This window comes from Perca fluviatilis, chromosome 8, assembly GCF_010015445.1.
Source record: "Perca fluviatilis chromosome 8, GENO_Pfluv_1.0, whole genome shotgun sequence".
Classification (NCBI taxonomy): Eukaryota; Metazoa; Chordata; class Actinopteri; order Perciformes; family Percidae; genus Perca; species Perca fluviatilis.
The window spans coordinates 23,612,553-23,682,621 of NC_053119.1; the positions used below are offsets into that span (position 1 = coordinate 23,612,553).

The window sequence follows — 70,069 nt, forward strand, 5'->3', positions numbered from 1 at the left end:
TCATACAAATAATTAATTCTTATTTGCACATGTATACATGTGCAATGTGCAAGAATTATTTGTATGATGTCACATATCTCATTCTGCAAATACTGTATATGACAACACATAATTAGAGTAATAAGAATCAATGTGTGACGAATGGGAGATTCAAGAATATTATTCTATATTCCCCTGGAAATAAAAACAGCTCTTAGAGGATTGTTTTGATTTATAATAGCCTATTAGCGCTTTCAAACATTTGATTTCAAGCCAACGTCACCATCAAGTGTTATATTTTGGTCATTACACAACAAGCTTCATAGTATATAAGAAGCCTTCTTCGCCTCCATGGCTTGTAAACCAACCTTGTACACACACCGAAGCCGCCTATTGGTCAGTAAAACCACTCGTTACCTCGAACTAATTTCGGATTGGTTCGTTGAAAACCCAACAGCCAGCATTCCTTTTGATCTAGCTAGCTAGCTGTAGCTCAACTCTCTGTGGTCTGACTCTGACAATCAACAGGTTAGTGTTTGAGTTAATATAGCTACTGCAAGTTAGTTAGCATGAATTACACACATGCTTGCGTGAATTAGCCGTGACCTCCTTTGTATTTGTCTTTAAGCTATCGTCCTTAGTCACTTTAACCGTTACCCATCTGGGCTTTGATTTTAGCGTTTGCTAATTAGCATTGAGTTAGCAGGGTTAAGTATGTTTCCACCTAGGTTAGCAGTAGCTAACGACTCCTGCACGCGTGGAAACAAAACACAAGTGTCCTAGAACCGAACCGAGTCTTGCAAATTATGTTAAGTTAGCTGTAGCGACTGTCCCCGCTGTGCTCGTCTCTGCTACAAATCCAGTTTAAATGTGGCGGTTTGCATTTGTGAAGTCACGACGTGGGAGGCGCAGCACTGAGCCAACTGAGGCTAGGTTGCCAGGCAACAAATAATCCAGAAAATAAGCATCGTTTTTTTATTTTACACTAACGTTTATCAAAACGTAATCTTTTATATGATATAAGTATATGTAGCAGTGTGTATTACATAATAGCACTAAAACAGTAAGGTTACAGAATTCTCAACTGGTACCTCTTAACGTTACGTTAGCATAACGTTACCATTTGTACAGTCAGTTACCATGGTAACAGTCCACAAGATATAGCTAACGCTAGCTAAGTCCATATAACTAGCCATAACTAGCTAGCTAGCTAAACAACGAGAAGTAACGGTCGGTCATGTTCGGTTCTGTGCATCGTAATCGCATCAAAATCGTACTAATGAAACGCTAACACGCTTTGGTGCTAGCTAGCTAAATAACTCCGAGGGCGTCCTGCTTTAAGGTATGGTCAAGAAAATGAGGTTAACGTTACACGTATCATCTCTAGCTATCTGAGTTTACTTAATAACATGACATCTGTGTTTTAACGTCATCTAACGCTTCATTTAAGTAATTCGATACTTAGCTAGCTAGCTAGATACGTTATGCGTATCATGACCCTACATATGCAGATGATTGCAATGCGCTTAAGCTAGGCTACCTTACTTTATATAACTGTGAGGAACATTATATGCGGTAGCTACATCCTTTAGGAAGAAACCCCGCAGTGTTCTCAGCGCGGTTTTATAGGCTTCTAATCCGCTTGGTACGTCTTATTTTTAGAAATGGGAGAGCCGCCTGTGGTGATCCTCCAGCACCTGGTGAGTGGCAGGTAGTGACGGTGCAAAGGCAGTGTTGTGCTTTCGTGTACAATGAAGAAGATATTCAGCTTTACTAAGAAAAAGAAACAGCCGTCGGGTACTCCTGACAATGGGAGTGTGCTTTCTGTTGGCTATGAACTGAAAGAAAAGGACCTCGGGAAGGTTCACAAGGCTGCCTCAGTGGGAGATTTGGCAAAGTTGAAGCAGCTTGCTAAAAAGAATGATATCAATCAACTTGACAAGGAGAACAGGTAAGTAGGATAAAAGCACTTGTTGTCACATCCTTCCAATTGTTTGCCTTTGCTGGATTCATTGCTGGCTACATTATATCACCTTGTCTGCTGTAACCTGACTGTCTTATTGGCTTTATTAGCCCTTCTACACAATCTGGACTGTGGTCATAACATCTGCTCTTATAAGTTATTCCCTGTCATATATTGTTCTTTTAATATTTAATAATATAAGCTATTGCACTGTTCATTCCCTGCACTTTTGCACTACCACCATTGCACACACTCTATCATAACACCTTATCATGGTCATTTCATAACATGGTCAATCCATACCAGACCTTTGTAATCACTTCACAAATTGTTAACTATTTAAATTTCTGTGAGTGATTTTTATGTATGTGAGATATATGTGTGTTTGTTATGTTTGTGTAAGCTACTGGATGCCTAAAATTTTCCTCGGGATGAATAAAGTATCTATCTATCTATCTATCTATCTATCTATCTATCTATCTATCTACAATATACCTTGGTAATGCAGTCCACCTGAATAGCTTAATAAAATGTCATAATCTCTTTATCTATATATCCTTATCTATATCTGCTTTGATGACATTGTTTTGGAGCCTCTCTTTCTCCACTGTTTCACCAGTGTATTAGAGTATTTCCTCAATTAACCCTTGGACTAATAGTTATAAAATTTAGTTACAGGATTTCTTTAACACTTTAATTAGTTGATTAGAAAATATATATATATATATATATATATATATATATATATATATATATATATATATATATATATATATATATATATATATATCTATCTCTATCTGCCACAGATGAATGCAGCCATGCAGATGCATCACTTTCTTGTGCTCTTGAAACTTTTCCAAAAAAGTATTGCAATGCCAGATATATAATGACAGTGTGGCAGCCCTAGGGTATATTGGCATATAGTATTGTATAGTTTGGAATATCTTTTGCATAGTCGAGCTGGGTTGTGGTAAAACAATGTCCAGTATTTTTACTGTTAACAGCAAACTGCCAGCTGTTTTAAGCACCAGGTAAAATGTAGATGACACCCCACTGTTTCTTTTCTACTAATGTTTCAAGGTAAGATCTAGTTAGCATTCACAATTAGTGTGTCAGAATCAACTGAGTGGTGTACATATAGTACAATTTACAGAATAGCTTCATGATAAATTATCATTAGTATGCAGTATGTCAGGCTCTTCAATGAAGTAATGAAACTTTTATAACAATAAGTTGCTTAGATGGACAAACTGGCAAAGTAAGGCCTAGATTTAAATAGCTGTACAAATCCTTGTAAAGGTCAGTGGAAGTTTTTTAGTAAGAACAAGAATGCTTGCATATGAGAAACTCTCTCCTTTGATATTACAGAACTGCACTTCATATTGCTTGCGCCATTGGACATGTTGAGGTGGTGCAATTCCTCGTTGAGAGCAAAGCCAAGCTTAACCTATGTGACAATCAAAATAGATCCGCCTTAATGAAGGTAATCCTGGAGGATGAGACTCCACCACAGAGTGATTCCTTATTTAATGTTAAACATATTGTGATAATCATAGTTGGCTACTTCCCTCATACATTGTTTTAAGCCTTGTCCATACCTCTGCATTCATGTCAATTCTCCACTCTATCAGGCAGTGCAATGCCAGCATGAGCGCTGTGTGAGCATACTGGTGGAGAATCATGCCGAGCCTAACCTGGTGGATATCAATGGTAATACAGCCCTACATTTAGCAGCAAATATCCCATCCATTTCCACTACTGTCCTGTTGCTGGAGCATGGGGCTGACATCAATGCTCAAAATAAGGTGATTCTGTCTTTTTGTCTACCCCAGTACAAACATCAAGGCAATCTTCAGTTAAAACTGACCTAGTGTCATGATCTTACCAGACACATTTAAAGATCCAGTAAAGACGCTAGGGTTTGGACAATATTTGGCATACCCCTGTATCTTGCTTTAAAAAAGCACTAACAGTTATCATGCCATCACAGCTCATTCTATATATCATAATAGAATGTATTGCCATAAACAAATATAATCAAATAAAATATCAAAATGTTTCGGCAATCTATATTTGAGATACTGGTGTTCCGATGACACCTGTCCAATGAATGATATTGTTGACTGTGATGTAATTTTTAGGAGGGATTCACACCCTTGACTGTGTCAGTCCGTGAGGACCATATCGAGATGGCTGAGTTTCTCCTAAAGGAGGGTGCTAGTGTGAATTTTATGGACCAAAGCCAAAGGTCAGTACTAAACAATGACACATTTGTAATACATGTCAAATAATGTTGCTGAATTTATTGTTTACCGTTGGTCATGTTGCTATCATTGATTTTACCTACAGGTCCCCATTAATGATAGCTGCTGGGAATGGACAAATCAGTATGTTGCGGCTGCTCTTGCGGTTTGACGCAGATATCACACTAAAGGATACCAAAGGATGGTCAGCTGATGACTATGCAGTGATGAATGGGCATCATCCGTAAGCTGTGCTTTTTTCTTTGCACATATGTTCCTACAATGGCATTTCTTCTGCAATTTATGCATTTGTGTTGTGTGAGTGGAAGACAGAACTGAAACAAACAAACAAAACCCGGTTCATTTTATTTTTTCACTGTTTAAAATGTTCCTTTTTTTTTCTTGTTTAGGCTTACTGCATTATGACATTTTCACTGTCTTGACTCTCTTGTAGTTGTTCTCTCCTCATCATTGAGCACAGTACCCAGAGGAATGATGGGCCCTCCCTATCAAATCAAGGTTCGAGCAAAAAGAAGACAAAGCTGCTGTTGGGCAGTCCTTCCCAAGTTGTTGAAGCCGGGTTCTCTTTGGGAGGACCAGCCACTGACAAAGATGGTAAGGAGACCATTTTTCACAAAGTAGTGAATGAAAGTGGTGTGGGGATATTATTGTGTCTATTAATTATTGACTTTGATTATTTGATTCATTCCTCATGCATTACCTCTTGACTGGATCTAGAGCATGGAGCAAATGAAGCAGGGGGAGGTATTACTTTGCTCCGATCAGCTTCCTTAGCAAAATCCGTCAAAAGCTGTCAGTTTTGTGCCTGTAAAGATCAATAACAGTTACTTAGGATGGAAACTTAACCTACTCCTGCTGCTTAAATGTAGTGCTTTGTACACCGTTCTTTTTCTGCTTTTTAAGATTTAGGTCCTCTCAATATCCTGCTGTTTGACAGTTTTGATTAAAATATGACCTGTACCTTTCTAAAACTAATTAAATTCAGAATGAAAATAAGCTCTACTGCTTTGTTGCAGATTTTGAAGACAATTCTCAGTCAGAGTCACTAAGTCGGTGAGCACAATTTTCTTCTTGTGATCTGTAGCTCACAATAATAATTGACTTCCCGGCTCAGTCTCAAAGCATTCTTCTTCCCTCCTCAGGGTTTCAAAAAGTGCTGCAGATGAATGGGCTTCATCAGAAGATGATAATGAATCGGTTTTAATCGAAAAGGTTTTTGCTATATTTCTTCTTATAAAGTGTGTTTTTCCTAAATTTTGTTCTCTCCTTCATTTGATATATGCTGTCTTTCAGAAACCACAGAAGGTAAACCTAAGGAAAATGATTGCATCTAAAAGGAGAGAAGGTACTGAGAATCTTTTAGCTTTATTCCCTTGTCAGTGTCCCTCCATAGTTTGTGGTTTTTAGAAGTAATCTTTTATCCCTGCCTGCCCTGTAGCTTCTGCACTGTCTGACAGATCCTTGAGCGGTACAGAATCTGAGCCAGAGAGTGAGAATAGAGTCCAGACAATTTCATCCCTCCCAAAGGCTTTACCATCCAGCAAAGCTCCACAGCGCCCAGTAGATCCCTCTCCCGCTTCCTTCCTTCCCAAAACACCCCAGATGACTTCTACCCCTCTTCCAAGCTACGGAAAGGTAAAATATTTGTGTTGAAGCTTTGCCACTTGCATTTCAATGACATCTTTCTCTCCTTCTATTTTTCCCCCCCAAATGGTTATAACAAGCAGATGAGCAGGAGAAAAGCAAATACTCAGAGCAGCCATCAAGTAGTAAAGCGATATCAGACTCTCAAGAGGGAAGCCCAGAAGCCGAGGACTCTGAGGAGGAAGCTGGAGAGGAAGAAGAAGAAGAGGAGGAGGAAGAGGAAGAAGAAGAAGAAGAAGATGAAGATGACGACGACGACGATGATGAAGATGACGAAGAAGAGAAGGAGAAGAAGAAGAAGAAGAAGAAGAGGAGGAGGATGAGGACGATGATGATGAGGAAAATGAAGAGGAGGATGGGGAAGAGGATGAAAGCGAAGAGGACAATGACAAATGTGTGGCTTCTGTCAAGGCCAACACTACTGAATTTGAAAATGTACAAAAACCCTCTGTTACTGATGCTCAAAACATACCTGGTACTGACGTCTCTTACAACAGTGAAACTAGTCCTGGTATTGTAGCTGAGAATGTAGGTGCCTCAGAGGAAGATGCCAATACTGAGACTCAAAAAGATGAGACCGTCTGCCCAGCTGCAACAGCAAGTTATGCAATTCCAGCAACATTAGATGTAGAGGAGGATTGTGTCGTGTCAGCCATTAGGGTAGAATCAAAATTTTCTGATGAAGATGACAGCCTTGGGAAGGAATGCATACGGTCATCAGACCTGGGTTCAACAGGAGGCCCCACGCCATCCAGACATCACACAGAAACTTGTTCACCTACTGCAGTTAAGAAAGAAGGGTTTGAAAGAGAGATGGAAAAGGATGATGATGACTCCTGGAGCAATAAACAAAATTGCGGTGATGCAGTGAGCGATGGCAGTGGTGATGATGAAGAGGATAATCAAACAGGAGGATTTGGTTGCAACACTGTACTGAATAATCAAAGTAATGTGGTGCCTGAGGATGGATTGGAAAATACAGACCGTTCTTCTAATGCTGAAGATTACGCTGGGTCAAACAAAGGTGCTTTCAAAGAGGTGAAACGCAGATCCTCATGGGGCTCTTCATTAGAGGACAGCGACACTGACCTACCCAGAGAAAATGAGGTTAACGAGGAGGCGCTTGATCCAAAAAGTAATGTTCAAGCACCAGAGTTACAACCAGAAGCAGCAACACTGCATTCAAAATGTTCATCACCTCAACCAAATGAAGACCGCCCGGATACCTCATGGGATTCTTCATCACCAGTAGTACCATCTCCAAAACGTGTCTCACCTCAGGCAGTGATAAATGAACCTATGTCCTTACTGGAATTATGTTCACCAAGCACCCCTGAGTCCAAAAACGGAACAACAAAAGCAACAGTAGATGAATCAGAGTGGGATTCTTCCTCTCAAAATAATGACCAAAATTATAATAGCTCCTTCACTAAAGGTGATGTGCAGTCACCAATTCCTAAAACAGATATTGTAACAGCAAACCAGACTGGAGAGCAGCAGTGTTCTGATGGCTGGGAGGAAGAAGATGAAGAAAATGTTGAAAAAGAGTCAAATGACCCCTCCCCTGCAGCAGTGTCACCGGTACCCAAGGATGAAATAACAACCAGAATACAAATAGTTGATAACGATGATGTTGAATTAATTGGTCACTCATCACAAATGGAAGGAAAATTGGACTCCGAGAATGAGAGAGGTGATGATAGTAGTTGGGATGATGAAGAGGAAAGTGATGAGTCAGAAAAGCAGAAGACAGTGGCAACAAAGGATGATGAAGTTTCAGACTGTGGTAACGCCTTGAAGACATGTCTTTCAACCCCAACCAAGTCGAGGGCCACAAGTGCCATAGACAAGAAGTTGGAGGGCGATGAAGACAACGAGAAGGCCCCCCAATCTATTATTGATGGAAGGGATGAGTCTCCAGAGGATAACAGACTGGAGGAGAAAGACAATCCCTGCAAAGACGATGAGACAAGTGAGGACTCTGACAGCCAGGACCAAAAGCTGCAGTACAATTTTGCCAGTGCCACAGTCAAAGTGTCTGGCGGCGACCATGAACACGAGGCTCGATTAACTACCTATGTTCCCCTGGAAAATAGTGGGAAAAGTGCCATCATTCCCCAGACCAGAATGTCATCAGATGACCCCAATGAAGAACCAAGAAGGGAAACTGTTTTTTCAAGCCCTCCCGCTGCTGGTCAACACCATGATTCGGACGGGAACACATTGTCTGATGAAGCGTTACCTCAGACTGACATTGATGGTGTTGACCTAGACTCGCCTGATGAGGCAGAGAGCATAGGCATGAGAAGTCAAGCGCTCAGAAACATTGAAGAGCCTGTTGTTAAGGTAAAACAGAAATATTACAGGTAGTTTTGAGTTGTAGTGTAGCTGAGATGTAGTGTGGCCTCTTCAAGCAGTCTGCCAGCACTTTCATCACATTGTTTTTTCATATGCTTGTTCCCAGTTTGCTTTTCCTTTCATCAGAGGATACCTCCTGTAGACACATGCACTAGTAGATGTAGGTTTAAAAGTACAGGATTATAAGTAAACGTTTCTTTTACTTTTTTTTTTTTTGTTTCCACAGAAAGAAGATTCCACTGAGGATGAGGATGATGATAATGACCAAGAGGAGGAGAGAGACGAGGAGGAGAAAGAAGAAGACGACGTCTCCGATGAAAATGATCAACCTGAAGAGAGTGGAGAGTCACTTGACGCCACTTCACCTGCTCCTGAGGAAGAAGTCTCTAAAGATAAGAAAAGAGGTAAGAAGCAAATCATTTATAATGGATGTTCTGAACATGCTATGAACAACTGCATTTACAATGCAACAACCTCAATGTGTAGCGTCTATAGGGAGTCTGTTCTTTAGTGTACAAGAGCAGCATAATAACCCCCCCCCCCGTTACCGTGGCTACCTTGAACAACTTCCTGACAACAACAGATGGCAAGTCACTTTGCTCCTTGATGTTGTTTGAGTTAATAACTGTTCCAAACTTTTGTAATTGTTTCCTCTGTATGAAGACAGTCTCACTGAATGCAGAAATTATATCACCATTACTATCTATCAATTATTTTAATTTAATGGCCTTCAGTAACTATGTTATTGTAAATGTGGTCATAAAGTATGAAAAAGTAAAGATGCATCAAGAGTGTTTTGCATGAAACGAAATGAAATCAAATAGTGGGAGACCCAGATAGTTTACAGTATTTCCTGCACCTATCCAAGACATCCTGCATTGCTCTGCAACTACCATTGCTTTTCTGTTATATCATTGTAATGAATCTACATCCATTAAAATAGATTTCCTGTCCGAGCTGGGTCTAGAGAAGGGAGAGGAGGAGCAGGATTCTTGGGACTCTGAGGTACAGTAAAGACACATTTTGGAATATGTTGCAGGATCAGATGATTGCCAGACATATTCTCAAAGATTGATTTTCTCTTTCAGCCCTACTCTGAAGACCTCAGTGTGCCACATAAAGAGAAACAAAGCTTGCATACTCAGGATCAAGAAGAGATGTCCACTGTTGAAGAAGAGATTAAAGAAAGTAAGTCTATTTTATTTATTCCTTTTTCTTTTCTTTTTAAATCATTCCAGGCACCATTTCATGCTGCAGAAACAGTGTGACCCTATTTAATCATTATCATAAAAAACTGTGCTTTAGTGTATTAATGCATGCATTATTAAGGCTGTGCAATTAATCAAAATGTAATCGTGATTATGATTTCGGCTCCCAATGATCACAAAAACAGAATAATTAAAATTAAAATTATAAAGGCAAAGTTCACAGTTGTATGTGTGTGTTTTTTGTTTTTTTTTACTGTTGATTTATTTAAATCTTTCCCCCTTTTTTAAGTTCAATAATTGCAACATCTTTCCAGAAGTCAACGAGTAATCGTGTTAAATTATCGTAATTTCAATATTGACTGAAATAATCATGATTATATTTTTTCCCATAATCGAGCAGCCCTATGAATTATATTATATTAAATATGTTTGCAAGTAATGCTTCCTGTTTTCATTCTAAATATGGTGTAAAATGTGCAATGCAATAGAATTTCCATCAGTCAAAACAGCCTTTCCAACAATATGTAACATTTCTTTTGTAGACTTGTTTTATATCCCCTCTTTTTTGAGAGGGGACGGAGGCAATAGGATGGCAGTCGTAGAGCCTCGGAGGAGTGTAGGCAGGCCAACAGGCAGCCAGGGAGAGGGTATGAATGTCTTGACTCATAGGTCTGAAGAACAGCATGCTAACACAACCAGAGGCCTGACCATCACCTTATGATCACCATAACAGAATGCATGCAGCATACTGTACTTCACCCTGCCTGCTACCCATGAACCCTGTTTTCCCACATCTGGGGTCACAGGTTCTTCTTAGCTTGCTTGGTTTCCACAGGTTTTGGCTCAAATGGTATTAATAAGTAATTGCAGCACTCATCGGCATTCTTGGCTGATGCTGAACTTGTCTCCCAATAAAACCAGAACAAGGAATCTAAATGCTCGTCTGATGCCTAACCATGTCTCTTCATGCTAATTAACTGTGAGCTCATTTGCATGGGAATGCTTTTTACATTGTTCTGGGAAACTCATCCAGCTTCATCAGAACTTTGTTGTGCTCATTTGTAAGACATTCATTGTGTCTCTGACGTGAGCTGACATGTCTCTTGCAGTTGGAAACGACAATAATGGTGATGATAATGGAGGCGAACATGCTGATGAAGATGATACTATACAGAAAGAAGTAGGTACAGCAACTAAATGCCATAGAAGGTTTAAGAAATGATGATCCGTTGGAATCAAAAAGCAATGTTTTTCCTTTCTACCAGACTGAGAAGGCAAAATGGGAACCACTTCGTGTTTTGAGCAAACTTGAAGGAGATAACGAACGAAAGACCGGTAAGTAGGAACAACGTGGAGCGTCGTGGATCCTGTTGGTTTAAAATGTAAAAATGTATTTAAAGAACAACCATTTGTATTTAACATGGTGCTTTGTTTCTCTTTCACAGACTTGATGGAGGAGCTTGGTCTGGGTGATGTTGATGATCTTGAAGGTAAGATGAAATGATGAATTCTCCACTTTGTTTTAATAGTTTTTTATTTGTTTGTGTGTTCACAAGGCAGTTGATCATCTAATGCCTCCATCTGCTCCTAAACCTGATGCACATGCATCATTTACGTGGTCACTGCTGATATCTACAGAGTAGCACCCAACAGCCACGTTATGAAAGCTTCAATTTCAAATATTTAGGAGCGAGCTACTGTCTTTGTTTTTAAGCTTTTGTTTAAAATGGTCTATCCACATGCAACACCTGCTTTACTACCCTTTGTATTTTTCTGTCATCACACATTTTGAAGCCAAAAAAGCAGGTCAGTAAACATGAACTAGCTGATTAGACCGGGTAAACAGTTTACACTGGTAGCTGTAGTTTATTTGCAGTAGCTTTACAGCCTATCCCCCTAATCTTTTCCATTGACTGGTGTTGTCAGGTGTTGTGATTATCCCAATGTAAACTGACCTCCTACCCTCAGCAGCATCAATGTCATACCTGGTTCATTCACCTACAACTTAATGACACAGATGCATCGGACTGGGACTCAGCCAGCACTACCAGTAAGAGAACCCTGCCCAGCCGCAGAATGCCCTCCCCTGGACTTGAGGAGTTCCCAGAATGCTCCTCTCCATCTGTCAAAGAGCAGGATGAAGTCATTGCTCCAGCAGCCCCCCTGACACCTCAGGGGAGCATCAACTCCAACAAGACACTGCCAAGCACACCTCCTCAACCACAGCCTCGAGCAAGGAAGATGGTGCTTCAGAAATCGGAGAGTGAAGAAGGTAAGGCATATTAAGTTATTTTGCAATCTTGCAAACACACACATTATATAATAGACGAAGGATATAATTACAGTATTTCTCTCTTTCTTTCTTTGACTTTCTCTCATTCAGAATCAGATTGGGAACCAGACAATGTCGCGTCCTCTTGCAATACAGCCAAGATTGACAATCAATTGCAAAACGTAGCTGAGCTTCAGGCACTACAGGTTACACCAGGTAAGGCTCTCTGGTCTTCATGCATATAGATGTTTGTGTGCATTTACCCTGTGCTCTGGATCAAGAATGTCTGTTTCCGTAGGTTCCCCTGAGCTCTCACCGATGGCAAGAGACAGTAAAAGTAATCTAGAGTCTGAAAAGCAGCAACAAAAGGTGAGAAATACCCAGAATATACCATCTTTACCACAATCTTTTGTTTTTTGTTCTTGGCGTTTTTGTCCAAGGCACAACATCACCATTCATGCTTTCCCAGTCACAGGGAAATTAAAATATATCAAGTCATATCTATTGGAAAATATGTTCATATTTCAAAGTAGAGTTACTTGGGTCAAGTGAAACAAATGTGAAAATGCAGTATTTCAGAACCTCTAGGCAAAATTGAAGACTCCCCAACTTGGCTAGTTGTAAGTAACGTGGGTGGTCCATCTGTCATCCCAAACACTAGGGGGGAAAAAATGGGTATAACATTTAAATGGGCATTTGCCAATTTCTGTAAGCATGACAGCCACATCTGTTGTTCTGGCCTTTGACAACTTGTTTAGACAAAATCTTTACTGTGCCAGAAATCAAAGGTTCTGTTTCAAGTTGTTACAAATATATGCTAACTCATCCAAAATATTATTCTTTTTAATAATTTGCTAACATTATAAGAATGCAGTGTTGAAATGCCTTCATATTTAATTGAATATTGTGTTTTGTATTTGAAGTCCAAACTTGGTTTTTGCATTTTGTCTTGTCTGTTCTGTGTTTTTCTTGTCCACCCATGCCATCAAAGAGGATAGATGAGGCGGTAGATACATGCCAGTTAGATCTGAACCCATGTCCATCTGGCCATGTGGGCTCTGACGGTGGAGAAAAGGATAATGACTTTGAAGATGAGCTCAGTCCTGCAGAAAGAGGTAAAGCGGGTAATGTCCCGTGGGAGAATCGTTACGAGAAGCTCTGGGTAGAGGTGGAGAAAAGGGAAGTCAAATCCACTTTCAAGAATGTTGCTGGTGAACTAAAAGAGAAGTTTGGAGAACTGCTCAAACCAAGACGTTCTACAGAAGAAGAACAGGCCACGGCTGAATATACTTCTGCAGAAGAAGAGTCAAGTGATGAAGATGAAGAAGGGGAAGTCATTGTGCGCCCCATGGCCAGAGCGAGGAGTACCGTCCTTCTCACTATACCTGAGCAGAGGGAGTCTGGACTAGAAGACTCTGTGACTGAGTCAGCTGACAACTCCTTATGCGAGAACGTGATGCAGGTCTGCGAGCCCCTGGCTAGTGGGAGCGTCATGTGTCCAGAGCCAGATCTACTCACTGATGATGTTCTGGAGGAGTCTCTATCACCTCAACTCGCCACAGCACAAAGAGATAGCTGCTTATCTCCTGTTACCACAACTTCTACTGCTAATCATACCGTACCCATGTTGGATGTAGACCAGAGCACATTCTTAAAAGATGAGGCCAAACTCGGGCCATTCCACAAACCACATCTGGACCTCATCTGGAAGGACAACAGTGCTAATGGTGATGAAGCTGAGAAAAACAATGCGAGTTCAGACAAGGATCCTGAAGAACTCACCAAGTCTCGTCCCCCCTCACTAAGCAGATGTTCAGCATCTATCCAAGGTGTTTCTGATGAGGAGCTGGAAGAGGACATGGAAAGATTTAATCTTAAGGTAGGGATGCTGAAGGTTGTCCTCCTGGATTTGGAGAAAGAAAAGGCCCAACTCCAGAAAGAGGTAGAGGATGGTCGCACCTCCTTTTAGTCCCTTCTTGATCGCCTCTCTTTCTCTTTGTTTAATCCATGTACTTAATTTCATTTCTTTTAATTAGCAGTTTCAAAGGGCCCACACTAGCCATACATCATTACCTCATCTTAATTCTTTCGGTTTGATGTTCATTTTCCATGTCTTGATATTTATTTTCTTTAGCTTCGATTTCAAGTAGAAGAGTTCATCTTGCATGTTTCTCCTTACATTTTTGTGTTTTTTTTGTGTTAACTCACATGTAGAATTAAACTACCATTTGTTGAAGGCCATTTGCACTTGCACTCAAATAAACTTTGTTGGTTGGTTGTTTGGCATTCTTGATTGTTCTCCAAAACTAAACTGTCTTATGTGTTCTTTAGCAGTGACTTGTCCTTCATCATGCATGGTCCTTGCATGTATCTTTACGTTGAATAGGTTCTGTTGTATGAACTCTCTCTTTCTAGGTGATGTGGTGTGAAGATGATGTAAATAATATCCTTCTTTGCCCTAAAAAAAAAGTGCTGTTGTGGTGATATGGCAATTGCTGGATTTCTTTTCTTCTTTAATTGCATGCAGTGTTTAAAAGACTAAGAAGACTGATCTCCAGGGGATGAATATGAATATTTTTGGCCAGCCTTTTGTTGAGTGTTTTGATATCTGTGGAAAGAAAGCATAGAAGAAACGATGCATTTAGTACAATGTTATGCAACATTATTTGGTGTTTCAATTCACAGAAAGGAGATCAACTAATGTCTGTGATAGTCAGTGGGATGGCAATGTAAATAACATATGAAACAAATGTTTAGAGATAATACTTAAGAGTAATACTGGAGTGTTGAGCATATTTGGAATAAGTAAAGAACCTTTTAAATTCAATCAGACTGTCCAAAACTGATGAGATTTTTCTCAGTTCAGGTATGCCACAGCAAGCATTGTAATGTATCGAATTGTGCATCCTTCTAATTAACTGAAAATGGCATGTCTAATAGAGTAACCACACTAAGGTGTTAGGTCTCCGAAGGGAGGGGTGACACTAAATTATGAATGACAAAGTGTACAAGTCCCTGCTCCAAAACGCATCTTAAAAGGCTGGCCCCAACTTGTTTCAGTTTGGAATAATCTCCAGCTATCAAATATTAACTGTACCCTTCTCTTTTCAGGTTGGCAGGGAGACGACAAGGACTGCTATGCTAGTGCACAAATTTAGTACTTCCTGGGATACTGGTGGAAAGGCATTGGAGGAAGTGTGTCCTGAGAAACCTGAGACCAGAGCAAGAGCTATTTGCCAGGAACAGCAGCCTGTGGCCACCAAGAGGTATGCTTTATTTTGCACATTTGGACAGGTTTAGGTCGTGACAGTTCTCAATAGCAAATGTTAACTGTTGCTCTCATAATTTCTGAACAACACATCCACAATTTAGAAGTCAGGTATTATGAACAACAAAATATTTTATTTTTGCTTTTGTGCGTGTGTGTTGTTTACCTCTAAATCATTTTATAAGGCTCTTTTTGATAAATGCTCTTTAGCTACATTTATTTTTCAATGACACATTGAACAGAACGAGCCAAGTCTGAACTTTATTTTATTGATTCCATTTAATGAGGTTTTCTTGAGCTATACCTCCAAGGGCCCACAAGTGTAGATGTCACAACTTATTGACGATCAGGTTTATTGCTCTCCATAGCACCAACGGGGCACCAGTGCAATTGCATCTCCCACTCCAGCAGACCTACAATAGCAACAGACAGGAGGGCCAAGCTGTAGAGGAGACCTTACAGCTGGAGCTGGTCAGAGGGGCCCAGGGCAGCAGAGCCCCTCAGACCAACACTCATGTCAATGGAGATCCTCTTTCTGTGTTTGATGATAGCACTTTAAGTGAAGTGTCGGACGATGAAGGAAGGTATATATGCAGTATGCCACTTTTTGTATCAATTTCACCTCTCAGTCTCTCGTAACTCGTAAGGTGTGTTCAGACTGAATGCAAAGTGAATTATACAGGCAGCACGACTGAGTACAGTCAGTGAGTCAATTGAAGGAAGTGAGTGGCTGTGAACAGTCACATATTTGCTTTAGGGAGAGCAAATGAAGGTTTGTGCAAAATGAAAAATGGATCAAATCAAAGACAAAAATCATGCTTTTCTGAAACCTGTAGTACTTCACTTGATGAACATACAAAGGTAAGACAAAAACAGGAGAAACATACAGGAGTTGTCGGTAAGTTTAGATCATGTTTGTGCATTGGTGGTTTGTGACAACGAAGCATAGACTTCTAATGAATAAACCGAGGTAGAACTATACTTTGCATTCAGTCTAAACAAACTTTTACAATATTGGGGGTGGGTGATCAGTAAGGTGCAATTCTTCTTGATTTTAATTATTTTCCTCCCTACATAGTTGCATGACTAACCACTGGTTTTTCAAACTTTGAATAGTATACTGCATTATACCATTACACTTCCAACAACTCTTCAATGCAGCTCTCCTGTCTTGAGAACATGCACAGTGCTCAGTTTTCCAAATAACCCCTTTTCTTCTTCCCTGCGCTTGTTGGGCTCAGGTTTCCAACCAGCGGGAAACAGAAAACTGAGGTAAAACACAAATTCTGTTAGTAGCTGGATGGAAGTTTAAGTAGACAATACACAATGAGTAACTGAATAATATTAACATCCCAGTTTGATTCCATATTCAGAACCCTGAAGTTGAGATGGCAGAAGACTTTGATGAACTCACTCAGTCATCCGACACAGCTACAGATGACATCGACTCTCCCACTTCAGGCTATCGTCACGCATCCCTCCTCATTCAGAAGCTGGACTCAGCCACTTTGGGTATGGATTTATGAATTTATGTAATAATTATTTCAGATTTTTAGGACTTTGTAACTTAATGTTTGTTCATCTAATTTTCAAAATAACATGTACATAATCATGCACAACATCACACAACAATGCAGCTCGATTGTGTTTAAGCCCCCAACGTCTCCTTCCAGTCAGCGCTGCAACCGTTGATTTCAAGGCACCTAACCTTAACCATAACCATTGCCTATTCCTAGTGCCTTTCAGCCAGCACTGCCTGGAAGGAGACGACTGGGGCTTAAAACACTGATAAACAACAATGCATGGGGAAATGGGGTTGAAAAAAACTGAAATTACCCTTTAAGGGGTGACAGCTGCTATATTATATCTCACAGACTCGAGAAGCATGGTGAAACTGCAGAACATTTTCCACGAATATGAGCGCTCCATCCAAAAGGCAAGGAGTCGCCATGGGTACCTGGCAGACAAGGTGAGCCATCTGGAGATGGAGAGGGCGGAGTTGAAGAGCTCTTTGGAGGAAGTTAAAGATGTTAAATCTGCCTTGGAGCGCAACCAGCTGGAACTGCAGACTGAAGTCACAAACCTCAAGTGAGACCTACTTCTCGTCTCACATTTTTGTGCATCATATCTGATGTGATTTTATGTAGTTTTATTTATTTATTTATTTTGATTCAATGACTTGAAAGTTCTGTCTGGAACTCTGTATAGATTTCAGCTGAAACAAGAGCAGGAAAATCGCCGCAACGCCACCATGATGTACAACACAACCCGAGATAAGCTCAGGAGGATGGAGGAGCAGCATCAGCTGGAGGTTCAGGAGAGACAAAAGGTGGAGCTCACCCTCAGGAATCTGGAGCTGGAGATGAGAACACTGGTCAACAACATTAAACAGGTACACCCTCTTAAACTTCATTTCGTTATTTTTCTTAAGTGCAGGGATTTTGTTAATGACGTTTTCATTATGTTGATGTTGGCTGATGTTTATTTATAATGTAATATGTTTCGATATTAACTTTGCTTTATTGTTTAGATAATTTCACATACAGTGCGTAGTTTTTACGATAAGTAATATGGCATTTATTTGGAATCTATGGTGATGAGAGGCTTTTGAGTATTTGATCAGTATCTGGCTTGTCCAGTTGTTGTTTGGTGTATATATGGTTGTAACAGTGGGTTATATGTCAACAACCCAGCTCGAAGAGGACCACAATGAGAGCCAGAGACTGCTGGCTCAGGAGCGCAGTGCTCGGACGCTGCAGGAGAATCTGCTCAACAGCCATCTCCGTAAGCAGCAAGAGATAGAGGACGAGAACAAAAGAAACATGAGCAAAAGCAATGAGGTAATCCTCACAACGTGGTATTCATCATTTTATAACACATATGGTTTATGGTTTAGATGTTGTTCTTACAGTTTGCACCCATTGATGTTGCAGTACGGTGTTGCAAATAGAAATTACTATTTTGGGTACGAATAATACATTTTGAAATCAAATCTGTAATGAAAACCCGCTGAATCGAGGCAATCTTAATGGAGAAAATCAAATATCACGATATTTTGGACCAAACCTCTCGAAAACAATATTGTAGTGTTGACTATTGGTGCTTTCACAAAATATTGAGATTTTTGACAAATTATCATCAGTAATGTGGATATAATGACTAAGTGGGTAAAGGGAAATAATAAAATGTCTGGAACAGTCTGGTAAATTCAAAAAATGACATCACTTTACTGTAATGCAGCCTTTAAAAACAGGAAAAGACAACACTTAAGCCATATTACGATATAATGATATCCAAAATCTAAGATGATATCTAATCTTGTATCACGATATCGATATAATATCGATTTATTTCCCAGCCCTACTTGACTTGTTTTTTTCCTGTTCATAGGCTTTGTCCCAGCTCACTGAAGCCAGTGACAGGGAGAGGGAGTTGCTCCAGCAGACTGCTACCTTCCAGGAGCAGCTGACCAGCCTGAGAACAGACCTCGAGCGTTCGCAGGCCAACAGCAGTCTCAAAGAGAGCCATCTTTTGGAAGAGAACGAGGCCCTCAAGGAACAGCTGGAAGACGCTCGTCGAGATCTCAAACTCAACAGTGAAGCCCTGACCCAAACTGTCTTCAACTGCAATAACCAGGTGACCACGCTGAAGTCTGAGTTAGCTTTAACAACAACCCGGCTGGAAAATGAGCGGCAGACTCGCGAAGCGCTGGATGCAGAGGTGGAGTCCACTCGTACCCGCCTGGCTGGAGCCATGAAGGAGGCAGAGCTTTGCCGGGCAGCTAACACAGACACCGAGAGAGCTCTGCTCTGGGAGAAAGATGAACACCAGCGTCTTAAAGACAGATTCGCAGGTTAGTGGTGGTAGGGATGGATGGACAAGCTCACCCATGCCAAGTGTGTGCTTTGTTTCAGACACATTTCATGTATAGAGACATGAAAGTAAGTTATCTAAAACCAATAAAATAAAACAATTTGGGTTGTAACTACACAGAACCATTATCAGTTTACCGTTATACTGTGGGGCTGTTTGACGGGTTGCTCTGTCTGGGCCAGAACTGCTGTGGTCTGTGCTGGCTGTGCTGGCTTATGTTTAATTGTATAAGCAGTATTTTGTTATGTGCAGCTTCTTGCCCTGCAGTCTTTTTTTTTTTTTTTTTTTTGCTTCTAACTCCTAATGTGTTTTTTTTTTTTTTTTCTACAGCTGAAGCAGCCAATCAACGCGAGGCAGTCAGCACCCTGTCACAGAAGCTGGCCAAGGCAGAGACTCGTGCGAACAGCATGGAAAATGAAGTTCATCGGGCCACACTGCAGCTGAGATCGAAAAGAAAAAAGGAAAAAATCAGCCGTGCGAGGTTTCCCAGCACGCCAAGAGGCCGCGCAGGAGCGACTTGCCCAAACCCAGAGTGAGTGCATGCTACTGCGGCAACAGCTAGAGGAGGCCCAAAACAAAGGTGTTGCAAAGGAGCGTGCTGTTACAGATGCCCAAGAGCGCTTCAGTGACATTCTGTCCAAGCTGCACTCTGACAGCGAGGAGAGAGTGCAACTAGTGGAGGAGAGAAATAAGGAGCTCGCCAGTAAGGCTGCTGATCTTCGAGATCAGATCTACAAGTTAGAGGAAGAGAAGAGCGAAAGAGAGGTGAGATTAGGACTCTGCAGGGTAAGAGGATTGCCTAACCTCTTCCTCCAGACCTACTTTTAGCCTTTCTTCCACATGTCAGTTAAGTATCTCTCTTTGTAGCTAATCAAACCTTGCTTTCTTTGCATTTTGTCTGAGCACAGACCAGTGTAAGGCAGCTGCAGCAGGAGCTAGCTGACTCACTCAAGAAGCTGTCAATGAGTGAAGCTTCTCTGGAGGTCAACACACGCTATCGCAATGACTTGGAAGAGGAGAAGGCTCGGCTCTTTAAAGACTTGGACAGGCTCAAAGGAAAGGTAACAGCATAGAGCAGTGCCACCTTGTGGCAGCATATTTAAACCACATCTATAATTCTAGCTGTGTTAAAGGTCCCATGACATGGTGCTCTTTGGATGCTTTTATACAGACCTTATGACCTCGTAAGGAGCAAGATTCCAGATCTTTCATTTTCTCAAAGGCAGAGCAGGATACCCAGGGCTCGGTTTACACCTATCGCCATTTCTAGCCACTGGGGGACCATAGACAGGCTGGGGGAAATCATATTAATGTTAAAAAAAAAACTCATAAAGTGACATTTTCATGCCATGGGACCTTTTAATGATTATGGAGCAAACACTTTAAGCTGCACTGAAATTAGATGGAACATTATCACAATTCTTATAGAGCAGCAATAACGTTTCCCTCCGCATGTACACTGAACTGACAGTTTACTCCACTGTTACATTGCTGATGAGACGGATGCTTTTACTCTGTCATGTAGCTGGAGGAAAGCGAAGACCGGTATGTGCAGGCTGAGAGACGTATTAACAGTCTAAAGAGCTGTCTGGATGAAAAGGAGAAGCAACTCGCCACTGCTGCTCAGAAACAGCAGGAGGTGCTGTCCGCCTTAGCAGCTTCTGATACCACCACCAAACAGCTGGAGGAAGCTGTGCAAAGGTACAAACACATGCTGTCCACACACACACACACACACACACACACACACACACACACACACACACACACACACACACACACACACACACACACACACACACACACACACACACACACACACACACACACACGCACACACACACACACACACTTGGGATTGAAAGATTGATGATTTTGTTTTATTACAGCAGATACTACATATACAAAAGAATCCTGTGAAATTAATCATGTAAAATAAACCTAGAAATATAAGCCAACTCCAAAACACAGAAATAATTATTCACTAATCATTTACACTAATGTGTTGTCAGCCATGTGTTTTGTTGTGCAGTACAGGAGTATATAAATATTTATGATGCAGTGTCAATGTAATGTCACATTAGGCTCGAGATAGAGAACGCCAGGCTGGAAGCTGCTGCAAAGCAACAGTCCAACAAAATTGATGCACTTCAGAAAGGGGCTCAGGAATTTGCCATGGTGAGTGCTGCAAACCATATCCAATTACCCACACACACACACACACACACACATTGTACACAGGATCTCGCTGGCACCATATCTCCTTTTTTGTGACTCAAAAAGCAAAATACAATATCTCTGTATTGTGATAGTTGGATAACTCTCTTGTGACATCAAATGGCTGGCTTTACATTATGAAGTCATTAAGGTATCCAATCTTTTTCCAGCTATCTGATCGCTCGCCTGGAGGAGGGGTTGGTATTGTGGATGTAGGCTTAGTTTCTCTGTGTGGGTTTACTATTATCTGTTTTGTTATGTTTTTAATTTTATTATAAATTGACAGAAATCAAAAAATCATATTTTATCTATTTACAAAATGAAGTGCACTTGGGCTTTGTGGCCTTTTTGCACAAGCTGCCAGAGCAGGAATCCAAACCTACATAGGAAGTAATAACTTTGTGTCGGTTTGGGTTTTTCTTGGTGACGTCAACATTTGTTTTCTCCTTATAGCCAGATCTTGGTATGTGGGTTCTTTCTCTCCTCTGTCTCAATCTGCATGACACACGTTACTTCCTTTTAATCTAAAGTGTCCTCTCAACTTTCTGAAATAATAAGCAAAAGACAACAAACAAAAACTCTCTTATTATTTGTTACCATGTTAATAATAATAATAATAAAAAACATATATAATATTTTTTCCTATTTCTGTAGGTCCGAGGTCATTTGGAGGACTTGGTTACAAACCTCCAAAGCAGTAAGATGACTTTGGAAGACCAACTGAGTCGAGAGGTTGGTGGCATGTTTTGTTCCCTAACTAAGAAAACCTTCAGCTTAGATTTCCATTTCTTACTTGAATCATCTTTTCTACTCTTTGTGTACGTAATTCACCTAAGCCCAGTCTGAGCAGGGAGTTCCTACATTTTTGAGCAGCCAGCCAAATGAGGAAAGTAGCCATCTGCTCAAGAGAAAGAATCAAACCTTTTTAAAGCATGTTTTTATGAAAACGAGGCAATTAGAAAACCAAACAATTTTGAATTCAAACAGAAAACAGAAAAGTAGCCCTATTTGAAAAAGGGAAGCATTGAACAAACTATTCATTGATTGTGAATGTTTTTTGAAGCAGTGCACTGTATAATAATAATAATAATTAGTAGGCCAAAACTAAACTATTAAAGCAAATAGTTTCCCTTTCTGAAAAAGAAGAACCAAGTGCACGTATTAGTCCTTTCAGACATTCTCTTATACATTCTAAAGAAAAAGAAAATAGATCAGGTTGAGAATGAGAAATAGGCCATATCTTTTACAAAATCTCACAGGTGAGATGAACAGTTGACTGTTTAGCCAACCGTCTGAAATTTGACCATTGTAACGACGCTGACAGAAACTTCTTCTTATTATATTATTCTTAGGTCCAGAAGCAAAGCATGCTGTCTCACACAGCCCATGACTCCCAGGCCTTGTGGGAGGAGGAGCTGAAGAGCCGCTCTAAGTTAGGACTGCGCCTTGCAGAGCTTGAAAAGGAAAAAGGAGACCTGAGCACCCAGGTGATGATTGAGATGCAGTTATAATGCAGGATAATGTTGTATGTGATGAATTTAGTATCCATCCATCCAAATAATATACCGTGGTTTGGGTCTCAAGAGTTATCTGTTGCGTTGCCTGTGTTCCAGATGGAAATAGAAAAGAAGAAAGCCAAGAAAATAGCAGAGCAGAAGAAGGCTGTGGACACCCGGCTGGATCAAGAGATGAAGAGAAACACAGAGCTCCAAAAAGAAATGTACAGGTGACTCCTAGCCTCCTCCTTCCTCGTGCCCTCCTCACCCACGGCATTACTTCTTCCTACCATTTAGACACAACTAAGATCCAGTAGAGCGCAGTTTGTGGCTGTGGTGCACCAATGTGTAAGGGTTTCAGGTTTTTTTATAACTCAACTCCTGTTCATGTATAATAAGTCCCTGTGTTTGTTTAGTGTTTTTGTTTCGTGTGCTCACTTAATTGTGATTGGTTATGTGTTTCTTATTCTTTGCAAACCTTATACTGTTCCGGATTTTTGTGTTTGCCTTTAGTAAGAGGTTGTTTGTGTGTTGTTTTGAATCTTTGAATGATTTACATGTAGTCAAAACAGGTTGTAACCTTGTGCACTATATGAATATTAACACTTTTTGGAATAATGGGTTAACTTTGCATATGATTAGTCAAGCTGATATATACAGTACTGTACATGTAATCTCTGAGAAAACCATGTGCCATTACTTTATTTTCACTTAGCTGGTCTTCAGAGGACAGGTTTGTATTAGATCTTCAGTTTGTAGGGCAGGGACGATATGCTTTTGTCCCAGTTCAATTCTTTCACGATACATGGTTGCCAATTCGATTTGTATTGAGATTTTCATTTATTGCGATTCTAGAAGTATTATGCAATGCATCGAATTTTATTTTAATTTTTTTCCCCACCCCTATCAATATGTATGGTTTATTTATATGTTTACTTTTAGTATTTGTCCATATGTGTTTAAGGTTGCGTACTGTATTGAAGACTGCAAAGAAGAAATTGCGGGATCAGGACACAGGTGGAGCAGAATTTGGCTCTCCTATGAGCAGTCTACGGGTGGACCAAGGCAGATACAGCCAAGCAGAGGGTGCCCTTGGACGATTGAAAGAAAAGGTCTGTCTGTCTGGTAGAGTATGATTTCAGTATATACCCCCACATAATAGACTAATAACCGTTATTACAGTTTAAAACTTTGTCTTTAGCAGCCCCTGGAGTGCCTTAGATACAGTGTTATACCTCAAACATTTCTCTTTCTTACGTTCCCAGGTGGATGATCTGCAGATGCAACTGGAAAAGGAAGGGTCCCGTCGCAGCCAGCTAGAGAAGGTGAACGGGGACCTTAAGGATCAGCTGGCCTCCCTGAAGAGCTTGAGCCGCAGTAATGAGCACCTGGAGAGGGGTAAGAGGCAGCTGGAGGAGGAAGTGCTGGACCTGAGACGCCGAATGGAGGCCGCTCAGATGGAGCAGAGCCAGGTGGAGCAGTACCGCCGTGACGCAGAGGAGCGGGCCCGTCAGGAGATCCAACAGAAACTGGAGCAGGTCAACATCTTCCTGCAGGTAAAGGTTCTGTATTGGTTAATAATAACAAAGTGGCCTGATCCCACATCACTAAGCAAACCTTTGATTACACAGCAGCCTATTAGACAGAGTGCACAACGGAAACAACAATAAGACTATAATAAATAAGAGATAAGATAATAACTTACTGAATAAGTTATTGTGTAAATATGTACATAGTTGCTTTAGTAGCTTTGACCATCACTAAACATCACTAAGCCTGATTTAATGTGATTGTATCTTGTTTGTCTTTTCAGTCGCAGGCAGCATCCCAGGAAGCATTGGATCAGATTAAAGCGACCAATGAGACCAACCTGCGTTCCCAGCTGGAGCAGAAGATCCGGGAGCTGGAGGGGGAACTGGGCCGGGTCCGCACCACCCATCATGACAGCCTCAACCAAAGAGAATCCACACGCACAGAGCTAGAGCGATACCGCCAGCTCTACACAGAGGAGCTGCGCGGCCGCAAGTCCATGGCTGCCAAACTAGAGAGGTGAGACCAGCTTGTTCTTCAGTTTAGTGCCAGGTTTTCTAGAGCGGATACTCTGATCAGTGTTTTAACGCCGGATTTCTAGGGTGTAATCAGACATAGACAGTTCTGATGGTGACAGACCTGTATTATATCAATGATTCTTCCACCCAGGGCCAACAGTCGTCTCGCAGAAGCCAATTCTAAGTTGCTTAACGAGCGCAGCAGGTCTCTGATCACCAGCAGCATCGCAAACGGTAGCCTTGGAGGGCCCTCGCTGGACCTGGGCTCTTTGGGTTCCCCAGCACACTATGGGGCCACACTGGGGCCCCTCAACAGGAGCCTAGGCCTGGGACTCTCCCTCCTCAGCCCTGTAACTGAGGGGCAGAACAGCCGGGTGGAGGACTACCTTGCCAAGGTCTGTACAGTCATTCATTGAAACATGGTGATTATAGTGGACTATTTGGTTACACTTTACTTTAAGGTATCTACATAAGAGTGACATGACACTGTTATGAACGTGTCATAAACATTATAAACAGTCATAAACGTTTATGACATAACGCTTCTTTTAGTAAGTGTCATTCGGTTTTTGTCAAGACAAGTTATGGTTAGGGTTAGAGTTATGGTTAGGGTTCATGTGTCATGACCGTGTCATGTCACTCTTATGTAGATACCTTCAAGTAAAGTGTTACCATATATTCTTTATGGAGATAAGTTTATTTACTTTGATCCATTTTCATTTCCATAGTGTTATGCTTGTTTGTTATTGTTATTGTGTAACTGGTCTTGTTTTGTTCAAAGATGTTTTTTATACACAGGTTAATGTGTTGTTACATTGCCATAATTGCAGAGATGTATTAATCTGCATTACGAATCAGATACTACAGATTATGGGTAAACGTACTTAAAAGAAATATGGTTATAAATATTGATCTAATGGCTTTCTAAATTCGCTTTGCACCTGTCTACCCTCTACAAGAAAACCTTCAAAACTTCCCCTTCCTGTTCTTTTCTTCTTCTTGCACAGTCGATCTCTGGCCTTTATGGTAGTGGGGCTTTACTTCTAACCTGTCTTCTATTTCTCACTCTTTTAGCTTCTAGCTCAAAAGTCTGTCTCTCATCTCTCCTCTCTTCAGCCAGACCCATAACCAGGTGTGTAGATGTGTTTAGCTCAGTGTCTGATTGGCTGCTGTTCCCTTCACACTGCTGGCGGGCCGACACGTATGGCTCTGTTCACATGCAAACCATGATGTTCAGGGTTCACACATTGAAAACAAAGTTGTTGTTGTTGTTGTTTTGGTTACAGGAAATGTATATATTTACTGAGCTTTCCCAGTACTGCATTCAGAGGAATATATTTATTTTTATGAAACTGAAAGTATGAAAATTGTAACCCTGTAATCAAATCAGTTATTTAAGTGGAAATGAGAGTTAAAACTGTATTTTATAAAAACAGAGCTTTTTTCGGCTCGATCTTTCAGGAATTACATACTTAAGGGATTCATACAGTTGGCATAACAATTGTAATACATTTTCTAAAGTGATATAACCAGTGTTCATAACTTAAAAGAGTAATGTCAAAAACTACAAAAAGAACTTGAGGTGAAATGTATGAATGGTAATTTCAAGAGGTCGAGAATAACCGTTTCAAAGGTGAAATGTGCAGGAACCCTGATTTTGCATTGTGTGGTTAGTGATATACAAAGTCTCCGCCTTGATTCTCTGCTTTGAGTTGACTTTCTCCATGCTCTGACGTTGACTGATAGAGAGAGACGATGTGACTTTCTTAGAAAAGTTTCTTAGAAAGTTTCTTATTCCGTTTTAATTTGTCTATTCTTAAGGTGATTTTGGTATGCTCCACACTCCCATGAGTGGGGAGCATACCAAAATCACGCATTTGATAAAAACCAAATCAAGTTTATTTAATCACACGTCCTTTCATTACAAGCATGTGTGAAAGGACTTAACAGAAAATAGAATACCTAAATCGTATTAATAATCAATCGGAATAAAATGCAATAATTTGTTGTCTAACACAAGACACCACATTTGAGCAGCGCAACACACAAGACATAAGATATATATGCATATTGGAGATATAAAAGAAAACTGCTCTATTTAACTACAAAATGACAGATCTCACTTTTTATTTTAGCACTCAAAACAAACCATTAAAAGCTAAAGTAAAGAAGTTAAGCTACACAGGAGCTTTGAATAATTTAAACTAGTGCTGTCAGTTAAACGCGTTATTAACGCAAACCCATTTTAACGGCGTCAATGTTTTTATCGTGAGATTAATGTTCTTTTTGACCTAGCAAACTTTGTAGTTTTTTTTTCACATGCTGTTGCAACAACTAGTAACGTTAGAAAAACTACAACACCACACCGGATCTAGCTAGACCGGAAACAAAACCACAGGCACGCTGCACACACTTGTTTGGGCTTCCGAGCCGGCCAAAGAGTAGTAGGCTAACGTTACGTTTTGAGTGGATGGCGAGCGCGAAATGCCGAAATGGATGCCAATAAGATTCTAAATGGAAAGTTTACTTTTAAAAAGTTTCTGAATGGTTCCATTGATAAGACCAAAGTGATGTGTGTGTTTTGGCATTGTGAACTGAGCTATTATCGCAGCACGTCCAGTCTGAAATGCCACTTGATGGCCAAGCACACAGCTGATGCAAATTCTCCGCCCCCTCGTCAAAGCCAGGCGACAAAAGCACAAAGCATGACGATCCACTTTTCCACGTTAAGAGCATTAAAATGAGAAAAAATAATGGCACAAAAAGAAATCAAGGGACATTTAGAATAGATAAAAATATACGATTAATTGTGAGTTAACTATGACATTAATTCAATTAATCGCGGTGAAATATTTTAATCGTTTGACAGCAATAAGTTAAACATTTTTGACATGTTCATTTGAACTAATACAAAAATATTTAATAAGTAGCTGTACCATCTAGAAATGTCCATGTCTCTATATTTGTGTATCTACTATAATAATAATAATAATAATAATAATACACCTTTTATATATACAGCACTTTTCAAAATAAAGTTAAAAAGTGCTTTGCTAGCACCAGGATTTAAAAAAACAATTAAAAAATAATAATACAAAAATAAAATTGAGAAAATGCGTACCACATGCATATATATATATATATATATGTTTGCGTATGTACACATGCACATCTTATTGTGCATGTATAGCGAAACCCATTCAGTTCTGGAATAATAACAGTTTGGGAATTTCCCAAAACATTTCTGTAATATAAAATGCATTCAGATGGCCACTAAAAAGCATTTTATCATTAGTTTAAATCTTGTACCAACTATTTGCTTCATTTGGGGAGAAATCTGACATCAGTTGACCTGTTGACTCAGCTGTTGCCCCTTGCAGTAGGATTTCAAAGACAACATCAAACAGCCTGCAGAAACTCTACACTAAAGCAGAGCTTGCATGCTTGGCATGTCCTGCTGTGTTTTACAAAGTACTCCTGATTTTCTTGCAGTGTTTTTTTTTTTTTCCCACTATCCAAGTATTTTTCATTAATATGTGTTGCCATTTACCATAGTATTGTGTTTGGTGGTGAAATGTCATCCTTGTTTCTTTGTCTGTTTTTTTTATGTGTAAATATATATTTTTAAGGCCATATTTCTTCAGTTTATGTTAGCTGATATTTGCCACAAAAACATTAAATCTCAAATCTAACGACAACTTTGCCTCTTTTTTTTTCTTTTTTTTTCTCCAGATGCAGAGTGAGTTGGATAGAAACATATCAAAGGAATTAAACAATGGTGAGTGCACTGGAGCTGGAAACACGGCACAAAAAAGTCTTGAATCATTTTCTATGGTAGCAGTATGTGTATATCTAGCTGCTGATGGCAACTGTCTCTGGTCCTCAGCCACAGCAGAGCTGGACTCGGCTTCAGCGCGGATGTCACCGGTGGGCTCCGCCTCCAGGGTGGAGCTGGACCCCATCAGCAGGGCCACGCAGCAGTACTTGGAGGTACTCAAGAAGAACAATATGATCTGAACACACATCACAGCTGCTCTCATTCATACGTTGTATTTCAGCCAATTAAAATCCTGACTGAACCAAGGCCAAAGCCACTGCCCAGTCATGTAACACTAAGAATCAACTTTGTATGTATTTACTCTTCCTTCTTTTATGAAAGAAAGCAAACATATTGCACATTGCACTTAACCACTCAGGAGCAAGGGCATGATAGATAGATAGATAGATAGATAGATATCTATCTATCTATCTATCTATCTATCTATCTATCTATCTATCTATCTATCTATCTATCTATCTATCTATCTATCTATCTATCTATCTATCTATCTATCTATCTCATTGATGGTACAAGTAGAGAGAACTTGGGAAGTATTTGTTCCGTCTGACAAATTCTGTTCAATCTGTAGCTGTTTCGTTTTCTATTATATATATATATATATATATATATATATTAAAAATCGTGGTTTGGATTTTTATTTGTGAGTATTGGTGTTGCTAAATTTGAATTTGATGTATGCATCATTAATCATTTTGCCAAGATATTACATTTGGTACGTGCCATCAAATGGTGCAATATCTGTCTTGGTCTTACCTTATTAGACTCGTTGGAGTATTGTGTTTATAATTATTTTATTTATTCATGAATATTGTTTTTTATGAACATGATAATACTTGAATAAGACGAGCTGGAATACTCTCTGGCTACTGAAACAGGGTGACTTCATTTGTACAACTGTCATTTCAGCTTTTGATTGGCTTGCTTTTAGGACCACCAAAGATTAAACAGACTTTTTGTGTTTGTTAGTTTTTCTTTATTCATAAATACTGTAACAGAATACATATAGGAAAACATTTATTACGCCTGTACCTTACAGAAGACTCTAAAGTTGTAAATAAAAAATGAAAGTAAAAACCCTGAATTGAGTGAGCTATTAATGTCTGGAGTGGACATGTTTGTAAGTCCATCACTAGGTTTGCTGTTAAGGAGTTTTAACATCTCATGTGATTTGGTTTTAATTTGTCCTAAACTACATACATGTAACACAGAAAAAAGAGAAGAAAACAACATGGAACATGGGCATGCTAAAACAAAAATTATACAAAATTCAATCAAATAAACTATGTATAGGCTATATATATGTGTGTGTAAAACAAACACACATAAAACTGAAGCATGACATTGAATAGATATTCTAAAAGTGAATATAACTCTGCAGTGATCTTTACCTGCTCCAAAGAATCATAACAAAGACTGTTGTGCCTCTGCTACAGTACAGACTTCAATGTTATAACATGAATATTTAATTCTTATAGGTGTTTCTTATTATACAAATGTACATATACTCGTATAGAGTACATTCACAGTATAGGTCTCCCCTTTTTTCCCCATTTACTGTAACAAAAGCTTTTCACACCTGTTTTTAAAACCTCCAATAGATTCTGTCAGTATCTGACTGAACAGTTCTGAACAGGTGATTAACTGAAACCGATACCAGCACTGACAGTTCTGAACAGTATTTGCTTATTAAATTCAGTTGAGCTGTGGAAGAAGAGTATATATCTAGTACTGACCTCTCCCATCACTCCTTATTCTGCAGTTATTGTGTGCAGAACTCGCTTTGGATTCCAGGCATCGTAAATTCAAGATTAAAATGCAGCTTGCTGTCAGTATTTCATGCATAGCCATTTTTAACCCAACCCTCATTAGCTATGTTTTGATGTACTTCACTTTACCCCCCCCCCCACACACACACCCTCCTCTCTCACTCCCAAACACATGAAACTTGATAATATGTGCTGGTTTAGAAACTGTTCCCCTCTCTTATTAAAATGAGACAATGTGTTTATGATTGCCCCCCTCTGGTGTGTCTCTCTTCCCTTTGATCCGTCCTCTCTGCGTCAGCCTCAAATGTTAGATATTCAAATCTGGTTACATTTATTTTTGTTTCCTTTTCAGCAGATGGGCACATCTGACAGACTGACTATTAGGTGTTATTATTTCCCCTTTTTTTTTTTTTTTTTTTCAATAGACTCCACTTCATACACTACACGTAAACCTTGTTTTGATTGAGGAGGTTACAACCATTGTCATAAAGCTTTGGAGGCAGGCGAGAATACAAAATAGAAAGATTCTGATTAAAAAAAAAAAAAGAAAGTGTTGAAAGGGTTGTTTTTGAAAAGCAGCTCAGGTTTAAAACAAACCGCTCCTCACTGGGTCATCCTCCATCTCTGTGATGCCCACTCTTGTTATCTCAGACTGCCAGTCCAACAACGGAGTAAAAAAAAAAAAAACTGTGTCGGTTTGCGACCTCAAGTTTCCGACGCATGACGAGGTTGTCAACTGAACAGGCCATTGTATTTATGAATCTTATTGCCATTATACGAATGTGCAAATGCATCTCTCAAACTTAATTTTCTAGCAATGCTGCAATCAGAGCATTTTCTCTTTTATTTTACATTTAATAAATGCATATCGCACCTAACGGCCCAGGTTGTCAACACTTGAGGTATGACCAAGAGCCCTGTGCAGCGCACTTGGCGCTAAAATGTCTCTTTCTAAACCTTAAAGTTTAAAGAGGACAGACCGTTTCAAGGGAAGTAAACGGTGGATTCTTTCTTCAGATTTTTTGGATTGTAGTATCATTGTTTCCTGTCTCGTTCACAAGGAGAAATTGAAGTAATAAGTAACTAGTTCTATGTAATCTTAGACAGGATTAGTGAACATGCAGATCAGTATGTCAGGCATGGAGAGGAGCGGCAAAGACGACTTGAAACAGCTTATGAAACGGGTAGGCTTTGTAGAATGTAAACTCACCCTTGATTTGCGACACCCTTAAATTCAAGAAAAACGAAAATAAAAAGTGGACATGACTTGTGTGTCCTCATGAACACAGAGGAAATCAATTTTCAATAAAGTGATAATAAAATAAGGCATATAATTTATCCCAAATATCATATTAAGGGGGATTTGACATGTTAATTACAGTGCAAAATAATGTCATATTTAGTTTTAACCAGTTCTAACTTGATTGATTTTTTTTTTAGACTTTAAAATTGTTGTTACCCCTTCTTTGTATATTTGCTTTTTTTATGATTCATATTTTATGATATTACTATTTTACTATAAAAACAAACACTAAGTGTTGCAACTAATGCCAATTATTTTTGCGTATTGTTTGGTCTGTAAAGTCAGAAATTGCCACTCTCTATTTCTCAAAGCCCAATGTGATGTCTTGAAATGAAAGATATATTGAATCAATTTAACAACACATAAAACGCTGAAAACCAGAACCAGAAAAGATTGTAGTTTTTGCTTGAAAAAAACCTTCAATTATTTATCTATTAACAGTTTCCACTTAATTGTAATTTGGTCGACTTAATTACAAAACAGAACGTTCTCTGTTGACTGCATCTAATCGCACCGAAAGCTCTTAGTTTTGTTTTTGCCACCATAAAATGAAAAGTTTTCATTAGAATTATTTTTTAAGTGGGGATTTCTAATCAAAACTCAAATGCAAATATATACATCCATTTTAAAACAATATATTACTGTAGAGCTGCAACGATTAATCGAATAGTTGTCAACTTTTAAATTAATCGCCAACTAATCGGTTTGAGTAATTTTTTAAGACAAAAGTCAAAATTCTCTGATCCCAGCCTCTTAAATGTGAATATTTTCTAGTTTCTTCTCTCCTCTGTGACAGTAAACTGAATATCTTTGAGTTGTGGACAAAACAAGACATTTGAGGACGTCATCTTGGGCTTTTGGGAAACACTGATCCACAGTTTTCACCATTTTCTGACATTTTATAGACCAAACAACTAATCGATTAATCGAGATAATAATCAACAGATTAATCGACTATGAAAAAAAATGCAGCCCTATATTACTGTGTGGCTGCAACATATATAGGTTCTGAATTCACTCTGACAATATCAGCTGTTTGTGATTTGTGGAGGTAGACATCAGCAGTGGGTAAAGGGTATGACAAATTGAGGGGGACAAGTGGAACAAACCTGAGTGTTTATTTGTTGCTGTATGCTCGCCATGCTCTAAATTGGACGTCACCGCTCCTTCTTGTCACTAGCAGAATCCAAACGTGTTATGGGCAAAAGAGATACTTAAATTCGATTTACTCGCTCTAACATGATTTAAATGAGCCTCTTGGCTCGCCCCGGACAGATTGACAGCACTGTCTTTATCGCCGCTTTGTTTTATTTTTGGCTGTTTACTCTGCCTCTCAGCTGTCATCTCACACGGCGACTTTAAAGGAGCCGGCTTCGATCTTCCGAGATCTGGAGAGAACGAGCATCCTTTTATGTTCTAAGCGCTTTATATGACAAATATGAAAAGGGATTCAAGAGAGAGCTGACAAGTTTTTTGTCGCCCTGTTCCTTCAGCTGCAAAGAGCTGCGCAGGAAGAAGTCAAGCCTGCGATCTTATAACACGAGAACCCTTAAAAAACTGAGCAAAGAGGTAGACCCTTTTCGTTCAGGGTCTTGTTGGGTCAAAGTCATTTGATGTATCTTGATGTACAAACAAAAAGGCTTCATTTTTGTAGAATAAAGCCTGAATCGTGAATGTACTGCAACTTGTACACTATGCAGTGCAGCAAGTATCTGTGCTTGTTTATAAAAAGAAAATTGGTTGTGCAGCAATGTGATCAGGATCACCACCGGAGGATTAATGAGTCCCACTCTGGCTTCAGTTTTATTCCCCCTGGCTATCCAAAGAGATTTAACAAGCAGAACAAATGACCTCGACACATTTCTTTTAATATGCCAAAAGGACCTTGAATCTCTTTTCCACAGAATCAACCAGGAGATAAATAATGCAGCCATTCCTTCCTCTTGTCAGCGTGGTATACACTGAAATACACTCATTTACTTTCTTGCAGAGAGATCAATAAGAAGATTGACACCACACTCATGTCTTGACTTGTTTTACACTTTGGTTCTTGTACTAATTCAACCAAATATAATGTTTGATTAGTGAAACTGGGAGGTGATTAGCTTAGTATAAAAACCGGAAGTGTGGGGAAACTGCTAGCCCGGCTCTGTCCAAACATCTCGTTTGTTCAATCTGAAAAAAATGCCAATTTTTGGTTTAACAAGGAGTTAACCGCATATAACTCTTGAGGTTGCCAGGCAATAAACAGAGACACGGCACCAAAGTGCCGGGTGAATGGATAAACAATAAAATATTGTCAACAAAAACTTAAAACACAAATTTTGGGCACCTGGGTAACTCACCTGTTGGAGCACGCGCCCATGCAGACAGGCTTAGTCCACGTGGCTCCGACCTATGGCCCTTTGCTGCATGTCGTTCCCCCCTCTATCTCCCCTTTCATGTCTTAGCTGTCCTGTTGGAAATAAAGGCCTAAAATGGCCACAAAAAAAACACACCCACACAAATTGTGGGTTTTTTTCTGTTCTGTTGGTGTATGGATTAAACAAACAACATAAAATATGTTAATATGTGAGCTTTAGAGGTGTTGATGGCTTGAATTTATTTGTTTTTTTACTTTGGATTGAGCCAGGCTATTTGTTTCCCCCATCTTCCAAGCTTTATGCTAAGCTTAGCCAAAGGCCTCCTGACTTCAACTCAGTACTTAAAGGGATACGCCACCGTTTGTTGAAATAGGGCTCATCACGGTCTACCCTGGCTGTAGATAGGTGGGCCAACGCATTTTTTTGTCTCAGTGCAAGTAATTAGGTTGTTTTTTTGTCTTTTGTTGGCTCACTTTTACTCACAACATGCTAACCGGCAACATAGGATTCCATTCACTACGCTAAGCTAACACCGGCAGCGCCGCCACTGCACCGGACTAAAACAATAAATGCACAAAATATGCGTTGGCCCACCTATCTACAGCTAGGGGAGACCGTGATAAGCCCTATTTCAACAAACGGTGGCGTGTCCCTTAAGGAACTTGTTTAGGTGGAACACGTGTGTTCAAAAGTTGTTTTAGTTGTGCAACAGACAACTCTGATTGGACAGATAGTCTCGCTAGCTGTCTGGATTTACCCTGCAGAGATCTGAGGAGCGGTTTATAATTCCAACACAAAGAAAGCGGAAGGTATCGGACATCCGGCTGAAAAGGGTGAAATCCGGCAGAATTTCCGGCGGCAACGGAACGTCGTGGATATAGACTGTTGCAGTACTAATGAAACCCACGTTGACTTTAATGTCTGTTGTTGTAGCCTCGTTCATGTCTTGTATATTAGCCCTCCTAGCTGCGATGGCAGATCTCGCAGCACTCCAGGCAAAACTCCAGACACTCGATTGGCTCGCAGCAAGACTCCACCAGCACCGAGTGGCAGTGGGCGTGGCAGTTGAGCTCCTCCACGGGCGCCTCCTGGATGGCCGAACAGCAGCGGGCGCAGGCGTGGCAGCAGCAGGAGCAGAGGGTGTGGAGGCAGGACGAACAGGCCTCCAGCAGACCCAGGAGCAGCACGGAGCACTGGCACGACAGGCACGCCAGCAGCAGGTGTAAACACGAGTCTGCGGGTGAGGAAGAAATGTCACAGAAAAGCTGACGGATGTTCTAAAAGCCTGTCAGACACCATCAGAAACGGGGATTAACAATTCTATTAACCCTAAATTAATCTCTTGCATGTTTATTTGTCGTGCCAACTAGAAGTTGAAAGAGAAACCACTCTGCCGCAGTGATCAAGTGTGAATGTGTTTACTTAATCACAGAGCTTCGTTCAGTCCTCGGGGGAAAATAAAAAAAAAGGCCACCAAGGCTGCCAGTGATGAACAACAACTAGGAAGAAGCTGTCACGAGATAATTGCTCTCCCACCCAAATTAGCTGCAGATGAAATTGCATACATTAACCCCACTTGGTGTGTTACAGTGCATCTCCCTGCGATCCTAACCGTTGTATTGTTGCTCGGCTAGCGTTTTCATCCTCACAAGGACCAGATAGTGAGTGAGCTCATGCAAATTGAGCTGTTTTATCCTGTTTACTCAAGGAAGTAAATGAAAAGCAGATGGCAGAATTCCCTGGGGAGTGGGGTTCAGCATATTCCTGCTTAGCCGCTCAAATTATACACCCCTGCACATAACTTATGCTAATATCTGTATGTGTGTAGATGAAAAAGGAGCATCATGTGTGGCTACCGTATTGATTTAATGCATAACTTCATAGAGATAACAACATGAACACGAGGATAAACAAGGAGTGGCCCACTGCACGCTTTGATAGCACTTGAAGAAAGTCCAGCAGTTTGAGAGTCTTCAAGGGAAACTTTTTGTGGAATAACATACATTGTCTTTGGTGGTAACAGAAAAAATTATTTGAATGTTTCACAGATAGTTTGTTCACTCATTGTAAGTCGATATTGATACCGACACCAATGTTCAGTAACAGAAAAGTGATGTAAAAAGTGTTTACTGAAGATTAATGTGACAATACAGTATATCATGATATCAATTTTATATTGTCCAGTAGGGTTGGGGGAAAATTGATTCTTTTCCCTAGAATCGATAGCTTTTATTTATTTTTATTTTTTTACCAATGATTGACCTAAATATGTTCTGTTTATACGGTACCGCTGACCACGCCTGCACCATATCCCTTTCCAGCAAAACAGAGCGAAAGCAGACAATGCAGAAAAGCCATGTTATGTACTTATAAATAAATGTCAGACTGACTGACTGACATGTGATGTGCATTCTTTTTAGAAAACAATTCGTTTTTAGAAATGTCTCATGATATATTGTCTCTACAAGTGTATTTGTTAAAGAAAGAAAAGAAAATCGCAATACTCAATACTACTGAATCGCAATACTTTTAGAAATGCAATACAAATCGTCCAGTCCTATTCAAACGGTGTGAAAGTGAGCCTCATTGTGGTGCCTACCAGCAGGTGTAGCAGTAGGGAGGTGTGAGCCAGCCACACTGCCCCTGCGTCTCCTGCTGCTGCTGCTGTGCACCGAGGGTCCGGAGCCCTGCAGTCGGCTCAGGCCCGGGGGGAGAGGGGGGAGTCTGTGTTCTGGGACTGTGAACCCACATCGCGGGCAGGTGGGCTTCTGGAGGTCAGACTGAGGCTTCTTCAACCCTGCTGCCTCCTGTGAAGCCTCTGCTGGTGGGGCTGCAGCAGGCAGAGGCTGAGCTAGGAAATGAAAAACAGACAATAGAGACAGATACAGTAAAGACTGTCTTATTGATCATCACAGAACAGGAATAGAATTCCTTAATGATCAAACTTCTCAGTGAGCACCAAACAAATTCACCTTTTAATCAGTCTGGACAGACTGATTAAACAGACTGAACAGACTGCTAAGTGCAACAGTCTTGAAGCATACAATTCTTGTTTTGCACCCAGGAATACGGAAGAGGATTAGGGCCACATGTGAACATTTTATTTCAGTTCTGACTTTAAACTCAGAATTCTGAATACTGAGTTACTCAGAATTGAAATAAAATGTTCACGCGTGGCCCTAATCCTCTTCCGTACAGGAGTGTATCGTTATCTCCACGTTTTGGTTGCAGATAGCCCCTCGTCAAGAGCCTCAACATTTAATTTAGGTCATTGTGTTGTTTGCTGTAAAGTTCTCACGGTTTCCACTTACTGCTGATGAGGTCAGTGGGGATGGTATTTCCTCTGCTAACAGGCTCACGTGCTGAAAGGATTTCCTGTGCTGATTTTAAAGGTGCACTACCTTGAGCCACATCAAAAGAAAGTCACGTTAGCTGCAAAGCTATCATAAGATGTCACAGATTCCTCACTGACCACGCCGACATAAAAAGTCTGAAAAGCCAGGATTTTTTGAAAACAATTTGCTTACATTGTTTCACATAAAAACAGTAGACATTTATCAAAGTCACTTCCATTTAATATGAGCGGTGTAATCCCGCCTTACAGAGCTTCTAACCCTCACATAATTAATTGAGATGGTTCGGTGTCCCATTGATGTTTTCATTGTGTTTCAGGGTTTTTACCACCCTGCCCAGATGTTTCTTCGGGAAACACTAAAAACTTTTTACATTGTTAGGATAAAAATTGTAAACTTTACAGATAAAGAATAGCAGCACAAACTATTGTCCCTTTGTCTATCAGTTGAAGCTTTAAAAAAAAAAAAAAACGTGGCCAGAGCAGCAGTGTGTTTGTATTAAGAAAAATAAGTTGCTTATTTCAGGTCACATCATGAGTACTTGCCTTTAGTCGGGTTGCTCTGTTCCTCCGTCCCTTCCACAGGTAAATGTTCTCCTGGTAACATGTCTGATACTCATGACGGCTCAGGATCTCTATCTCTCTTTTTTTCAACGATTCACCTTGTTCATCCTCCTGCTTCTGTCAGCACCAAGAGGTCAGGAAACCTCCAACAACACCCAACATGCCGGCCTGAGTCACCGCTCGGGAGACTGTGAGCTGTACTCTGTGTGTGTTTTGTTGTTCTTCAGTGACTTAATAACACTCCCCTACCCAGCAGATCCCTGAGTCGCCGCTCTTAACTTTCTGATCACAGAACAACAGAGACAGCCAAGGCCCGGTTGTGTGACTTTAGGTTGCCTTCTATGTTCTGCTTTTAGTCACCTAACACAATGGAGACACATACCCCACAAGTGTGTTAGCTGAATACGGAATACTTATGCAGGCACACACACACGCACACACACACACACACACACTCACACACACACTTATACAGACCTGTCAAAGTTGTATTGTACACTAACTAGCATTCGGTATGCAAATAAATGCAATTACTGAATTTGCTCTGTAGTTATGTAGCTCATGCCTTAGAATTAATAAGTATATCCTATTCTTATCCTAATAATCCTTTTTTACTGTATGCTTTCAAATAACAAAATTTGCTAAATGCATGCAAACTTTCAAATAAATGATGATTAAAGCACACAAATTAGCAGAATTATAAATGATATTGTTAATTTTTGTTTGGCAAAAAAAACATTAACTCAATGTCCGCTTACTAGCGTTTAACAAAATATCATGGTCTTCCTCAGTGGATGGAGTTTGCAAACTCCACGTTGGTGGCCTAACTATCTAAATGAGTCTAGTCACACTGTCACCTTTGACACCCGTTAACATGCAGTAAAATATAAATGTATGTTCATTATGTAAAACACTATTGGTCAATGTTAAGTACGTAATTTGAGAGCACAGTATTCTATCAATCACTAGTTCTGAGTTTGTATTTCAACCTCCCAAAACAAAATCCACTCATTCATTAATTATAATTATTAGTATATAATTTCAGTCAGTGACATTTAAATCTTTGTATGTGGAAATCTTGTTTTCCCACAGATGAGGATCTTGTGAAGAAATAGGACACATGGGCGACAGCATCATCATTACATGCTGATGAGAAGATGAACAGAGACCAGCCCTTTCTGACGGGCTGTTGACTTAGTGCTGTCACAAGTGCTGCGTCGAAAAACATGTTGACTTGCCCGCCTCACAGTGAGTATATGGCACATCAAAGCAACACATAAGTGAAGCTGTTGAAGTTGTCGAGCACCATGCTAACTTTCAGTCAGTGAACGCAGCGTGGAGAGGCAGTCAGAAGAAAATGTCATCTAATAGGCTGACAGCGAATCAAAGGAAGCCCTGAGAGGCAACAGCAAACTTAAAGCTAACTCGTTATCAGCAACGACAATTACTGACATTAGTCAAAACAGGAAGCTGAAAAATCGGAGGCCTTTGTTCTGTATTTGGTGGTGAAGTCTACAGTAACAGCTTCACTTCATGGTGTTTGTCAGCAGATGAGACCATTGTTTATCCATGTTTTTATTTTATTTTAGCATTTTACATGATGATGTGATAAAAAGGAGGATAAACTAAAAGATCACTTTTTTTTAGTGATCAAAAGACAAACAACCATGAATATTAACAAAACTTGTTTAGAAATGTGTTGTTTTTTTGAACATTGTTTTCAAAAATCAGTGCTGTTTATATGATAATTAGTAGTATTATGTTCAGTATGTATCTTAAGGTATGGCACCTTTATTCATGCTTAGTTTAAAACACCTTGCTAAATAAACATTTCAAAATTGCCTATTGCAGCTATGTTGTGAAGGATATGGATTGTATTTATTAGTATATACTATGTGAATCGATCTAATTAGATTATCTAATCTTAGTTTAGTTTGATTAGATCATTCTAATTTCGTATTAGAAATACCCAAAAAATTAAAGACCTGACCACAACCCTGCTACTGCTTGACATTCAGTGAAAAAAAATGACGTTTATATTTACTGTATTATGCTGCTTACACAAGCATTAGCATGACATTACAAATGTATTTACCCAAAACAAAGCATTTTTTTATTTACCAAATTTTAAATTTCCATTCACACAACATACACTCTCCCAGGCGTAACCATGCCAGGTTAGCAGCAGCTGTGGTGTCAAGTATACTACTGGGTTGAGCATACATTTAAATTTGGTCTGAATGTGGAGTACAAATGTTCACTTTAATGCCATAAATCACATGTGTGACAATGATAAAATAAACAAACAATTGTCAGGTTTACATATATTTATTATTACATTGTAATAGACACTTTGGGCATACAGTTACAGACAAACAGCATCTAATGTAAATACCCTCACCATGTTATAAAAGTGGAATGTTTGGAATCTTTATTTCAGTGACAGTGATGTATTAAATACATAAGTTTCACACAGGGAAACAGGTAAACACACAAGACAAATTTTACGTTTATAAAACACATTTCAGCAGGCAGATTTTCAAAGACAACAGAGAGAAGCCACAGTACAGACTATACATGTTTTTAAATATTTCATCAACGGAAAACAGCTCTCTCTTTGCTGTAATGTAGCATTCACTGTGTTTTGAACTATCACAAAAAACAGACAAAACATTCCTTCTCTACATCATACTATAACAAATATGTCTGTCCTTTGGCCTTTGGATTGTATTATTTACATGAAAGTGTGGGATTTCTTCATGGTGAGAAAGACACCGTTTCCCCCAAACTATCAGATCCCAACTCTGCTTTTTGATTGTGTTCATCCTCTATTTGGATTCTTGTCATGATGCACTTTTCTTGGCCAGGTCTCCTTTGAAAAAAAGATCATACATTCCTTTTTATTATCATTTGGCTTTAAATACATTGAATCTGTTATTTAACTGTAATATTTCTTTGTCATTGTATGTACTACAGGTGGCACTATATTCCACTTTCTTTTCTTTAAGGTTGAAATATCAAAAGAAAAAGTGGCCTGCTGCAGACATGTCAACAAAATCAGAACATTTCTCTATATATAATATAATATATTTGAACCATATGATGAACCACAATTCTGAATATCTCCATTTTGATTTGTATTTGATCAAAAAATATGTTGGTGAGAATTTCACACTGCATTAACATTGTAAGAGGGCTCGCCTTGGCTGAGTGTCTGAAAGCGTTCTCTTGTCATTCAGGGTCAAAAAAATGTTCTTCATAATCTTCAGTCATGTCGCGCGGCAGTATGGCTGGCTTTACTGTGGCCATCAGAGATTCTTGGTCATTCAGATTCAGCGCTTGGCCTTTAAGGAAAAGAGACCTGCAAGAGGCGCATCACAAAAACATTACGATCAATTGTTGCAGCACATCAGTAATTTAATAGATTTTCGGAGTTCACAATAAATAAAACTCACTGCTGGACTGGTGGAGAGAAGTTTTGTTTAGTGTTGCTGTTTGTTGCTTTGTTCTCCTGCGTTTGACTCGTGGAGTTTCTGCTCACACACTCCTTCTTGAATCCTGGCAGTGACGCCTCAGCCAGTGCCGTCTACAGCACAAAGAAGAAGAAACAGTGACCTCAACCAGTTCAAACTCCTGTAATCGGGAAGGTGTACTCTAAGACGTCCTCTCACCTGTAAGCTGGCATTCAGAACCGTCCCAAAATCAAGGCTGGAGGACACATTTTTTATCAGCGATGGACTCCTGCGGAGTAACAAAGGTAACAGAATTTTCAAATGAACACAATCCATGTCTAATTCATGGCAAGCAAATCAATACCACATGGTTAAGAGCAATAGTTTGAGGCAAGGTCAGTTATGATGACAAATAATACAGCCGCATAAACAGTCAGGAAAGAGCCTTGAACTAGAGCCTTGAAACTGTCAACAGGATCAGTCCAGTCATATTTATCATTCTTTACTGAGGTCTATTATCAGGAAACAAACATGTGCAATACTCTAGTAATAAGGAACCTATTTTGACACAGGGTAAAGAGGACAGTGCTTTACACAGCTATACACTACATATATTGTCTATTTCTCTCTTTCGACTCTGATGACAACACATTCAAAAATCTTAATTTCGTGTTTATGAAATTAAAGGGAACATTTTAAATTTGATCTGGGGCAGAAACAATTTTCTAGTTTTGTTATTTCTTCATCTTGTGCTTTATATCTCACAACAATTATTCAGGATTTATTTGCATGTTAAATAGCTGACACTTATGTTTTGTAGTGGAATGCTGAAGCAAAGATGGGAAACCCTTGAGTGTCTTTGCTTCTGTGCTTTTTGCCAATAAAAAAGTAATTTATTGACTTGGATGAGTTAAAGAAATGTCTTAAATATCATTTAACCTGAAATAAATGCAGATACCCTGATACCAGCGCTGTGATAAACAGGAAGCCATCTATCGTACCCTGGGATCTTCTGGGATCTCCTCCTCTGGTATTCCACCTCGTCTACTGTCCACACTGCGCCTTTCACATTCTCCACACGCACAAAACACTTGTGCAGGCTCAGGTTGTGGCGCACTGCGTTCTGATCCAGAGAAAATCAGAGTGAAGGAGATATTACTGAATACATGCTGCATAAATCAGGTATGACACACGCTGGGATCACATAGTTAATTATCTGGGGGTGTGATACCTTCCAAGTGGCGGCGTTGCGTCTGAAATAAGCAAATGTCCGTGTGAACCAGTTGTATATCTCGTTTAGTGTTAGTTGCATGTCTGATGTTTCCATAATGGCCTGTAGATGGAGGGGAGAATAAAAAACTGTAGCACATTACAGGATCAAATTAAAGCCCTGGCTTTTTCACTTCTCATCCAAGGAAGGAGGAGACAGCCGCACACTCAAAACTCTGATACAGTCTTTTTATTTTCTAATTCTACGAATCAACCGCCTTTTTTAAGATAGCAGATCAGTAATCATTTCATCGACACAAGTGTAGGACTGCAAAAAAGGTTTATTTTATCGATAAAGTTTTTTCATGATTAATGTCAGGAATGTCATAAGAAAATAGCCCAAAGCCCAAGTTGACCTATTTAAATCTTTTTTGTTTGTTTGATAAACACAAAGATATTTAGTTTCCTATTGTAGGGCACAAAGTGAGGCAGCAAGTAGTCTATTCAAGCAACTGGAACCAGGGGATTTTTGGCTCGAAAAGTTACTTAAATAACATGATTAATCAAAACTGCTGCAAATTAAATATTTTCAGCTGTATACAGGTGATCAAGAGAATGAGCATGAAATACGGCAATCAACATAAACATAGCAATACAGTACATAGAGAGGTTGTTTATCTCATTGTTCACATTCTAGGGACCAGCGAATACAAAATAGGACAACGCAGAGTAAAAATCACAAAGGAGAAAACATCTGGATGCATCTGAATACAGCATATATCGAAAAGTGATTTAAATAATATAACATATGACATCTGAGTTACCTATACAATGGGTTAAGTAAAGAAAAGAAATCACTTCTATTCCACTGTATAGACTGTACCTGTCTTATCAGTGTTGCGTAGGTGAAAGGTGGTCTGATATCGGTGTTCTTGTAAAGCTCATATTCATTTTCTGAAACAAGACAAAACGTAGAAACTGGAGTAGAACATTTGCTATGGACTATTTATTGTTTCTGAGCATAAAAGTGACAACAGTATTTGTTTTACCTGAAGACAGGGAGTAGACCAAAGGGTGATGACGACATCTTATGGCCCCAGCACACTCTTCTTCACTCCCCTGGGATGGAGTGCTAACAGAGGCCAGAGGTTGTGGGGAGTCTGACGGGCTCGGCGAGGCCAGGTTGTGGGTGCCGGTGACTAAACTGAGCTGAGAGTGACACAAGCAGGTGATCCAAGTTAACAAAGGAGCCAGTGGAATGAAAAGACTGACAGAGAAAGAAAACAGAGTGTAACAGAGCGATTTGATTCGCCTCCTCAGAGGTGATTCCACTAATATCGCAAGAAGAAGGAAGCCAATTATTGTTAATTATAGGGTGAAATTGTTTGGTGAGTGTTGTGATTATGGTGCAATATTTGCAAGATTAACATCTGATTAGCTTCCACATTATGAGAGCATGTCTGATGTCTGGAAACACAATGGCAGCCATCTGGTGCCAACATCTGGGCACTGAAAGGAAAGAAAGTGCTCAGAACTCATACCATGCAGTCAGTCACACTCAATCAGGATGGAGATCTCAACAAGGCAAAAGTGTAAAAGTAATCTGAGAGTTATGGTAAATAGGCGCAAAACTTTTTTCCAAGAAATGCATTTGTGATCCGATCTGGCATAATTTTTCTGAGCAGGGTTTAATATGACCTTCATCTCACGCAGGTGTACCCCTAAGCCACTTTCTTTTTTTTTTTTTTCTAAGAAAATGCCAACATATTTTCTGCAACTCATCTAAATGTAAACGTTCACCAGGTTGATTACAGGCTGGCGGTATCTTCATCAGTGCAGCAGAAGTTGAGGTTGTAGCCAGAAGTGTTATTTTCACTCTCCACCACATATTATATATACATATTTGGAGTTTTGCTCACAGCTCTGAAATGCTGTATAGTTTACGGCTCATTTACTTTGTCTCTGTTGTTCATCACAGCTAGTACTGCACACTATCTACCTGAAGACCGTGTGGGTCAGCAGCCGTATCAGATTGTGGCAACTGTAGACTTGCGGGTGCAGAGATCAACTGAGATTCTAAAGATGGCAGATGCAGGTGAGCCATCATCGCTCGGAGACGCTCCCGTTCTTTGCAGAGCTGTTGAAGGAGATGAAGAGGGAGGAGAAGAAATCAGAGTGGATGGTGTCACTTCAAAATCACTGAACACAGGTTATCGAGATGGAATGCTGTGAACCAAACACATTTGGCGTGTCAAACATCAGGAAGGAGAACATTACATGAATATTTACCTTGAGAAAGAAGGTGTTCAGGTGGTGAAATTTAGGGGGAAACTCAGGGGAAAACAATCTAGTTTTGCAGACTATAATTGCTGCTATAAATATCAAGGTAGACCTTTTTTTTTTTTTTAAATCAATACAAACTAATCACCTATGCAAAGCAGACTCAAAATTCCTTTGTTTGACCCAAACACATATGACAGGTTTCCACACTAGCTCACATCCAAGCAGCAGTTCTAACTTTCGCTGTTGGGACATCTTTTTTGGGACTTATTCCTACCTGAAGCTCAAGTTGCTGAACCACCTGCATCTGGACTCTGCACTGTGCTGTATTTCTATCATCCAGAGTGTGCTCGCTGCCTATGTGCCTGAAACACACAACGGGGCGTTAAAGGAATACTTTGCTGAGAATCTGTCTATTGAGTATCAAATCACAGAGATACAGAGATAGCAGCTGTAGTCAGCTACAATGGATTTCAATGGTGACCCAGAGTCATGGTAAAAAAAAAAATAAAAAATTCTATCAAAACATTTATGGAAACTTTATTTAAACCACTCACGCATATATACATTTAATGATTTCTTGGCGAAGTGAAGATCATTTGAAGCATACTGTACTGAACATATGCATCAACAGCAGAGGAGGGGATTATGCTCGAGCGGTTTGAGAAGCGTCTATGGATGTTTTGATATGCCATGTTTGTTTTGTTTTTTCACCATTGAAATACATTGTAATTACGGTGAATCCAAGCTGACTGCCATTTTAGCCCTTATGTCTTATCCTTACTTTTAAGTCACAGAAATAAAGCAGCACTAAGTTTTGTTAACTAACCTACTGGGTTTTTTCAAAGCTCACTAGAGATTTAGATTTAGAGTCAGAAAGTGACATGCATTAGGATGGAGTTAAAACCTACTTGATGAACTGGCTGAAGTTTTCACACACCGACTCACATCCGGGCCAGTGACACACACCGTGACTGTAGAGAGCGTGTGCGGCAGCGCGATCAGCTTTGACAGCACTAGAGTCAAAGTATCGTCATGATTAAAAAGCACAGCACCCAGGCAACAGCAACAAAACGAGAGCAAAGCAGCAATAAAACAAAGTTAAGTGTGGTTTTCTTTTCAGGTAGCAGAACATGACAGAGAGAGGTGGAGGGGAGCACTAAAAACAAATGGAAAACAATTTACTTTTGATTTGGGACGTGTTGTCGCGTAAACTTTTTCCTTTGCTGAACCACTTCTGGTGGTGGAACACAAAGCAAACAAACAAGACAAAATATATCGTCCCGAGGGGAATTAAAAGTGAAGTCTCGCTGCCAAAGCAAAACCGCTGCTCACCCGCCAACTTGAGAGAAAGAAAATGTCTACAGATAACAAGTCTTTGATGTTTAGAAAGAGGCAGTATCATCTCAGTTCTCACAATCAGTTTACAGCACCAAACAGACAGATCGTACCATTGTGCCCTGCGAGGAGAAGACGACTGCTGGTCACCGGTCTGCCTCCCTGTGACTTTTGTTGACATTATGTTGGTAGCAGAAGAGTCCTGATTGTCTTTCGATGTGGTTTTATCTTCAGTTATTCCGTTTGTGAGCTCTTTCCATATCTGCTGCATCTTTGCAGGGCTAAAACCAGCTAAAACACAAAAGAAAAAAAACATATTGTAGATTTCCAAACCTGCGTGTTCTGAGTATTTGGTTTTCCATGTTGATTTAGGAAACTGCAAAAATAATGGATGGTTTATTATCTATACATTATGCATTAGAGCCATCTGAGTGCTATATCTTTTTTTTTTCCTCCAAAATAATGATATTAACTTTATAATGAGAATGTGTTTTGCTCTTCACACCTGCACTTTTTTCGTCTGTGCTCCACATTCACACAGTTTCTACTCATTCCCACCTCAAAGTTTGAGGGCAGAAATGAGAAGAGCAGCTCTTTCTCATGACCTCATGTTACCTCTTCACTGTAATCAAGGAATAATGATCACAGCTAGAATATGAGTAATAATAATAATAATAATAATAATACATTCATTTTATATAGCGCTTAAAAGGGTACTCAAAGGCACTTTACAAAGAAAGAACAAAGAAAAACAATAACAAGATCAATAAGGCTGAGTTTTCTACTTTTAGGTTCACTTTATCCATCGTCTCTTTTGAGTTTAGTGCAGTTATGTAACTGAGCATAAAACCAGCGAGAAACAAATGTGTGGAAGTCTCAGAATCAGATTCATGTCCATATTTGCTTGTTCGTATCCTAGTGTCATGATAACATAAAATAGTAACCTTACTGTAAATTGTAACCTCACATTAGCAAACATGCTCTGTATTACAACACTAAAAACACAGATACTTTAGAGACCATCCAAACACACAGTACACTGGAAATGAAACAGCTGACATCACCGTTTCTTTCAACAGACACTGCTGCTGAGGGAGATGAAACATAGTGACCTGGAGAGAGGGCGGGGGAGGACAGGATGGGTCTCTGCACCCGGAGGAGCTGCTGCTGCTGCTGCTGCTGCTGCTGCTGGAGGAGCTGCTGGAACACAAGCTGCTGTGCAGGGAACTGGTGGACCGAGAGAGAACATTTCACAGAAAAGTGAGATAGTATTCATGTGAAATTCTGCTCAGTGCACACACTTTCTTTTCACCTGGCAGTTGTCCAAGTATTGATCTTGAGATAAAATCAGTGGTATATACCGCAGCTGTAAAGGCATCATTCAAAAATGACTTAACTTCAGCTAGAAAACATTGTTCTCAAAGCCCAAAAGCAAGTGACAAAATCTCTATTTTGGACATTTCTGTTGGATCTCCTACCTCTATCTGTCCTATTAAATTATGTTTGTATTATCTGTGTCACTTGCAGGCCACTTACACCAGACATTGTAATTTAATGTATTACATTTTATTGATTCTAAACTTTAGAGCTAAAGGAGTGAAACACACTGAAAACCTAAATAAATAGAATTAAAGAAAAACAGACCAAGAATAACTACTTACCTCTTTGACTTTCTTGCTGGGCTTTTGTTGAAGCAGCTGCAGGTGAATCTGTTGTTGCTTCTTGTAAAACTCTTTCAGATGTTGCTAGGAAAATAGTGATGGGCCATTATTATAACATTATTATTACTATAGACTTTCACCTCACTCTCAAAAAACGTACAGTGAAGTAAGTGAGACAGTACAAATACAAATTACCGACATTAAAAATATTTCTGGATCCCTTGAGTCTTTCTTTAGAGAGGTCCGACAAGCACGTTTTTCCTTTTGTTACTACCAACGATGAGCCAATTTGAGATAGGAGGTACAATTTAGTTTGAAGATATGACAGTGACAAGAACATTGGCCGGAATGATTGAGTTACACCACCTCAGTGGGATGAAGTCAGAGGACCTCAAACAAATTGGGTTAAATGAATAAATGACAAAAGGAACTTAAGCTGGAATTTAAGTGATTTTAGTGTTGTTGTTTTATTTACTGACAGTGGCCTCAAACTAGTAAAGCTTAATGTAGTGCATTATTATTATTAAAAAAAGAAGTGTTTCCTTCCTGCTATGACAAGTAAAAATGTCTGTCATGGAAAAGCAATGTCAATAAAGCAATGTTAATAAATAAAGTGCCTTAAAGACATACAAGCTATTTATTCTTTTAGTTTATTTATGCCTCAGCAGACTAGTTTGACACGCTGACAGACCCAACAAGACAGTCGACAGACTAGCTAACAAATGTGCTTAACTTGATGTGGCTACCTTGGAAGGTTAACAGCTAATGCTAGCTAGGCTAACTAGCTAATGTTACAGTAATATGGCTAAAGTTAACATATTGCCTTCAGTCATTTAGTTACAGTAGTTTCAGTCCTATAAATAGGCTATAAGAAAAACTCAAACTGTATTCTGCAAAGGTGGGCTATAGTCCAGTAAACCAGAATGCAGTGTATTATTAGTAGTGTTAATATTAAATGAATTACCTGCTGGAGCAGAAGGGCTTGTTGCTTCTGGTGAATGAGAGCCTGCAGCTGGTTGGAGGAAAGGAGCTGCTGCATCTGCTGAGGAGCCATCATAGCCACAAACACCTTCACGAAGAAGAGGAAGGTGTTTAAAATGTTAAAGGACCACAGTCTACAGAGTGAAGGCAAGAAGACGAGGGAGTGAGAAGGCAAGTGTCAGGTGTTAAACAGTAATAATAACCGTCGAATAGGAGTCTTTCCAATCCAATTACAAAACAGTGCTGTCAACCTTTTGTGAACATCATCATGCTGGATTGTGTCATTGACCCTAAATGAGATGGGAGATTGGCTGACCAGTTAATTAGCAACACAATTACATGCTTGTTGTGACTCCTAATAGAAGTGTATGGGTATTAATCAAGGCAAACACGCACAGAATAATAACTGATCTGCACTGTTACTGATTGAGTGACAAATAACAGAGTGATTGTCCTTTTGTATTCATACAGAGGTAACATCAACATGAAAGCATTAAGAAACAACACTTACAAATCCAACATGTTGTATTACAAACAGTGCTAAAGATAATAATAATAATAATAATAATAATAATAATAATAATGTCAATTGATTTTGGGGGGAAATTTAATGTATTGTTTGAACAATGTCTCTTATTTTCTTAATGCAAAATGTCAATTGTCAACTGTATAAGGGCTGTGACCTGATGTTCTTCATCGGTGTCTGTGAAGTCTTATAAGTCTATATTGGAGTAATATCTTAGCGGCTTGCAGGATGTAATGAAAGAAGAATACATCAGGGACCTCAAGTGTTTCAATTTTTTCCCAGTCCTTTGAGATAATACTTCCTTTGTTTCGACTAGACTGATAAGAAAAAAAAATTCCACTGTTCTAAAAAAAGTTTAGAACAGTGGAAATTAGTTTAACTTTGGCACAGCAGGTATAACAGTCTGCATTGCTTGTAGGTATGTAGGATTTGGTCTTATTTAACAGTAGGTCGATTAATTGGTAAGTCAATCAACAAAAATTTGACAAATTTAAAGACTTTGCAGTTACAGCATGTATAGCCTCTTAAATGTGGGGATTTGCTGCTTTTCTGTTTGTATTCAAATTAAATAGATTTTTGGACTAAAGGAACCGGAGACAAAAGATTAGGACAGAGAAAGAATTGGTGGAATAAACAGAAAATGTGCAGCATTTGTTCGACTATTTGCAATATTTAATTACACACAAAAAAAGTTATCTAAATGTGAGGGGAATAAAAAAAGTGCCTTTGCTAAAATTAACAATGCACCACATAGGCCTACTTCTTAAATTCTCCAACAATTTTTCTGAGACAAAACAAGCTTAAAAACGTAAAGAGGTAACTTTGATTGTTTATAGTTTATTGATTGATTGTAATAAAGTCATAAATTCATTAATAATGAAAGCAATTGCAAGTTGCAGCCATATAGTCTTACACTTCTTGGATATTTCCTGAATCTTCTAGTGTATGTAGTTTTAAAGAAGCCACTGACATACAGCTAGTTTCATTATCATGCTTTACAAATCACTGGGTAACCATTCGAGGTGTTTGGAAGAAATACATTACTGATGGATGTCCCAGTCTTCACAGTAAATAGTCTTCATTTGTAAAATTGAGTTTTCAGGTTGAAAAACTTTCATATCACAAGCCATTATTATGTTTTGAAATCTGAAATCACACTCTGGCAGACAGGCAACGTTGCATCGGTGGCATAATGACAAAGTCACTTAGGCCTATACTATAGTCGTGTCAATGAAAATTACAAAAAGATATTTTGCTCATGTGGTTGCAGACAAAGCTAGCAGACCCTTTTCCACTGTATACTACTGGCAACGTTTTTTGTTTTATTGTTAGGGTCACAAGTATAGCACCTTGCGCAGGTTTAGAAAGTGAATTAAGTGATAAGAGCAGACCAAACTGACAAGACGGGACAACAGACTGAAGGAAATTGCGTTGACCAGGCGTTCATTATTTTGTTGTTTCATAGATCCCCTAAATTAAGATTCCCAGGGATGGAATCACAACAGACAACCATAAAATGATGTTGGGTCATGCTTATTTGCCTTTCACTTGCATCTGTTTGGCCTAGGTCTGTGGACAATTATTCCTCCCTGGCTCTGACTCACAAACTAATAATGAAGGACAAACAGAGTTCTGCGTGTCAACTCCCAGATCAGATCTCATATGAAATCCCTACCACTGTCAACAGAGCTGCAGGCTCCGGGTTTGGTGTCCTGTCACAGGACGTCCAATATGGAGCTGGCATGCAGGTATTTCTCTTGACATCTGTTTGCCTAAGACTGTTCTATTTCCCGCTTATGAAGAGGAAGCAGAGACGAAGGCAGCAGAGGAGGATGAGGGGGAGGTTGAGGAGTAGGATGAATATACCTGTTTATGGTGGAGACTCTGCAAGTTTTCACCACTCACTCCACTGCAGGAGTCCCCATTAGCTACTCTCTCTCTTGCACCGATGTCTGTGTGACTGAGGAGGCTGCTGGCTGGGGTTTGACGGGCTGCCGTGGGACTGAGAGGAGACTCAGGCATACCAGCTCAGCTCCTAAAAGAAAACAGTCAACACGAAATAAGATATAAGACTCACACACTGAGATACAGATCAGCAGCATTGCTAAATTACACCTTTATTTGGCTTTGTAGTAAAGACATGACAAGAAAAGAAAATACCAAAGATGATGGGCATGCTTTTTGAGGTGCTGGCTAATAGGATAAATAAATGCAGTAAAATCCTTTGCACGACTAAAATGAACAATGCAAGGATTCAAATCCATGAAATTATATAGATGCAATTTACAAAACTACAGACTAGATAGAGTTAATAAATCTGTGATTTCCATGTAAGAATTTAGTTGCATGTGAGTGGAAACAGCATAAAATCGTCAACATTTGAGCAAAAAAACATTTAAAAATACCAAATTCTGGACATTAAAATCATCTAGACCTCATGCACAAATAATATTGCCATACACACCTACTGTATGTTTACAGGAGGTTCTTACATGAAAGTGTCTATATGCATTTAAAAATGTTTTGATGTGTTAAGACATGGACATTATCATACAATATCACCTTTCTCAAATCAGTGTTATTTGACACAATATATAGTCTTACTGACTATATATTGTGTCAAATAACACATGTGTCTGTGTCTTCTTATTGGCAGGTCATGAAGATCCTGTAAAGCTTGCATGGAGATTTTCAAGTCCAACTTTTTTTTACATCTCTTAACTTATCTCGGTAGTGATGGAGAAGAAACTAAGAGGTAAAAAAAGACCCAACATATAAACACAAGAGAGCTATAAAATACAATATCAATATTAACCAATTGAGCACAAATAGGAATTTAACTTTAAGTAAGCTATTCATTCTTAGAAACATACAAGAAGTAAAATCTGATCAAAGCTCTCTGACGTCTCTATTTCTGTCAGAACTGTATTAAAGCTACATACCGTTGAGGTGAATAGTCGAATTCAGAGCAGCAAGGTAGAGTTGATGTCTCCAAGTCATGCAGTTTGGAGTGAGGATGGGAGAGAACTGATGGAGTTGTGTGTCTACCTGAGTGGGAGGAGCCACAGTGTCAGCCTTAGACAGTGAGAATAGCAGTTGATTACTATGATGTGAAAAATAGGAAAATCAGCCAGAGCTTTTTTTTATATTATTATTTTGGGTTTAAAAGTAACAGGGCTTAACTGAGTGTCTCCACATTTGTAGTGCTGATTTCATTTTTAACATTTATATAAATAAAATTGCCCCTCTGGGGACAAATAAATGTCTACTTGACTTGAAAAGGTCCTCTATATTTTGGATTAATAAACATCACATCTACATTGCAATCATATAAAATATAATGTATATTTTGACATATTATATATAGACAAAACATGATGTTGTGCTTTTTGGTTAATTATTTTGCAGTAAGAAACCATTTTTGTAGGCATTTGCTTTTCTTTGTTGATATTCATAGACATACACAATCCAATAAAAAATGCCTCAAAACAAGCATCATTTATTGTCTTTAATGATTAAAACAAAGGGTTCGCTCTCAGAAAAGACAAGTGTAGTTGTCTGTGACTTTATTTAGATATGCAGTATCAACAACAAAAAGAACTGCGGCTACACAACTGTCAAACTGTTATCAAAGTGCTATTTACAGTGGCGTCAGCACTTTTATTTGAATAGCATATCAGTACATCTGTTTAAAACAAATGAAAGTGTTTTAATTTTGGCTGTTGATAAATGCTGTGTACCCTAGAGTGTAAAACTTCAACACAGCTACACAAACAATACCTGAAATGACTCGGACGTAATCAACTTTGTACAGGACAGTTCTACACCTCTTCATGATTTTAAACATGTTGGTTTTACTCTTTTGTTGCTCTTTTCTTCTGTTAAGCATACTACACTCTTACAGTGGCTTCTTGTAATGTCAGCTCTTTATTGCAAAATGTTTTACAGACTGCAACTACATGATGAAGGAAGATGATGAGTAGTAAAGGTCAGGCTGCCATATAGCATCAGGAGTAATTATACTTTGGTGAGACGAGAGGAATATCAAGGTAAAGAACAAATAATCCATTATTTGCATACACACAATGTTAAGGTTTTCTCTTTTATCGTGGCATAAGAATGAAGAAATAACATGGCATAGCTTTGAATGTACACAACAATAATGTAACGCATAAGGATGAATCTATTGACACCATGTAAATGTGTGTAAAAGTGCTGTAACTTTAGATATGATGCATTTATATAAGTGACATTTGAGAAGAGAAGCCAAATAGATATAGATAAAATAGATGTTCTATCTACAAAACGTCTTTAAAGCATGACAGAGCAATTAATGATTGAATTACAGATATTGTTACCAAGGTAACTTTCTGCCACCTACTGGATTAGTATTTATCTGCCCTCCAGTTTTTATTGGGAAAATAACTAATCTACATTTCTTCTGTATATTCAGAAACAGGAGAGAAAAAAAACCATTTCCATTTAGTCTTCATCTTGTTTTACTTTTCATTATAATACTTTAAGACAGTTCAGGGATGAAATTAAAAGTTGACTTTGTAAGGTAAAGGTTTTATTAACTCTTTGATGACTGGAGACATACACCAGCAACCAGGGAACCTGATCTCTTGCACTGGTGGTGTCATGGACCTGCCTCCATATGCCTTTTTCATGCCCCAACAGCGCAGTCTGGAAGTCATGGGTTGACTGCCGTGCCCTCTCCCAGCTGCAGCCCTGTCATATGAGTCAGGCAGCCTCTCTGGGAAATAGTAATGTCTCATCCAGCTGGGGGATTGTACCCAGCCTGCACTGAGGCTCCAAGGCTGATAGCGAGGTTGGGTCCAGTCCAAAGAACTCATCTGATGCTTCCTTTGTTCCTGCAGAGGGCATTGTGGCTCCACACAACCCAAAGATCTGCTCTCATAGAACCTTCCCAGGAAGCAACTGGTCTCCGTCCAAGCCGTTTTGTCATGTCTCTCCCTCTTCCTCCTCCCCCTAACCTTCCTGTACTGCTTGAAGTTTCCCTGCTGGAAGTCTCTCAGATGAGCCTTGTGGACACCCCAGTAGTGGCCCCGACCGTCCTCGCAGCGGCTCACCTTCACAAAGCAGTCGTTCACGGACAAGTTGTGTCGGACACTGTTCCTCCAGCTCTGGCCCCGGCTCCTGAGGTAGGGAAACCGCTCCTCCATTGCTCTGTAGATGGACGCCAGGTTGAGTTTTTGGGAGGGGGATGACAAGAGGACTTTGGCAATCAGGGCAATGTAGGAGAGCGAGGGCTTTGAGAAGAGCTGTGTGTCCTCTGAGGAGGGATTGTCTGTGGAGCTGCTTGTGTTGTCTGGTGGATGAGCTGGGTTGGTGAGGATGCTCTCATAGGTACTGACAGCATCTGCCATTGTTGCAGCCATTCCCTGTGCAATCATTTCTCTGCTGCTCTCTTCTGTCTCAGACGCATTTATGAAGCCACATACCACTTTTTCTTCTTTGTTGTATGAAGTATCTGTGAGATGTTGTCTTGTTCTTCCTTTCTCTGTATTCATTGTTTATTTTACTTACAAGTCCTAGCACTGCAGTAAACTTTAGAGCATCCTGTCCGTATCTGATCCCACATCCAGTTTAGTTCTTCCCTGTTGGACAAAACTGTTATCTTCCAGACAGTCTGACATGCTTTTATACTGTTTATATCAAATTCAGTGGGGGGTTCACCATTCTTCAGTTAAGATACATATTTTAACTCTTACTCACTGTTAAAATATGTATTTTATTTGCTTAGTAAGATTACGGACTAAGCACTTTGGTTGTGGCTGGGGCATGGACATGCCACTTTGTCACAGCTGTGAGATAAACACAGGAAATGTATTACAAACACAAGATACATCTTGATAAGCAGAAAAAAGAATGAGCTTATGTGGAATGGTTGTTTCTTACATACTTTCACAGTTATTGCACCATCAGAGAGTCAGCGATTGGTCAGTGGAAACTATTTTGGAAGCCTAAACAGTATGCAGAGGCCATTTGTTCTGTTTTAGACCTCATGTGAGCCGTTGTGGGCCAAAAGCAATAAAACACAAATAGCTGCCAAGGTAAATCTCATGCTTGTTATACAAACAGCATTACAACTCTCCAGGGAGAAATTACTACAGTTACATAAGGACAGTGTCCACAACACTGTACTTTTGTTGGAGAAGTTTTCTAGCGAGAAAAGTAGATAATTATCAATCTATATGATTGGTTATATCACGCAAATGTTCACACTCAGAGAGGCAACAGGATAATATTTTCTCCTCCTGAGGTTAGACTACTGTACATAGTTTAAGTCCCTTCTGGCCTATTTATAGTGTTGGCCCTTGCAACAATGTCATCTGTAACTTGATTCCATCTGTTAAGTCAGAGCATGTTCAATGTCAGTTGCCAGAAGCAGAAGCACTGCAGTTCACTTCCTGCTGACTCTCCTACAGGGAGCCCCATGGAGTTTGTGGGACAAACAAGACCTTCTGGGGCCTGTAACCTCTTAGAAGTGCCAGGCCTCAGCTCCTCGGACGTGGACGATGATGAGTATGAGGTGGTGAACGGCATCAGGCCAAAATCTTCTCCTCTCCCACGTAGAAAGAGCTCTGTCAGTGACGAGGACTCGGAGCCTGAGCCGCCCCTGTCTGGCTCCAGGAGAGTGTCTTTTGCAGATGCCAAAGGCCTCAGTTTGGTGCATGTAAAGGAGTTTGACACTTGGGATGTACCCAAGCTGCCACTATGTGACTCTTCTGAGGGCGAAGGTAGAGATGCAGAGGAATACTTCCTATCTCCTCTCACTTTCTCCCTTCCGTTGTCTAATAAGGAGCTGTTTGTCAAAGTCCGGGAGCAGAAATTGGAGTTAGAGGCTATCGAGTTACTCCCAGGGACCACAATACTTAAAGGAGTGATCCGTGTCCTCAACATCTCCTTCAATAAGGCGGTGTATATCCGAACCACTTTGGACTCGTGGTCAAGCCACTTTGACCTCCTGGCAGAGTACATGCCTGGTTCCAATGACAGTCTGATGGACTGTTTCTCATTTAAGCTCACCCTGGTGCCTCCATTCGGGGAGCGGGGAGCCAGAGTTGACTTTTGTCTGCGATATGAGACTCCGGTGGGGACATTCTGGGCCAACAATAACAACAGGAACTACGTGCTGTTCTGTCACCAGAGAGTGAAAGAGAGGAAAGAGAAGCCACAGAAGGAAAATGTGAACAAAAAAGGCTGCCTTAAGACTGTCAGGTGAGGATCATTGATAGGGATTTTTGAAGGTCAACACTGGTGATGTTTTTAGACACAATGGTCAGGAGAAAAGCCAATTGTGCCAAAGGTTGGAAAGCAGGCTGGCCAAATTCTGCCATGCAATTTAAAAAAATATCGGCTTCTGTTGAACCTGTTGAGCAAAGGATAAACTAGCCAATCAGGTTTATGTATACGTAGACTATGTGAGGTCAGTATTTTCCTTAAGCTTGAAGCTAATTATATAACGTAACTGGTGGAAACCCTCTATATATTATTGCTGAATGAATATTATGATCAAACACCATCAGCAAAATTATTTGAAATCTTTTAATCAAAAGGATTAATTTATCTCCACCTAATGTGGTTTGTTGATTGGTGATAGTCACATAGAAGTCTGACTGATCACAATTTTATTGATTCACAGTCAGAACTTCTCCACTGTGGAAAACATGTCTGCAACGGAAGATTCAGCTCAGAAAAACATTTCACCAGGTGAATATTTACTTTGCCGATTGGGAAATGAAGAAAGTTATTGTGAATTTAAAAAAAACACCTCAAGATACATTTAAATGTTTTTTTTCTCCAGATGTGTCACAACATGTAGAGCAAGAGGACACTATGAAAGCCAAGCAAATCTCTAATATCCAGTCAGGAGCATCAGAGGAAGATCGAAAGAAATTACTGGTGAGTTAAAAAAAAATCACACCAGTCCAGTTTATTTATACATTTTATGGCTTGCCTATAGACTTCCTAGTCAAATATTGAGACTTTCTCTAACTGGTGTGAAATCCTAAATCCTTCTCATCAGACACAAGACGCAAATTATTTTTGGTTGTTTAAATAATCTCTTATTTTCAAACTTGATTTGACAAGCATTATTGGCTATGAAAGGTGGACTTAAATACACTATAGTGTGTCTATGAGGCATCAGAAGGAACAGAAAACCTAACATGACCCCTGGTGCACTTTCTGAGAGAATATCACATGAACCAGAACTTGAGTAGCAACGTGACAGCACATACTGTGCACCTAAAGGACACTCAGTACATGCTGTTTGCAATTCCTCAGTGTCTCATAATTTGTCATGCTTGCTATTTGAAGACTATTTTAATTGTTTGTCTTTGTATATTTAATTAAACAAAAATGCAGTTAAGGATATACTTTAATCTGAAGTGTGTGTGTGTGTGTGTGTGTGTGTGTGTGTGTGTGTGTGTGTGTGTGTGTGTGTGTGTGTGTGTGTGTGTGTTTGTGTTTAAATGTCACCCCACTCCCTTTTTGTGAAACAGCATAACTAGGCCTACTGTGTGAGCAAACTAAAATTAATCTTTCCCTGTTGTTGATGGACAGACCGAGAACAGACTGAACTGCAGCCGAAGAGGTTGCAGAAAGGCTGCACGGATGGCTCGGGTGAGGGACTACTTTTCTCGGACAAAGGGTGGAGCGGATGACACTGAAAGAGATGAATCACCTCCAGAAGCAAAACAGGCAGCTCAAGAAGAAACCCCGGAGGAGAAGCACTCAGATGTGCGATCATTTCCTGAGGGGAGCAGTAAATCAGACGGTTCTCACTTTGTTTCTGAATCACTGGAAACATGCAGCAAACCTCTCCTTGATGTTCAACACGATACGTCACCAGCACACAACTGCACGTGTAACAACGAGACAGAGGAATCTGAGAGCATCAATTTGGCTGACTCAGCCACATTATCAGGAGGTGAGAGTGCCAGAGATATTCTAGACAACCCATCAAATGAAGAGCTTGCTCCCGCCGAATGCCAAAATATCAACAAGTCCGTCTCAAACGCTGAGGAATGCGACATCGCAGTGGAACCAGCTGACAGAGTTATTTCAGTAGTGAACAGTGAAAGCCTCGTTAGCCAGACCAACAGCTTCACATTTGGAACCGTGGTGGCTCCGCTGTATCATCAGGTGTTTGGCAGGTTGGGAAGTGAAAGCGATCGGGCAAATCCAGTACAAGCTACACTGAATGCTGGAATTGAAAGCGCACTTACTAGCTGCACTGTTCGTACAGACGCTAATGATGACGAAGTTCAGGGAAATGTGACTGAGACCCAGGAATCAAACAAAGAATGCTTAGATGCCGCCACAAATAGCACTGCCATTGAAGAAGAAGAAACGAGCTTGAGTGTGACAGCAAACAGCATCCTGCACCATGCAGAAACACTGCAGGATCCAGATGATATTATACGTTCAGACCAGAGACGCACTACATCGGAGGTTCCAAAAACTATTTCAGGAGACACAGTCATACATGCACATGCTGTAAACATTTTAAATACACATTTGTTGAATCCACATATACCCACTAAGAATGTACATCTCCAGGGAGAAGCGCAGGAAGACAATCTCACTCATGACTTGCCAGAGCATACATGCACACAAACTAAAACTAATCTAGATGAAACCCTTGCACAAAGTGAAACACAAGAGGTCATGACCAGTCTAGAAACCTCATTTATGTCACTTCAACCTTCTCAGAGTGTATCAGAGCGTGTTAGTGATGACGAGACCGACCAACAGACCAGCCGCAGTGAAGCAACCGACTGTAAGTGTGTACATGAATCAAACAACAATGATGACGTTGGCAAAACAGCAACCATATCATCAACAAGTGCCATTACAGAGGAGGATAAAGCTTTCTGTGATTTAAATCCTGACCACATCAATAATTCAGCTGCGAAAGGAACTGACAATAGCGACGTTCCTAGTTTTGAGACTGTGGAGGAAAAGAACGTCACAACAACTCAGCTATCTTTTGAAACTAATTATGTGGAAGAAGGAAAGAAACTGGTGAACAACTTGCATAGAGATGAAACAAAACACTCTGCTGAAATGAAGGTCATTGGTGAGGTAGCTGAGTCAACGACAAAAGCAACGATGAGTAATCACATACACGGTGACACGTTCTCGGAGCTCAAAGATGAAGACACACAAAAAACAGAGCATCTTGAAATGGAAGCTGCTGTCGCGAAACAGGAGAATTTGTGTTTTGCAGACACTACTGAGGTAAACTGGGAAATGATGGTTGAAGAAGAGGAGAAAAGCATATTAACAGAAGAAGAGGAAAGTGAGGCAGTAAGTTTAAAAACAGAGAACAAGGCTGAGGATGCAGATGTTTTAGAGGGAGAGCACACAATTGGAGAGGACGACATTGGGGAGATTGTGGCTGGAAAAGACAGGGAAGACGTGAACGATTTAGAATATGTTCAAGCCACAAAGACAGCTAGAGAGGAAGAACAGGCTGAGGAGATTGAAGTGGAGAAAAGAGAGGAACAAGAGGAGACAGAGTTAGAGAAAGAAAAACACTTTACAGAGATACAAGAGGTCAGTATTGAAAAGACAAATGTCCAAGATGAAGAGAAGATAGAGAAGGAGGAAGAAATGGAAATAGACTTGACCAATGACGATGAAGCAAGTGTGGAGTGGGAGGATGAGGTAAAGCAAAACGTAGAAGAAGAGAATCCAGATTACAAGGAGGAAATTCTAGTTGCTGAAACAGGAGAGTCAGAGATTGCACATGCAGAGTCAGAGACCATGATAATCGACGGGGGAAATGAAGTGGGGTGTTTTGAAGAGAGGTTAGACAATACACAAAACAAGGTTGAGGATGGTTTATCTGCTCTGGTGAACAATGTGCAGGACAAGAGAGTAATAGACAAAGAAAATGATGGACACATCCCAACTGAAATGCATCTTTACAAGGAGGAAGATTTCCAAAGCAACGAGCATGTTACACATGACCTATCAAAAGCTGCGAGAGATGAAAACGAACTTGTCGCTGCGGAGGGCGGTTCGTGCATTTTTACGGATGAACCTAAAAGCGACCCAACGAGCCACGACAGCGCTTCAGCAGAGTCCGACTCAGACGACGAGGTGGAGTTGTACATGCACTGTCTGAGGGCCGTTCACACTGGGGCACAGGCCCAGAAAGACAGGAACAAAGATACAGGTTTTAGTGCAGGCAAAAGGCCCTCTGTAAGCAGAAGCAAACTACTGTCCACACCCATGCCACCCATCAGTGAATCTCTGGACGAAGAACAGCACCTGAGCCGTCTGAAGGACCATCACGAGGACACAGAGACTGCAGACATCCAACACACAGCTGCAGCTCTGCCAGCGTCAGGTGGACAGGAAAGCATCAACAGAAATGTTTCATGGTGGAAAGAGACCTTTTCCTGCAGCAATATCTCAAGAACATTGTTATACGCCACCTTGTTAGTTGTATTTTTAGTTGTGGCCTACCGTTATGATTTTCTTGCCTGTTTTGGGCTCTACTTGTTATCAGTGGTTTGGCTCTACTGTCAAAGAGAGAGGCAGCCAGAACAACAAAAACAACAACACAACAGGTAAAATTAAACTGTAAAAATATGTTTTAGTTGTGGTATTGTTTACCATGGACTTCAGAGGTTCATGGGTGTACAAGGTGCTGACATGACACCCACAAAATAATAACTCTCCCTTTTTGCTACCTCATACCACAATTTGATTATTCCCATTACGTAATATTTGAGCAAAACCTACACAATTACTAATGGTTTAAATAGAAGAAGTAGATGAAGAAAATATATACAACAATGAATTATAATGGGCATTACAAGTATATATGACACATATCAGAATAAATGCTGTGTATTCCCTATGGGAGGATGTTAACTCTCTGTTGTGAGAGTATAAACCCATTTTCTTTATGCTTTACTGTACATAAAACTTAGCGTCGACAACAGGCTGCGGACCATTGCTCACACTGATCAGTTCTACACAGCGGTAATGCATTTTTGAGGTGTAAATGAAACCTATCAGTGTTCTGTGTGTATTTACTTTTCACTTTTCAAGTCTGGCATGAATAAATTGTAGGCCTACAAAAGACAAATAAATGAATGTGTTCAATGGCTTTTTATTACTAGTAGTGGCCACATAACTAATAGTTGACTAACAATAGTAGCTGAGTGAATAACAGTAAGAATAGATTTAATTATTTTAATTTCTGCAATTTCATATCCACCAGGTATTAAAAACAAGACTATAGTCTACAGCCATGCTAGCAGCTTTGAAGCGGTGCTTTGAGCTAACATGCTCACAATGACAAGGCTAACTTTTTGTTTTTTAGCAGATATAATGCTTACCATGTTCACCATCTTTAGCTGGTTCTAACATATTCTTATAAGCACTAAACACAAAGTGCACCTAAAGCTGATGAAAATGTTAGTTTTGCAGGTATTGGGTCACAAACCAATGAATTGGACAAATGAAAATGTTGACCAGATGATATCACTAGATGAAAAGCGATTACAGTATACGTATATCCTGAAAGGAAGATGATTGTCTGTTCCAAATTTCATTGTTCCAATAGTTGTTGAGACATTTCACTCATAACCACAAAAGTGAACTTCATGGTGGTAGAAGTCCACTAGTACAAAAGTCATTAGGATTCATCTTCAACGGACGTTGAATGTCTGCACAAAATGTCATGGCAATCAATAGATGCTGAGATATTTCAGCCTGTGTGGTTATTATACACTGAGTTAATGCATCACTGAAAAACAGATAGACTAACATTGTCTTCAAAGACACATGACAGTTTCCTGTAATGAGTTGCACTACATTTTACTCACTTACAAATGAACAGCAATGTTTATATACTTGGAATAGGTTTTATTTCCTCTAAAAGTATGCAAGTTGGTAACAGATAATCTAAAACTGCAATCAGTGCTTTTCCAAAGAAAATATGAATGCCATCAGTGGTATGTTATAGATCTGCGGTCATACCCTGAAACTCTACAAGAACAAAGAAACCGGATTCTTACCTGACAGGTTGGATTCTTATTTGTGTTTCTGGTGTGTTGAAATGTTTTAGTTTTTTTTTTTTTTTATCTCGGGCTGCATTCCGATCAAATTGGGTATTTTGTTATCACTGCTTATCAGTATTAAAATATGTTTGGCATCAAGCTGACTCTCTGAGAAAGAGTGGCACACTTCTTTAAGTTGTTCCAAATAGAGGGCAAACCTTGAGCCAAGTCCATGTCTTTAGTGTGAGTCAACAACAATAGTAATGATAAAACAGATAATAATAAAATATCAATAAAACAGAAGTACTCTTCTGAATGTGTTCAATTCTTGTTCAAAGTAGTTGGGTGATTTTGAAGGAACATAATGTCAAATCAAGTCACTTGTAGCGATAGTATGTAGTCCTTACTCCCTATTTGAACTTTGGCTTTTAGCTGTGTTTTGAGCTGAACACAGCTGCAGTAATGTACTCGCCAAGAGATTTCAGTGAAGTCCATTGGGAGGATTAGCACTCTCTTTTGCCAAATGAACAGGAACATTTTTAGCCACCAAAAGAAACACAATAACATTTTGTGAGACATACAGAAGGGTATAATTAACTGTGCAAAGAAATGAATGACTATGCATTCCCTATAGATCAAGTTCCAACTGTATTAAAAGATATATACACATTGGGTCCACATAACACTGGAACCATTGGGTGGCACTATGCTACAAGTCAAATTGAATGCACAATGAAATACAAAATGTAACGTCCTATAAAATCCTTTTAACCCTTTATGGGTTGTAAAATGTTTTTCATACTGAATGTAAGATGTTTATTTTTGTATTTTGACATCACGTGCATACACCATGGATGTATTAAGAGAACGGCATACACTCTGGATGCTAAACAAGAGTAGGCTACTTGAACAACATTTAGCTGGACCTACTTATGGATATATTTATGTTATGTTCATGAACATTCACCTTCCTTCCCTGATTCCACCTTCGTCAGTGGAATAGAATATAATAGAATAGTATAGAATAGAATAGGAAAAATCTTATTGATTCGTCCAATGTAAGAAATGTGTCTTTTTCTCACATATAAAAATAATAAACACATCACAACACACATCGCAAATCCTCAACAACATGAAATCGTCGACATCACGGCAGTAATGCAGAAGTTGGGATAACTTCAGGAGTATTGAGATTTACAAGGCGCATTTAAACGCTCCATGGCACGCACTCGCATGCCTATGCGCACGCACATAGACATATGTCTATGCGTAAGCAGGGCTCAGGTACTCTTCCAGGCCTGTGATTGGACGACGGACTGTCAGTTCCAAAGCATGTCTGTCAAAGTCAACCAATCAGCTTGCGTTTTGTTGGCCGGTGGAGCGGTTCGCCGGTCCGTTTGCTTCTGGGAAAAGGGGAACCAACTGGCTAGGGCAGCATCGGCGGTGCGGTGCTATGGACCTCAGGGACAATGTCGAGACAGGGGAGACGGAAAACCACACAGAGCTGTTTTACGTGCCGATTCCAGACGAAGCACCGTACAAGAGGGAGCAGGAGAAGCTGTCAGGGGTCGTCAAAAACGTTCACAGAAAACTGCGGAGGAAATACAGAGAGGGTAAGCAGCCTTATTAATGGGCCCCTCTGTCTCTCTGTGGCCCTGCAGTCGAGTGGCTAACACTTTAACACGTTAGCTCTCAAATACAACATTAACTCCTTTCCGTTAGCAGTGATCCCTAGTAAAGACAACTTATTCTGCTTGGTAACGTTACCCGTTCTAGCTAACGGTGTTGTGTGGCTGGTTAGCTGTCGAAGCAGACCGCACTGAGGGTTGCATTCAGCAAACAAGGCCTTTCAAGCTACTTCATAACATTAGCTAGCTATAACCACTGCAAATGGCATTGCCGTTTATTAACTTAAGTACTAGTGTGAACATGTATCAACTATTTTCGAAAACCAGTGTACATTAGTGTAATAGGTTTCTAATGAAACCCAAACAGCCAAGCTCAAGAGTCAAAATCTGTTGACAGTAAATGACCTTCTATTGCCTCTTTTATTGCCAATAAGTGATAACGCTGTGGACTGAACAAACAGTTGGTGGAACTTTTACAATCTAATCTAATCTAATCTAATTAAAAATTAGCTTTATTTCTGTTTTTCTGAACTGGACGGCATAGACAAATAAGTTTCTTACATCAGATATTGAAAAAAAAAAAAAAAATACCCCACAGATTCAATGATGCATGCATTACACACAACAAACACACAGTTTGTTTGAAGACCTGAAGCTAGAGCTTCTGTGAGTGGATCTAAACTAAGGAGCTGATTATATGTGAAACTGCAGGGAAGGATAGGAAGGGCTCATATCATGAGAGCTGAGGTAGAGGTTGGCCATTTGCACAAAATTAAAAGAAAAGCCGTTGAGCTTGACCTTTTTGCCAGGAAGTAGCGCAGAGGTACATGGCACAACAGGTTAATGGTCTGCCGCTAGGGCTGGACAGTGTGGCTACAATATCAGAATATAAATTCTATATATCATATAGTAATCATTTGGGAAACATCATAGACAAAATGACAGTTGGTTGACCTTAGGATGATACATGCTATTTCTTATCCAATACCTAGTATGGCAGGAGGTTTGGCATGGTCTGAGTCATTGCCTAGAAAGTAATCTTTGACACTACCTGTTAGAGGCATTGTCTCCTGACCTGAGAACATCAGAGACTGAAGATTTTACTCTTTATACTTATAAATTAAGATAAGATCCAAACTAACACTTCGGATACCGCTTTAGGGTAGATTTACTTCTGCAATTTGAGGAAGTACAAAAAAGGCAAAATATAACACTTAGTGGGAGTAGATGATACTGTATCTCTGAATCTGTGGGTTCTTGGACAAAATGTTCGCCTGGGATGTTGCTCTCTCGAGCACCTCATCTGTCTTAACTCGGAACAAGCTCATAACTATTTGCTAAATTTGCAGGACCATAATCGACCCTATCAGATGCAAGAATGCAAAACTAAATGCAGCTTTATTTTCTCAGGTGCTTGTGTCCCAGTGACTAAAATAAAAAGAGTCAGTGGATCTTTTTAAAGCTGTGAAGAGAGACTGTATCATAGTCACTGTGTGTGTTCATCACCAGCTGTCTGTCCTGAGAACAAAAACATTGGTCTTATTTCCTATTATGAATCAATCTGGATAAGAGCATGATGCAAAATGGGAAGTTTGGAAAAACCCTTTCACAACACATTAGTGCAGACGTATGAAGTCTGAGTGTCAGAGTGCTCAACATCTTCATTGCTCAGAGACAAAACTGACATTTCACTTTGCGGCACTGACAGAGGGGTTTATTCCAGCTACGAGCTTGAAGTTGAAGACCGCCGATGCTGAAGTGCCCTGGATTTAAAAACTTGCTACAATGCCTACCCACACTGAGGCTTTGTGCTGTTGATGCTCAGACTCTCCTTCTGAGGAAATGCGTAGTCCTACTGGAGACCGTGTGGGAGGTGAACACAAACAGGCAAATTCAAAACAGCAGGTGCAAATCTTTATCTTGAGCCAACTAGGCTATTGGATTTAACTGAATTTGCAAGTATAAAAGCCCCAAATATCATGATTTAGGTTGTCTCCTGCTTGCATGCCTGGCTGGTGTGTTTCATATGACTGCCTCTGAATCAAAAATATGCATTTCACCATGTCACTGCTCTCTAATCTCAAAGCAAACAGCAAAAATAGAAGAAGCACATCAAGACAACTTTTACTAGTTTAAAACAATTCATCAACAATGTTTTAAAAAAAAATCAGTTAAAGTAATATTTGTGGCGTCAGTCTTGTGCTGTTGCAACATTGTCTATCAGTTATGCAGCAAGCAATGCATAAAGGTCATGTTTGGCTGTTATTTGTGTAGGTGCTGTCCCACCTTAAAATCACTACTTAACCATGATGTAGTCTTTTAAATTATGTTAGATCGAGTCATGTTTTAAATAAATCCGAAAATATTCGGAGTAAGAGAGACTAGTTGGTTGTTTTGGAGACTAGAACTGCACAGAGAAGTCGTTCCTGCTAGCGGACCTCATGAGTGGTTAATAAGTAAAGCGTGATCTGGTAGGCTTGGCATTGAATCACCGTGGTCATGCTTCTAGAGCGCTGCTGTTTACCACCACTCCTCTTGTTGTCCTTTCATTTCTGCAAATCTGAATCAGAGTTTTTCCTTGTGGTCATGGGATTTCTCCCTTATCAGCTTGTTTGCCTATGCTACAGGCTGTACACTGTGAAGATGCCCTGGAGGGAATTGTTGTGGACTTTATTATAACTGTGAAATGGCTATTTGAGGAGGACTTCTAGGGGAACAGTTCCACTTCTGTGCTGGCAGAGACGGGTGAACATGTAGGCAATGTAGCAGTAAATGTGGCCTGGACTTTTTTAGCAGGTTTTTTCCAAAAGACGTACTGGCATGTTTTGGTGCTAAAGGGGATTACCAAAGTTGGCAAGTAGGTTGTGAATGTTTGCTACTAGCTGTGGATGGATGTGTCTGACTAAAAGAAAGCAAAAAAGGACTTCAGCATGATGATACCAGTAGTTTAAGCTGACTTTGAAGTTGTGAGGTGTGTAATTGACTTTTTGTGTTGACTTTTATTTGTCAGTTCTGTCCTGATTTAACATCTTTTTCCTTAGTGGGTGACTTTGACAAGATCTGGCGCGAGCACTGCGAAGATGAGCAGACGCTGAGTGAGTACGCCCTCGCCATGAAAAATCTTGCCGACAACCACTGGACCAAAAACTGCGAAGGAGAGGGACGCATTGAATGGTGTCGCAGGTACAACTGACCTCAGATGTCTTTCAGCTGCAGTTTTAGACCTGTCTGACTCATTTGCTTTTATGGTATTTCACTGTCACTTTCACAGTCAAATTTGAGTGTCTCGATTTTACTTTCACAGTGTCTGTCAAGAATATTTTTTGGATGGCGGAATAAAAAGAATGTTAGAAAAGGATGAGAAAAGTGCGATGCTTGCCATGGGTCTGGCTGCAGCATCTGTAAGTGCCCAACCATACAGCACCATCCCCAGGTAAGCACACTGCTAGTGCAACTAAACTCTCACCCATTACCTAGGAAAATAATTACAGTAACCTGAAGATTAAAAAATAAGATATAGTTAGGTTTGTTTTTCTCTTGTTTCTTATAAAAAGCATCTTCACTCATATTTGTAAATTATATGTGGACCTTGTGCCTCATCAAAAGGATCTATAATTTATTTTGTTAACGCATCGTGCTTGCATAACATTTTCTGTAACAGTCGGAAAGTTCACTTGAAAAGATTTAATGGGCACTTGCACGTGACGTTGTGTTGGAAAAAAAGAAATCATCTGTCGGTTTAAATTTAACGATGTGGTTGTTCCAAAACAAAGAGGCACTGTTGGACGCAGAAGTCACATGTTGGTTTTGACATTGACGATCGTTCCACATTTGTGTTGTAGTTCTATCTCTCAGCTGGGGAAAATGCGCCTTCTTGACGTGGGAAGCTGCTTCAACCCTTTCTTGAAGTTTGATGAATTCCTTACAGTTGGTATTGACATAGTGCCTGCAGTTGAGGTATGCATGCTTATTCATTTTTGATTTTGTTTTCAATCCTTGTTGACACAAATAGACTGCGTGACGTTTTCCTGTCTGGTGATTCAGTGCTGGCATTAGCAAAGGCATCACCAGAAATGACTCATGCAGGGGTATCAGTGTTGTGGTTAGACAGTATGTGGGAACAAATTCTGCAGAAAGCAGAAGCAAAAGCGGCTTGCTTTCTGCAGCTGCAAGTAGAGTACAACATAAGTGAAATGACAATGACAAGTTCATATAAAAATAGCAAGAGATTGCATTAGAACCATTTGAAAGTGCTGAATGTCTGTCTGCATTCTCTCCTCCCAGAGTGTGTACAAGTGTGACTTCCTCAACCTTCAGCTCCAGCAGCCGCTTCAGCTGGCCAGTGACGCGGTAGAGGCCTTTCTCCGCCAGCTCCACAACCCCATCGACACACTGCCTGCCCAGCTTTTCCATGTGGTGGTCTTCTCACTGCTCCTGTCCTACTTCCCCTCACCTTACCAGCGCTGGATCTGCTGTAAGAAGGCCCATGAGCTGCTGGAGCTGCATGGCCTGCTGCTCATCATCACGCCCGACTCCTCCCACCAAAACCGCCATGCCCTGATGATGCGCAGCTGGCGCGTTGCGGTGGAGTCCCTGGGTTTCAAGCGCTACAAATACATCAAGTACTCCCACATGCATCTCATCGCCTTCCGTAAGGTGTGTCTGGCCACCACCAGCGACCTGGTGTCACGCAACTACCCAGAGATGCTCTACATCCCTCAGGACTTCCACTCCAATGAGGAGGAAGAGTGTGCCGATGTGCCCCCCGTGCAGGTGCGCTCCGAGTTTGAGGATGACCAGGTGGCTTGGGGCTTCACAGAGCTACCTGACACGCCCTATGATTCCGATTCTGGGGAGAGCCAGAGCAGCTCGGTGCCTGGCTTCCATGAGCTAGAAGACCCAATCCTTCTTCACAGCTAGGCTAAACTAGCTAAGCTACCCCCTTTCTGTACTTAACTCTCACCTCCCCTTCAACTGCTGCGCTGCCAAATTTAACCTGCTGCATTCTTCTCCCACTTCTCCTCCCTCTCCTCAAAACAATGCAGTTTGCACAGTGTGAAAGAGAGAAGTTTACAGATTATATTCTCATAGCCACACTCCTGAGAGTACACACACACACACACACACACACACACACATTCAAACACACTAAGATGGATATATTTTGATAAATATCTAGATTTTATAAGAGTTGGAAAGTGAATGCCCTTAAGATATCTAAACTCCCTGCTCCTTGATTTCCATACCACCTTCCAATCAGCTTTCAATAACAAAAGTCAGCTTGTCTATATTCTGTACTCAGTCTCTATTTGAATAAGCTAGTGTGGCAGGCTGCTTAGTACAAAAGACAAATACAGCAGTCTGACAGGAGTTTGATTGCACTGGAGGGACTGAGATGGAACAACTGGACTAGTACGCTTGCTTCTGTCACAGTCATGCAGCTAGACTTTCTGAAAATTCTTGATGTGCATTTAGTTTTCCAAGACAAAAAAAAAGTTGATTTTTTTGAAATATATATTCTCAACATTCAAAACATTGGTGTTGTCCAGTGTAAAGTGTGGCAGTGCCATTTTAACTTGGCATCCTTTGAATGATTTGTTTGTCTTTTACAAGAAAATGGTATTTGTAGCATTTTAAACATTTTCAGAACCATAAGGTAGGAGTATTATTAGGTTTACTAATGTGAAACTGTAACTGTTTACTCATTGTGTAACAAGGTACGAGTGTTTCAAAGTAGATATTAGACTTCTTTTCCTCCTCTCGTCCTCACAAATATTAAGACTGAATTATCTCCTGTTAGGTTTCCAATACATGTATGTTCTCTTGCAGAGAAATAGTACAACACTGCAAGTTGGTGACCCATATAAAATGGACTTTAAAGCACCAGTATCCTTTGACACAATTTTGTAACTTTGATGTGAAACTACATTAGGTACTCTGCCTCCAAAAAAAATCCAGATCTGAGCTCCTCACAGAAAATGCACCTTGACAGAAGAGATTTGCACAAATTTTCTGTTTTGTCATACAGAACCTCTGAAACAGGTGAGAAACTGTAGAGTTTAGCAATAGCAAGCGAGACCAGATCTGAAAATACAGTATGCCGGGGGCGGTTTTAGCTTAAGACACTACCAGTTGAAATGTTAATTAATAATGTTACACA

At 39.9% G+C, this 70,069-nt stretch overlaps 5 protein-coding genes across 8 annotated transcripts; 3 read left to right on the top strand and 2 right to left on the bottom strand.

The window, feature by feature from the left end:
- Positions 1-558: 558 nt before the first annotated feature.
- On the top strand, positions 559-29,515 carry si:ch211-272n13.3 (ankyrin repeat domain-containing protein 26). The gene is given in 47 exon segments (XM_039808250.1): positions 559-1,321; positions 1,642-1,930; positions 3,314-3,428; positions 3,577-3,750; positions 4,087-4,193; positions 4,295-4,432; positions 4,643-4,803; positions 4,927-4,953; positions 5,226-5,262; positions 5,352-5,421; positions 5,503-5,554; positions 5,648-5,844; positions 8,438-8,615; positions 9,155-9,216; positions 9,300-9,399; positions 9,962-10,066; positions 10,529-10,599; positions 10,685-10,754; positions 10,865-10,909; positions 11,214-11,225; positions 11,437-11,691; positions 11,803-11,907; positions 11,990-12,060; positions 12,683-13,570; positions 14,803-14,957; positions 15,328-15,543; positions 16,201-16,231; positions 16,333-16,471; positions 16,834-17,047; positions 17,168-17,351; positions 17,653-17,799; positions 18,350-18,812; positions 19,163-19,311; positions 19,313-19,597; positions 19,741-19,893; positions 20,358-20,533; positions 20,917-21,010; positions 21,220-21,246; positions 21,704-21,781; positions 22,402-22,536; positions 22,663-22,775; positions 23,510-23,657; positions 23,811-24,101; positions 24,359-24,594; positions 24,745-24,988; positions 28,326-28,371; positions 28,480-29,515. Coding segments are annotated over 46 exon segments (7,095 nt in total). The 5' UTR covers positions 559-1,321; positions 1,642-1,730; the 3' UTR covers positions 28,611-29,515.
- Positions 29,516-34,828: 5,313 nt separating this feature from the next.
- LOC120563807 (myoD family inhibitor domain-containing protein-like) lies at positions 34,829-37,825 on the bottom strand. The gene is made up of 3 exons (XM_039808217.1): positions 37,765-37,825; positions 36,466-36,717; positions 34,829-35,100 (listed from the first exon to the last, which is right to left on the bottom strand). The coding sequence occupies exons 1-3, from the start codon at positions 37,823-37,825 to the stop codon at positions 34,829-34,831; spliced, it is 585 nt and encodes a 194-aa protein (XP_039664151.1).
- Positions 37,826-40,992: 3,167 nt separating this feature from the next.
- Positions 40,993-51,251, bottom strand: LOC120564359 (forkhead box protein P2-like). Its single transcript, XM_039809246.1, has 15 exons — positions 51,096-51,251; positions 48,687-48,791; positions 47,723-47,806; positions 47,174-47,288; positions 46,175-46,352; positions 45,635-45,739; positions 45,001-45,088; positions 44,443-44,580; positions 43,493-43,652; positions 43,327-43,397; positions 42,466-42,567; positions 42,236-42,357; positions 41,454-41,523; positions 41,238-41,368; positions 40,993-41,143 (listed from the first exon to the last, which is right to left on the bottom strand). Exons 1-15 carry the CDS (start codon positions 51,249-51,251, stop codon positions 41,014-41,016), a joined length of 1,755 nt encoding a protein of 584 aa, XP_039665180.1. The 3' UTR covers positions 40,993-41,013.
- Positions 51,252-54,299: 3,048 nt separating this feature from the next.
- ppp1r3ab (protein phosphatase 1, regulatory subunit 3Ab) lies at positions 54,300-61,369 on the top strand. Of its 2 annotated transcripts, XM_039809671.1 has the most exons (5): positions 54,300-54,394; positions 55,682-56,474; positions 56,899-56,966; positions 57,061-57,158; positions 57,822-61,369. In XM_039809671.1, exons 2-5 carry the CDS (start codon positions 55,690-55,692, stop codon positions 60,843-60,845), a joined length of 3,975 nt encoding a protein of 1,324 aa, XP_039665605.1. In that variant the 5' UTR covers positions 54,300-54,394; positions 55,682-55,689; the 3' UTR covers positions 60,846-61,369. The 2 variants fall into 2 exon arrangements, with proteins under 2 accessions (XP_039665605.1, XP_039665604.1); XM_039809670.1 differs by lacking the exon at positions 54,300-54,394 and having other exon boundaries at positions 54,870-56,474.
- A 2,262-nt stretch (positions 61,370-63,631) lies between these two features.
- On the top strand, positions 63,632-68,847 carry bmt2 (base methyltransferase of 25S rRNA 2 homolog). Of its 3 annotated transcripts, none has more exons than XM_039809953.1 (5): positions 63,632-63,894; positions 66,951-67,092; positions 67,214-67,342; positions 67,752-67,866; positions 68,194-68,847. In XM_039809953.1, the coding sequence occupies exons 1-5, from the start codon at positions 63,735-63,737 to the stop codon at positions 68,827-68,829; spliced, it is 1,182 nt and encodes a 393-aa protein (XP_039665887.1). In that variant the 5' UTR covers positions 63,632-63,734; the 3' UTR covers positions 68,830-68,847. The 3 variants fall into 3 exon arrangements, with proteins under 3 accessions (XP_039665887.1, XP_039665889.1, XP_039665888.1); XM_039809955.1 differs by lacking the exon at positions 63,632-63,894 and adding an exon at positions 66,434-66,662; XM_039809954.1 differs by lacking the exon at positions 63,632-63,894 and adding an exon at positions 66,435-66,766.
- Positions 68,848-70,069: the final 1,222 nt, after the last annotated feature.

What these genes read in the sequence shown, in the direction of transcription:
- ppp1r3ab (XM_039809670.1), top strand. Translation starts at nt 55,618, where the DNA reads ATGTTCAATGTCAGTTGCCAGAAGCAGAAGCACTGCAGTTCACTTCCT. An exon ending in GGCTGCCTTAAGACTGTCAG is followed by an intron (nt 56,475 to 56,898) that starts GTGAGGATCATT and finishes ATTGATTCACAG; the next exon opens with TCAGAACTTCTCCACTGTGG. An exon ending in TCAGAAAAACATTTCACCAG is followed by an intron (nt 56,967 to 57,060) that starts GTGAATATTTAC and finishes TTTTTTCTCCAG; the next exon opens with ATGTGTCACAACATGTAGAG.
- LOC120564359 (XM_039809246.1), bottom strand. Translation starts at nt 51,251, where the DNA reads ATGCCTGAGTCTCCTCTCAGTCCCACGGCAGCCCGTCAAACCCCAGCC. An exon ending in GGTCTACTCCCTGTCTTCAG is followed by an intron (nt 43,398 to 43,492) that starts GTAAAACAAATA and finishes GTCTTGTTTCAG; the next exon opens with AAAATGAATATGAGCTTTAC. An exon ending in TTCTGAATGCCAGCTTACAG is followed by an intron (nt 41,369 to 41,453) that starts GTGAGAGGACGT and finishes TTTGTGCTGTAG; the next exon opens with ACGGCACTGGCTGAGGCGTC.
- bmt2 (XM_039809953.1), top strand. Translation starts at nt 63,735, where the DNA reads ATGGACCTCAGGGACAATGTCGAGACAGGGGAGACGGAAAACCACACA. An exon ending in CCATACAGCACCATCCCCAG is followed by an intron (nt 67,343 to 67,751) that starts GTAAGCACACTG and finishes TTTGTGTTGTAG; the next exon opens with TTCTATCTCTCAGCTGGGGA. An exon ending in ACATAGTGCCTGCAGTTGAG is followed by an intron (nt 67,867 to 68,193) that starts GTATGCATGCTT and finishes CTCTCCTCCCAG; the next exon opens with AGTGTGTACAAGTGTGACTT.
- LOC120563807 (XM_039808217.1), bottom strand. Translation starts at nt 37,825, where the DNA reads ATGTTACCAGGAGAACATTTACCTGTGGAAGGGACGGAGGAACAGAGC. An exon ending in ACAGAGCAACCCGACTAAAG is followed by an intron (nt 36,718 to 37,764) that starts GCAAGTACTCAT and finishes TTCATTTCCTAG; the next exon opens with CTCAGCCTCTGCCTGCTGCA. An exon ending in CCCTACTGCTACACCTGCTG is followed by an intron (nt 35,101 to 36,465) that starts GTAGGCACCACA and finishes CCTCACCCGCAG; the next exon opens with ACTCGTGTTTACACCTGCTG.